Source organism: Panicum virgatum, chromosome 7N, assembly GCF_016808335.1.
Source record: "Panicum virgatum strain AP13 chromosome 7N, P.virgatum_v5, whole genome shotgun sequence".
In the NCBI taxonomy this organism is placed as follows: Eukaryota; Viridiplantae; Streptophyta; class Magnoliopsida; order Poales; family Poaceae; genus Panicum; species Panicum virgatum.
In genome coordinates, this window is record NC_053151.1 from 26,805,669 (window position 1) to 26,877,757 (window position 72,089).

Consider the following 72,089-nt stretch of genomic DNA (forward strand, 5'->3'; position numbering starts at 1 on the left):
GCACTTCAAACGGAACAATTCTTGGTCTGTCGGGTAACGTCCCGATACAACCACCGGTTCTCGGATCGAACAAGCATACCCCGCACGAAGGCGAGTCCAGATATATTACAACCACAATTTTACAACACAGGCAAAGTAGAGATTACAAACCAGTTCAAACCATTATTACAAAACCAACTTTAGTGAAACAGTTATACAAGCCTTAAGTGTAAAACTTTAGAGTTCAAACAGCGGAAGATAAAACACGATGACTACAACATGTCACAAAAGTATACCAGGCTAGCCCAAGCAAGGTATCACTCGTCAAGGTCATTGCCGGCCGAAGACGTATCCCACTCTACGGACCAGCCAGGAGGCAAAGAGCAAGGATAGGTCAAGCTAGCGATCTGATCCTCAAAACTCATACCTAAAAAAGGGTTTTAACAGCAAGGCTGAGTATTCTAATACTCAGCAAGACTTAACCGTCAACGGGTATACGTAGCCCACTTTAGCTAGACTATGCAAGGTTCTGTGAGGCTCTGGTTTTCCTTTTGCTGAAAAGCAATAAAGAGTAGGTCCTTACTTTCAAGTTTTAGCTTTCAAGATTCTAGTTGATTAACCATTCTATGTAAGCAATTACTAACCAACCATGGTAAAACTCTAAGCAAACATTAAGATTGATCATAATAATGTTGCTCTTATTACTCTGTGTGGCAAAGGGATCAAGCAGTCCCAAACTGTGAGAACAGACGATTCGAATCGAATTTGTTAACCTAGCCAGGCAGACCTAACACACACGTTTGGAACACCATCTGGTCGTTCCCAAACAACCGTTTACCTTTCTTTCCGGCTTGTGGATAGGGTCACTCTCCCCGACTACAGGGCTCCAAGGTCCAACCTTGTCCCTCAAAGTCGTAGTGTTGCACAACATAAAAATAAAACCTATCCCTAAGAGAGAGTGAAAGGTATATCCACTCCCCGGTCCAATCGGCTACTAGGCTTGCCGCGTACCATATTTACGGCATGTGGCTAGTACGTTCAAAAACTTAACCACCGCTACCACACACCGCGACCTTAGCAAGTTCATCAACACAGTCGGGGTCTCACACAAGGTCATGATATCGAACACAACCCCGTCCGTCGTCCTTATATTGATAACAGAAAGTAAACAAGCAATTCCTATAGAGCTCGCGAGTGACAGGCAATCACGCGACTTTTACCAGTCCTATAAGCTTGCAATTATTCGAACTCAGGTCTAGTGTTCAGTACATAGGTTCCTAGGTTCATGCATCTAGGGTTTCAATTCAAATCCCAAGAACTGTAAATGCACAAGTAAATAATAACAGTAAATGATAATAATTTGAAATATAGGTTATGTCCGGGGCTTGCCTTCTCGGTAGTCACTAACTATTTCAGCCCTGGGCTCTTCCGAACTTGGGTCCGGGGCTTCAGTTAGTACAGCAGTATTCACTTGAGCTTCGAAATCTCCTCCGTCAGATTTCGGGATCAGCTCGTACGTCCCGTCCGATAGAGCAGACGTATCTATATGTAATGCAAGAACAGTATTATAAACACACTCATGATGTAGTGAAGCTAAGCAAACAAAATTAATACACACATGGGCTATCATTTATAGAGTAGTTAACTAATACTTCTAACTACACAAGGCATCATGATCAACAGCACAAGAAAACTATACTAATTTCCTAAACAAGTGGGAGTAGTTTCCTATAGCAATTAAATCATGGTTTGTTAACAAATCAACAACTCAGAGAACAAACAGTAATAAATTTAGAAAAAATTAAAATAAACAGAATATGAACAGAGTAAGCTATCCTGTAAATTTTATGCAAAAACATGTAGCCACTTATTCTGAACAATTCATTCATTCAGACAATACCTAGACCAAGATTGAATTATACAGGTTAAATAATAGCAAAACAGAATCTCAAAATTTAACAAAAGGTGGGAACAGGGATGAATTAGCTACTGTGAATTTTTAATAATTTTATCTAGAAATAATTAATTCTGAGGAAATAAATAAAACAGACATCAATCTAAAAAGATTCGTTTTTAACTTCTGTTCTTTTCATGAACTTAGGCTCAAACTTCATGTAAAAGCTAAACTACTCAAAAAGAACACTCATAAATATTTTCATGATTTATCATCAAAACAAACTATTTATCATAATTAAAGTCTACTAAACAAGGATTAAATCAAAGAAATAGCTACACATGAGAACTGACCACGAATTTTTTACAGAAATACAAGGGTCATATGAACAAACCACCATAAAAATTTCACTACAAGACATGGCTTCAATCATCAGTTAAGAAAAAGATAAAACAACTAATCTTTATTTACCTAGTGACACAAATCAATTTGTACAGCAAAAACTTTCAACAAACATCCATTATATTTTGATTCTACTGCATAGAGCTTTACACAAGGATTCCAGAACAACTAGATTTGCTATTTTCCGAATTTTCGACGAATTTCTATTGAATTTCAATGTTCACTGCAAAAGTAACAAAGAAGCCCTTGCTGTTACTATTCATATGAGTCACGGGCTATTCAAATAACCCCCCGGGTTTTCGTTTCTTCTCAACCCGAGGTCCCTGGCCGGGTCAGAGGGGGGGTGGTGGTTGACCAGCCAAATCCCGGTGAGGAGGTCACCGGCGGCGAGGGGAAAGAGGAGTCGGAGCTTCACCGGGTCAAGTCGCACCTCTGGGTGGTCTTGGGGTGCGGGGAGGTGCTCGGAGGCGGCGGCTCGACGGAGCAGGGCGGCGGCGGCGGAGGTTTAACGGCGGCTAGGGTGCTCCGGTGAGGGAAAGAGGGGCAATCCGTGTCGGGGAGCTGCGCGGGCTCACGGTGGAGCTCACTAGGGGGTCAGCGCGGGCGGAGCTGCTCTGGAATGGCGGGTCGACGGCAAGGGTGAGCTTGCCGGCATTGCGGGTGGAGCGGCGGCAGCGTTCTGGGGCGTGGGAGCGAGGAATGAGCGAAAGAGCTAGGGGAATGGGTTTTTGGGGTTCTTGTATTGCTCGTGCGTGCACGAGCAGAAGGCGGTGGGCTCTGTCTTGGCCGGGCCATGGCGACGGCGAGGTGGTGGCCGCACGGGCGGTTCTGGCGGCGTAGCGAAGGGAGAGGAAAACGGGCTGTTTTGCAACTTCCAAAAATTCCAGGGACCAAACTATAAAACAAGGATAACTTTTAATCTAGGGCTCAAACGAAAAAGTGCCCAACATGAAAGTTGTTCAACTTTTCAAGATCTACAACTTTGATGTTGTGGAAAAATATATTTGATCAAAGATTCAAGAGCTATTTTTGAAAACATAGGAGGGATTTTGAATTCTAAGGAATTTTGTCTTTTTCAAGGTAAATTCACTTTAAACTTAGGCTGAATTGAAAATTTTCCTGCCATGCAATGATTACACTACATTTTGCAAAAACACCCTCCACAAAAGCTATAATTTCACAACCTATTCAAATATAACTATAAAAAGGACCTTGCATAAAATCATAATTACACATATAACCTTTATATTTACAAAAAGATCCTTTTTAAAGCAATTCAAGCACATGATGCATACAATAGATACACAACTACTGTGCAGACACCTAGGGTGTCACAAAAAGCCTCCAAGAGAAGGGTCAGAGTTAGCTCCAGAGTGGCCTACCAGGGTCATCGACTTGGAGTCGGAGGGATCAGCACGATTGCCTTCCATCTTAGATCGAGACAGCTTCTCCACCTCCGAAGCCTTGAGCTTGCTGAAAAGCTCATCCACGGTGTGGGTCTCATAGCCAGCAGACTCTATGATAGTCTGGACCTTCACCTCCCAGACCTTGCGATCAAGAGCATAGACAAGCTTCATAGCCTTCTCATGATCGGAGTAGGTCTGGGTGCCCTGTGGCTTGTTCATCCGCACCTTGTTCACAATCGATTGAAAACGACTGAACTTGGTGTCGATGCTCTCACCCGACAACTGAGTAAAGTTCTCATATTCCCGCCGGTGAGTCTCATACAGCCTAGACTTGACATGGTTGGTTCCCTCATGGAAACTGGCCAACCGTGCCCAAATCTCCCGGGCTGTGAGAAGGTCGCTGACACGATCGAACTCAGGACGAGCGAGACAGGCAATGAGAGCGTTGTACGCATTGCTATTGGCCTCATGTCTCCTGACCTGAAGTTTGGTCACACGGACTGCAAGATTCTCATAGTCAGGGTCCTCGCACATCTCCCAGACTTCGGAACCTAGACTCAGGAGATAGGCACGCATGCGCACCTTCCAGTAGTCATAATCGGTCCCATCGCAAATTGGGGCCTTGCCGGGAGAACCCATGGTCGCACAACGGTTTCGAACCGGTGAAGGCTATAGAGAAACCAACCCGGCTCTGATACCAATTGTAGGACCGAGAAAGGCGACCAGAGGGGGGGTGAATGGGAGCCGATAAAAATTATCGCAAATCGGAAGCTCGGCTTAAGATCCCAAGTACACACCCAACCCTAGAATCCTAGGTGAAGTGTGGAGTAGCTATGGATGAACTACACCACCACAAAACAGCCCTAGGAACAAGCGAGAACAAATGCGGAAGCAAACACGAAGAAACAGCATGGTATAACTCACTGGTTGATCCGACGTGTATAGGTATGAACACATCGGTTGAACCGGTGAGAAAGAGCCGGCAGCACAAGAAAAACAATATACAGGTTGATCCGACGAAATCAACACTAAACGCCGGTGCAGTTGTCCAGAGCGACCTCAAGGTGGACAAACAGAACACCGGATGAACCGACGAAATCGTTCACAAGCGCCGGTGCAGTTGTTCAGAGGAACACCAAATCGAAACATCCTGAGCACCGGTTAAACCGACGTCAAGGAAATTCAATACGCCGGTTGAACGGGCAAAACAGCAAACCCAGTGGTAACGTCGGTTGATCCGATGCACGTAGAGACTAATGCACCGGTGCAACCAAAAACCTAGGTCGAAAACCCCAATTGAACATCGTTTGAATCATTGGCAATGCCGACGCAGAAACTCTGTTTTTGCTCTTGGTTCGATCCAAGACTTGACGATTGGAGGATCAAAACAAGTCCAAATCTCACCGAAATTTGCAGGCACGATCACAAAGATCTTGTGAACATACCCACCAAAAGAATCGACGAATCACTCCATGGTTTGGGAGTGTTGGCACTCCTTAAGTATCCATTTTATCCCCTGTTTAACTTTGATAATGGCATGAATTTAATATCAAAATCACTAACCATCCTAACCTTGGCCCAATTATTGGTCGTTTTCACGTTTGCACATATATTTTGGAGGTACTTCATTTTTTGCAGGTTTTTGACCAATTTTGGAGCATGAAATGGCGAGGCCCACGATCACGCGATGACACGAAGAAAGACAAAGGCCAAAGCCCGAACAAAGGATCGAAGGCCATGATGATTAGCCGTTCATGCACATCCACCCTCCAATGAAGCCCAAAAGACAAAGCCCACAAGATAAGATCAAGATACTTCGGGGCTAAGCAAAGCAAAGAGATATTTAAGGAAGGATTTTCCATCCTATCCTTCTCGAAGAAATCTCGAAGATAACGACGTCTAATGGGGTGCAATCGTGAAATACATAAACTCTAGAAGATTCCAGGAGACTTGGGGAGAAAGATGAACACGAGCCGGCAAAGGAAAGACCCAGGCCGGCCGGCCTAGGCTCATTGGGCCGGCCGGCCCAGCCCTTTTTTAGGTCGGTTTGACCTCCCCTTTGACCGGGGGTTCCCTGAGGCTATTTAAAGACCCCTCCCCAAGGTTCACGCAGAGATCAATTCGGGAGACGACGCCAAGGAGCAGAGAAGATAGAGGGACACCTCTGGGAGAGCCGAGGGTCATGCTAGTTGTCTAGGGTTTGCCCTAGCCGACGTGGGAACCTTGCAAGGAAGGCCACGTCGGAGTTCTAGAGCTAGGATCATCAAGATCAAGGTAGGGCCCCGGTTGTGATCTTTTGATGTACTATCATTCATGGTGAAGTTATTTGTGATTCCGAATGTTTAGCGACCAAGTTCTCTCTTTCGATTTCGTGCTTTTCTTTGGGTTTGCTTCATCCTAGATCTATTATCGAGATAGATCACTTAGCATGATCTTGTAGTCATGGTGGCTAGAGGTTCATGACGGAACTACCAAAGGGGGTTCGACTTGCTTCAGGGTATTTCGTTCAAAAGGGGGGCATCGTGACAGGCCGTCTCCACAGAGTAGGCGGAGTATCGAGGGAACGGATTGGAGATTTTGGGTTTAAAGAGGCTTTTCATTGAGATTCACATCTACCTTACTTCACTTCATCTAGCTGGAATTACAACATATGCATGATCTAGGTGATCTAGATTGGTTATCTCTAACTTTCTCTTGCTACCTTCGGTGTTTGTCGTGTTTTTAGTAGATTAGATTCGTTTTCACCATCTCAATACAAAGGAATCTCTATGCTAGTAGATTGTTTCTTGTCTCTTTGGTTTCGTGGATTGATAAACCTTGGGGGAATACTCTGAGGGAAAAGCTACACGAAACCGTGCGCTTGCGGTATATAAATCGGGGGCGCTAAGGAGCGTCAACAAGCTTTTCTGGCGCCGTTGCCGGGGAACCATCGATTTAAGATCCTATCTTACTTGCATTCGTAAATATTTCTTTTTCTTGATTTTTCTTTTTGACCTTTTTAGATGTCTTATTTTTCTGAGCTAACTAAAAAACGGATCTATTCCACGAAAATCAATCTAATCTAGAGTTTTCTTTATTTTGCTTTATTTTTCTTTTATGTATATTCATCTTTTAGATCCCGTATATATTTTTTTTCTTTTTCACTAACCCCTAACAGGAGATGGACGGGAGCCTCTTCAACAAACCTGAAAATTTTGTGGATGATCTAGAAAAAATTTACAGGCAAAGGAGACGAGAAGCACGATCAAGGAAGCCGGAACTAGTAGATCCAAAAGTTGAAGCCGAGCATTCATCGTCTTCACCTCAAGCAACTCCACTAACAAGTCCAAAGGAGGTGCCACTTCACCAAGGGATGGCGCTACCGGAGCCGGAGCGTACGATCGGAGAGCTATGCACTCCGGACATTCGGGACTTGCCGATCCAAAATCTCGACAACATCCGAGTTCCGTTCGAGATTAAGACTTCAATCATAAGGATGGTGCAAAGCTCGCCCTTCACTGGAAAAGAAGACGCTAATCTACATCTTCAAGCGTTCCTCTAACTATGCCGCACCTTCGACATGCAAGGGATGACTCAAGATCAAATAAGAGCGAGGCTCTTTCCGTTCTCTTGTTGACGCTTCTTAAAGCGCCAATTTACGTACCGCAAGCGCACGGATCGTGTAGCTTTTCCCTTAGAGTATTCCCCCAAGGTTTATCAATCCACGGAACAAGTGTATTACTATGCTTAACTAAGCACTAATGATGTTGGTGAAAGATCTATATTGAGTGATTGAGTATGAAATAGATCTAATCTAACCAATCTAATCTAATCTAGACTAATGAGCAATAATAGATGTGTGCACAAGATATGAAGAGCATTTGTCCATAGGGTCTAGGATCACTAGAGATGTAATCGCCAAGCAACGAAGAACGGATCTAATCTACCAAAGGTGTGTTCCAAGATCAAAACCTTTCCCTCCCGCATACTGTCACTACACGAGGATAATCGGTAACGAATCAACAAGAACATGATAGTTGATGTAATCTAAGTAAACCATGCAAGAGCAAAGCAAACCCAAAGCCAAGCCGCGAACTATTAGGCATCAAAGCATCATCAACAAGAATCGTGATAGATCAATCTCATAAAGGATTCGGCAATTACAACTCAAGATCTCCTTACAACCCCATGAACAAACGAGGACTTTACCCCATGAAGCTAAGCGAAGCATAGTCGATCATGGTGGTGAAATCTCCGGCAAGGGATGGATCCCTTGCTGTCCTCCAACTTGCAGCGGCGCCCAGGGACGATGAGGCCTCCGGTGTCGCCTTTCTCTTGTGTCTAACTCGAATGTATCTCTGGATGCTCTTCTCTGCGATCTCTGTGATCTCCCTGGATGCTCCCGCAATCCCCCCTCTTTGACGGCAGCTTCGGGGTATTTATAGGCAGATATGGTCGGTGGTTTTGGTAAAACATAGATTAGGGTTGACGCATACTTCATGCTGAAGAAAACCGAGATTGATTGGACTCCGAAAAGGGCTAGGCCGGTCGGCCCAAGGACTCCAGGCCGGCCGGCCTGGGCCTTTTCTGGCCCCTTTCGGTCCCATCTTTTGCGTGTTGAATCTTCCTTTTATTCCTCATCTTAGCCCAGTTGTAGCCATGCGTCAAAACATCTCCGAAAATGTCCAAATTCCTGTCAAAATGCAACATGCTCCAAAATCCAGGACAAAATCTAAAACGGTCAAGTTCGGGTGCCAAGTGGCGGGTTAGTACATGAATCATCCCGAAGAATTTACCAAAACAACTCCTAATCATATAGTAAAATGGGTACTTAAGGAGCGCCAACATTCCCCCCATGCTTAGCTTTTGCTCGTCCTCGAGCAAATCAAATCATCAAATCCTTCCATGGGTTGCTCAAGAGTTCTCGAACTGCAAAATTTACTTATGCAAACAAGTCTAACAATATTTCTTCAAACAAAGGTCAGAGGAGCAGCGAGGATAATCATATCACGGGCGTTTAAAAATTCATCCAATATTACTCCACAACTCTTACCTTTAGCCGGCAACTCGAATATCGACAACACTTGCTTTTCTTGCCATCCTTGGAGGGTTTTCTCTTTTTTTTAGAAGCAAAATACCCTGCAACAAAGGTTAGACCAAAAATTCTTGCACAAGTCCTTTCATGTCTCTCAATATAAGTGGCTATCCTATTTTTATTTGCAAGCTCTCATCTCCCGAAAATCTCTCAAGTATAAAGTGGGGCTATAGGTGAGGCTTGGCAAAGTATATACATATATTGTCAAATTAAGAAAACGTTCTAATGATTGCTTACCTTCTGAGCCAATGATCATGAGAGTTTCTCCATAGTGTAAAGGGTTCAAGGGTAAGAAGATTTAGAATGGTGGACATGTGCAAAGGCATACAAAAAGATTGACTTCAAGGCACAAGCATCGTCCTCGTTGTCCGATTGCACATGGTTGGAATTGATGATATTGTTCTCAAACAACAAGGTGATATCTCTTTGCACTTCTCTAACCATAGAATCCCTTCATTTATTTTTTTTCTTCTCATACATTTTTTTTCCTTTCTTTCTTTCTCCCGAATTTTCTTTCTCTTCTCCGAACCTTTTCATAGGACACTTTCTATAAAACATAGATACGAAAATCTCCAAAGTGGCTCCCTAAATTTTTATAGGACACTTTCATAGGACACTTTCTATAACACATATTTGTGCAACCCACAAAACTCAGAACTGGTCAGCTGTTGGATGGTTTCATGCTCCATCGTATTGATACTCAATGCTGAGAGCAAAAGGGTAAAGAAGATAATCTAGCAATTCACTCTTCATCGTTCTGTGCTACGCTGCTAATCAACAGAGATCATGGAAGTGATTGGACTAAAAATATAGTCTCACAGATTCAATAGGCTAAAATTTGATGAGCACACATGCCACAAAACTTGCAACATCTTTAGTTTTCATCAAACGGCCTAGAAATGCACAAATGAAGAGATTTGGCAAGTAGGAAGATCATGATTTCCAAACTGGTAGTCGCTACTTATATTACATCCAAAGTATCCTTTTTCTTACAACCTAGCATCACACACCCTTACCACATATAATACAACAAGTGGTACTCCTCCCTAGGGCTATTTTACAACATTGTCTTCCCTATGTACATATGCTACAACAAGAGAAAACACAAACTATCTAGGACAAGTCTATGGTGCCTAGAAGTCATCGAGGTTGCCCACAGAAGAGGCACTGCCGGAAGAAGAGTCGTCCGGCTGAGGGTTAGGCTCAGCAAGCGCGTGCTCTGAAGCAATCTCTGAAACTCCCTCCATCTGCTCTGGATCCTCTTCTGCTGCTATAGGCTCGGCTGGAACATCTAGTTGCTCCTGGAGCATACCTATATGGGCCAAAGCATCAGCCCAATCTGCTTGAAGCTCATGAACCTGCCCCTGAAGAAAACCAATCACTGTATCACGCTGCACTATCTCAGCACCATGCTCCAAAACCTGATGCTCAAACTGTGCAATGGCATGATCCCTCCCAGCAACGGCATCCTGAGGTCCCTGAATCTGGGTATCTCTCAAACGAAGACCTCGCTGAAAACTCTAGGCCAAGTCTATCACCTGGTCCATGTGTCGCTGCTGAAGTATCTGGTAGTGCGACTGAGCATTCATATATCTAGTCACAGCCTGAATAGTCTCATCCGCTACATCTCCAACTAAGTGCCTGAAGTGTGTGATCCTGAAAAGCCACTCTGCATTGCCAGCATTAACTGCTGGAAACAAACCAATAGGATACGCAGCTACCTCCTCGGGATGGTGCTCACAAAAAGTAGTGATAGTTTTGAGAGCTGCCGTCTCAAAAGCATCCACAAGACGGTACCCAATCACCTCAATCTCAATAGGTGGCCACTCCAAGGTGGGGTGCTGAGGAATGGTCATGATAACTCTGTTCTTTTGAACTCCATCCTCAGAAAACTGGTGTCCCGTGTACTGGGGTGGATCTGGGTAGTGGAAGGTACGAAGTGTATCCCATAGAATCCTCGGAAAACCCTCCCAATACAGACAGTCGGTATGAGCATTTCCCTCCTCATCCCAAAAGATATGGTGACAAGCCGCCATCTGAATCAAAAAGATTCAAATGTGAGTTATGTGATTATCTCCAGACTTCCCAAATAAAGCTCTAAGAAGACTGCGGCAAAGCAAATGTGATTCTAATTCAAAAGATGATATGGTTCCAAACTCAGAAAATAATAAACCACAATTGGTACTGGTTCATCATTTGAGATTCTAAGGAATGAAAAGATCCTTATAACAACAAGATGGGGCTTGGGATGAAGGCACAACTCAAAACCATCTTTTTCATCCAAGAAAGTCTAAGCATTTTAACAAGCATGCTTCTAAAATCAAAATTTAACTCACTTATGGTTTAAGCACACTAACACTTATCTATGAAGATTCATACTAGAAATTCCTTAAAAAGCTTATGTAACAACTTCAAATACTAGGAACCAAATCAAACATCAACCAAGTATGCATGCACGTCCTGACCGTCCTCACAAGATAAACAATTGCCAACTATCGTTGGGCTTACGTGGTTAGCACGGTGGCATAACATAGATACGGCTCTCCCTATATAGCTAGTCGATACATTCTAACCGTTCTTAACTTATTGAATCGCGGTTAGTGTACCTGCAGAAGATTGGCAGAACATATATATATATATATATATATATATATATATATATATATATATATATATATATATATATATATATCCATTGAACCATTCATGCCAGCACTCATGAAAGCGTTCCCATACATTACCGCTCACTATAGAAGAGTGGCAGCCATACAATTTCCGCCGTATGGCCAACGTTAACATACGCTACTCGGAGGCGTATTCACAAGTTCCTTTACTCCCAATATAGTCGACCGAGGTCGGTATATTGGCAGCAGCTCAAGTAGGTCACTGCTTGAGCGCAGCGTTCGGTCCATAGAACTCTTCTTCTTGGGACACTCGGCGGCGAAGTGACCAATCTTGCCGCAGTTGTAGCAGGTCTTCACTCGTGCTTGTCTGTTGTTGAAGGCACGCTGGAACTTGTGGATGATCAGTGCAAGCTCCTCGTTTCCCAGCACCTCCAACTGCTCATCTGTCACAGACATAAGAGAAGACACAAGAAAAGTGTGGCAGAACCACCTAAATTATCCCGGCTCAAGTGCGCAGGCCATCACCATAAAGGCAACACCAGCTCAAACGCACTTCAAACGGAACAATTCTTGGTCTGTCGGGTAACGTCCCGATACAACCACCGGTTCTCGGATCGAACAAGCATACCCCGCACGAAGGCGAGTCCAGATATATTACAACCACAATTTTACAACACAGGCAAAGTAGAGATTACAAACCAGTTCAAACCATTATTACAAAACCAACTTTAGTGAAACAGTTATACAAGCCTTAAGTGTAAAACTTCAGAGTTCAAACAGCGGAAGATAAAACACGATGACTACAACATGTCACAAAAGTATACCAGGCTAGCCCAAGCAAGGTATCACTCATCAAGGTCATTGCCGGCCGAAGACGTATCCCACTCTACGGACCAGCCAGGAGGCAAAGAGCAAGGATAGGTCAAGCTAGCGATCTGATCCTCAAAACTCATACCTAAAAAAGGGTTTTAACAGCAAGGCTGAGTATTCTAATACTCAGCAAGACTTAACCGTCAACGGGTATACGTAGCCCACTTTAGCTAGACTATGCAAGGTTCTGTGAGGCTCTGGTTTTCCTTTTGCTAAAAAGCAATAAAGAGTAGGTCCTTACTTTCAAGTTTTAGCTTTCAAGATTCTAGTTGATTAACCATTCTATGTAAGCAATTACTAACCAACCATGGTAAAACTCTAAGCAAACATCAAGATTGATCATAATAATGTTGCTCTTATTACTCTGTGTGGCAAAGGGATCAAGCAGTCCCAAACTGTGAGAACAGACGATTCGAATCGAATTTGTTAACCTGGCCAGGCAGACCTAACACACACGTTTGGAACACCATCGGGTCGTTCCCAAACAACCGTTTACCTTTCTTTCCGGCTTGTGGATAGGGTCACTCTCCCCGACTACAGGGCTCCAAGGTCCAACCTTGTCCCTCAAAGTCGTAGTGTTGCGCAACATAAAAATAAAACCTATCCCTAAGAGAGAGTGAAAGGTATATCCACTCCCCGGTCCAATCGGCTACTAGGCTTGCCGCGTACCATATTTACGGCATGTGGCTAGTACGTTCAAAAACTTAACCACCGCTACCACACACCGCGACCTTAGCAAGTTCATCAACACAGTCGGGGTCTCACACAAGGTCATGATATCGAACACAACCCCGTCCGTCGTCCTTATATTGATAACAGAAAGTAAACAAGCAATTCCTATAGAGCTCGCGAGTGACAGGCAATCACGCGACTTTTACCGGTCCTATAAGCTTGCAATTATTCGAACTCAGGTCTAGTGTTCAGTACATAGGTTCCTAGGTTCATGCATCTAGGGTTTCAATTCAAATCCCAAGAACTGTAAATGCACAAGTAAATAATAACAGTAAATGATAATAATTTGAAATATAGGTTATGTCCGGGGCTTGCCTTCTCGGTAGTCACTAACTATTTTAGCCCTGGGCTCTTCCGAACTTGGGTCCGGGGCTTCAGTTAGTACAGCAGTATTCACTTGAGCTTCGAAATCTCCTCCGTCAGATTCCGGGATCAGCTCGTACGTCCCGTCCGATAGAGCAGACGTATCTATATGTAATGCAAGAACAGTATTATAAACACACTCATGATGTAGTGAAGCTAAGCAAACAAAATTAATACACACATGGGCTATCATTTATAGAGTAGTTAACTAATACTTCTAACTACACAAGGCATCATGATCAACAGCACAAGAAAACTATACTAATTTCCTAAACAAGTGGGAGTAGTTTCCTATAGCAATTAAATCATGGTTTGTTAACAAATCAACAACTCAGAGAACAAACAGTAATAAATTTAGAAAATATTAAAATAAACAGAATATGAATAGAGTAAGCTATCCTGTAAATTTCATGCAAAAACATGTAGCCACTTATTCTGAACAATTCATTCATTCAGACAATACCTAGACCAAGATTGAATTATACAGGTTAAATAATAGCAAAACAGAATCTCAAAATTTAACAAAAGGTGGGAACAGGGATGAATTAGCTACTGTGAATTTTTAATAATTTTATCTAGAAATAATTAATTCTGAGGAAATAAATAAAACAGACATCAATCTAAAAAGATTCGTTTTTAACTTCTGTTCTTTTCATGAACTTAGGCTCAAACTTCATGTAAAAGCTAAACTACTCAAAAAGAACACTCATAAATATTTTCATGATTTATCATCAAAACAAACTATTTATCATAATTAAAGTCTACTAAACAAGGATTAAATCAAAGAAATAGCTACACATGAGAACTGACCACGAATTTTTTACAGAAATACAAGGGTCATATGAACAAACCACCATAAAAATTTCACTACAAGACATGGCTTCAATCATCAGTTAAGAAAAAGATAAAACAACTAATCTTTATTTACCTAGTGACACAAATCAATTTGTACAGCAAAAACTTTCAACAAACATCCATTATATTTTGATTCTACTGCATAGAGCTTTACACAAGGATTCCAGAACAACTAGATTTGCTATTTTCCGAATTTTCGACGAATTTCTATTGAATTTCAATGTTCACTGCAAAAGTAACAAAGAAGCCCTTGCTGTTACTATTCATCTGAGTCACGGGCTATTCAAATAACCCCCCGGGTTTTCGTTTCTTCTCAACCCGAGGTCCCTGGCCGGGTCAGAGGGGGGGTGGTGGTTGACCGGCCAAATCCCGGCGAGGAGGTCACCGGCGGCGAGGGGAAAGAGGAGTCGGAGCTTCACCGGGTCAAGTCGCACCTCTGGGTGGTCTTGGGGTGCGGAGAGGTGCTCGGAGGCGGCGGCTCGACGGAGCAGGGCGGCGGCGGCGGAGGTTTAACGGCGGCTAGGGTGCTCCGGTGAGGGAAAGAGGGGCAATCCGTGTCGGGGAGCTGCGCGGGCTCACGGTGGAGCTCGCTAGGGGGTCAGCGCGGGCGGAGCTGCTCTGGAATGGCGGGTCGACGGCAAGGGTGAGCTTGCCGGCATTGCGGGTGGAGCGGCGGCAGCGTTCTGGGGCGTGGGAGCGAGGAATGAGCGAAAGAGCGAGGGGAATGGGTTTTTGGGGTTCTTGTATTGCTCGTGCGTGCACGAGCAGAAGGCGGTGGGCTCTGTCTTGGCCGGGCCATGGCGACGGCGAGGTGGTGGCCGCACGGGCGGTTCTGGCGGCGTAGCGAAGGGAGAGGAAAACGGGCTGTTTTGCAACTTCCAAAAATTCCAGGGACCATACTATAAAACAAGGATAACTTTTAATCTAGGGCTCAAACGAAAAAGTGCCCAACATGAAAGTTGTTCAACTTTTCAAGATCTACAACTTTGATGTTGTGGAAAAATATATTTGATCAAAGATTCAAGAGCTATTTTTGAAAACATAGGAGGGATTTTGAATTCTAAGGAATTTTGTCTTTTTCAAGGTAAATTCACTTTAAACTTAGGCTGAATTGAAAATTTTCCTGCCATGCAATGATTACACTACATTTTGCAAAAACACCCTCCACAAAAGCTATAATTTCACAACCTATTCAAATATAACTATAAAAAGGACCTTGCATAAAATCATAATTACACATATAACCTTTATATTTACAAAAAGATCCTTTTTAAAGCAATTCAAGCACATGATGCATACAATAGATACACAACTACTGTGCAGACACCTAGGGTGTCACAAAAAGCCTCCAAGAGAAGGGTCAGAGTTAGCTCCAGAGTGGCCTACCAGGGCCATCGACTTGGAGTCGGAGGGATCAGCATGATTGCCTTCCATCTTAGATCGAGACAGCTTCTCCACCTCCGAAGCCTTGAGCTTGCTGAAAAGCTCATCCACGGTGTGGGTCTCATAGCCAGCAGACTCTATGATAGTCTGGACCTTCACCTCCCAGACCTTGCGATCAAGAGCATAGACAAGCTTCATAGCCTTCTCATGATCGGAGTAGGTCTGGGTGCCCTGTGGCTTGTTCATCCGCACCTTGTTCACAATCGATTGAAAACGACTGAACTTGGTGTCGATGCTCTCACCCGACAACTGAGTAAAGTTCTCATATTCCCGCCGGTGAGTCTCATACAGCCTAGACTTGACATGGTTGGTTCCCTCATGGAAACTGGCCAACCGTGCCCAAATCTCCCGGGCTGTGAGAAGGTCGCTGACACGATCGAACTCAGGACGAGCGAGACAGGCAATGAGAGCGTTGTACGCATTGCTATTGGCCTCATGTCTCCTGACCTGAAGTTTGGTCACACGGACTGCAAGATTCTCGTAGTCAGGGTCCTCGCACATCTCCCAGACTTCGGAACCTAGACTCAGGAGATAGGCACGCATGCGCACCTTCCAGTAGTCATAATCGGTCCCATCGCAAATTGGGGCCTTGCCGGGAGAACCCATGGTCGCACAACGGGTTCGAACCGGTGAAGGCTATAGAGAAACCAACCCGGCTCTGATACCAATTGTAGGACCGAGAAAGGCGACCAGAGGGGGGGTGAATGGGAGCCGATAAAAATTATCGCAAATCGGAAGCTCGGCTTAAGATCCCAAGTACACACCCAACCCTAGAATCCTAGGTGAAGTGTGGAGTAGCTATGGATGAACTACACCACCACAAAACAGCCCTAGGAACAAGCGAGAACAAATGCGGAAGCAAACACGAAGAAACAGCATGGTATAACTCACTGGTTGATCCGACGTGTATAGGTATGAACACATCGGTTGAACCGGTGAGAAAGAGCCGGCAGCACAAGAAAAACAATACATAGGTTGATCCGACGAAATCAACAATAAACGCCGGTGCAGTTGTCCAGAGCGACCTCAAGGTGGACAAACAGAACACCGGATGAACCGACGAAATCGTTCACAAGCGCCGGTGCAGTTGTTCAGAGGAACACCAAATCGAAACATCCTGAGCACCGGTTAAACCGACGTCAAGGAAATTCAATACGCCGGTTGAACGGGCAAAACAGCAAACCCAGTGGTAACGTCGGTTGATCCGATGCACGTAGAGACTAATGCACCGGTGCAACCAAAAACCTAGGTCGAAAACCCCAATTGAACATCGTTTGAATCATTGGCAATGCCGACGCAGAAACTCTGTTTTTGCTCTTGGTTCGATCCAAGACTTGACGATTGGAGGATCAAAACAAGTCCAAATCTCACCGAAATTTGCAGGCACGATCACAAAGATCTTGTGAACATACCCACCAAAAGAATCGACGAATCACTCCATGGTTTGGGAGTGTTGGCACTCCTTAAGTATCCATTTTATCCCCTGTTTAACTTTGATAATGGCATGAATTTAATATCAAAATCACTAACCATCCTAACCTTGGCCCAATTATTGGTCGTTTTCACGTTTGCACATATATTTTGGAGGTACTTCATTTTTTGCAGGTTTTTGACCAATTTTGGAGCATGAAATGGCGAGGCCCACGATCACGCGATGACACGAAGAAAGACAAAGGCCAAAGCCCGAACAAAGGATCGAAGGCCATGATGATTAGCCGTTCATGCACATCCACCCTCCAATGAAGCCCAAAAGACAAAGCCCACAAGATAAGATCAAGATACTTCGGGGCTAAGCAAAGCAAAGAGATATTTAAGGAAGGATTTTCCATCCTATCCTTCTCGAAGAAATCTCGAAGATAACGACGTCTAATGGGGTGCAATCGTGAAATACATAAACTCTAGAAGATTCCAGGAGACTTGGGGAGAAAGATGAACACGAGCCGGCAAAGGAAAGACCCAGGCCGGCCGGCCTAGGCTCATTGGGCCGGCCGGCCCAGCCCTTTTTTAGGTCGGTTTGACCTCCCCTTTGACCGGGGGTTCCCTGAGGCTATTTAAAGACCCCTCCCCAAGGTTCACGCAGAGATCAATTCGGGAGACGACGCCAAGGAGCAGAGAAGATAGAGGGACACCTCTGGGAGAGCCGAGGGTCATGCTAGTTGTCTAGGGTTTGCCCTAGCCGACGTGGGAACCTTGCAAGGAAGGCCACGTCGGAGTTCTAGAGCTAGGATCATCAAGATCAAGGTAGGGCCCCGGTTGTGATCTTTTGATGTACTATCATTCATGGTGAAGTTATTTGTGATTCCGAATGTTTAGCGACCAAGTTCTCTCTTTCGATTTCGTGCTTTTCTTTGGGTTTGCTTCATCCTAGATCTATTATCGAGATAGATCACTTAGCATGATCTTGTAGTCATGGTGGCTAGAGGTTCATGACGGAACTACCAAAGGGGGTTCGACTTGCTTCAGGGTATTTCGTTCAAAAGGGGGGCATCGTGACAGGCCGTCTCCACAGAGTAGGCGGAGTATCGAGGGAACGGATTGGAGATTTTGGGTTTAAAGAGGCTTTTCATTGAGATTCACATCTACCTTACTTCACTTCATCTAGCTGGAATTACAACATATGCATGATCTAGGTGATCTAGATTGGTTATCTCTAACTTTCTCTTGCTACCTTCGGTGTTTGTCGTGTTTTTAGTAGATTAGATTCGTTTTCACCATCTCAATACAAAGGAATCTCTATGCTAGTAGATTGTTTCTTGTCTCTTTGGTTTCGTGGATTGATAAACCTTGGGGGAATACTCTGAGGGAAAAGCTACACGAAACCGTGCGCTTGCGGTATATAAATCGGGGGCGCTAAGGAGCGTCAACAAGCTTTTCTGGCGCCGTTGCCGGGGAACCATCGATTTAAGATCCTATCTTACTTGCATTCGTAAATATTTCTTTTTCTTGATTTTTCTTTTTGACCTTTTTAGATGTCTTATTTTTCTGAGCTAACTAAAAAACGGATCTATTCCACGAAAATCAATCTAATCTAGAGTTTTCTTTATTTTGCTTTATTTTTCTTTTATGTATATTCATCTTTTAGATCCCGTATATATTTTTTTTCTTTTTCACTAACCCCTAACAGGAGATGGACGGGAGCCTCTTCAACAAACCTGAAAATTTTGTGGATGATCTAGAAAAAATTTACAGGCAAAGGAGACGAGAAGCACGATCAAGGAAGCCGGAACTAGTAGATCCAAAAGTTGAAGCCGAGCATTCATCGTCTTCACCTCAAGCAACTCCACTAACAAGTCCAAAGGAGGTGCCACTTCACCAAGGGATGGCGCTACCGGAGCCGGAGCGTACGATCGGAGAGCTATGCACTCCGGACATTCGGGACTTGCCGATCCAAAATCTCGACAACATCCGAGTTCCGTTCGAGATTAAGACTTCAATCATAAGGATGGTGCAAAGCTCGCCCTTCACTGGAAAAGAAGACGCTAATCTACATCTTCAAGCGTTCCTCTAACTATGCCGCACCTTCGACATGCAAGGGATGACTCAAGATCAAATAAGAGCGAGGCTCTTTCCGTTCTCTTGTTGACGCTTCTTAAAGCGCCAATTTACGTACCGCAAGCGCACGGATCGTGTAGCTTTTCCCTTAGAGTATTCCCCCAAGGTTTATCAATCCACGGAACAAGTGTATTACTATGCTTAACTAAGCACTAATGATGTTGGTGAAAGATCTATATTGAGTGATTGAGTATGAAATAGATCTAATCTAACCAATCTAATCTAATCTAGACTAATGAGCAATAATAGATGTGTGCACAAGATATGAAGAGCATTTGTCCATAGGGTCTAGGATCACTAGAGATGTAATCGCCAAGCAACGAAGAACGGATCTAATCTACCAAAGGTGTGTTCCAAGATCAAAACCTTTCCCTCCCGCATACTGTCACTACACGAGGATAATCGGTAACGAATCAACAAGAACATGATAGTTGATGTAATCTAAGTAAACCATGCAAGAGCAAAGCAAACCCAAAGCCAAGCCGCGAACTATTAGGCATCAAAGCATCATCAACAAGAATCGTGATAGATCAATCTCATAAAGGATTCGGCAATTACAACTCAAGATCTCCTTACAACCCCATGAACAAACGAGGACTTTACCCCATGAAGCTAAGCGAAGCATAGTCGATCATGGTGGTGAAATCTCCGGCAAGGGATGGATCCCTTGCTGTCCTCCAACTTGCAGCGGCGCCCAGGGACGATGAGGCCTCCGGTGTCGCCTTTCTCTTGTGTCTAACTCGAATGTATCTCTGGATGCTCTTCTCTGCGATCTCTGTGATCTCCCTGGATGCTCCCGCAATCCCCCCTCTTTGACGGCAGCTTCGGGGTATTTATAGGCAGATATGGTCGGTGGTTTTGGTAAAACATAGATTAGGGTTGACGCATACTTCATGCTGAAGAAAACCGAGATTGATTGGACTCCGAAAAGGGCTAGGCCGGTCGGCCCAAGGACTCCAGGCCGGCCGGCCTGGGCCTTTTCTGGCCCCTTTCGGTCCCATCTTTTGCGTGTTGAATCTTCCTTTTATTCCTCATCTTAGCCCAGTTGTAGCCATGCGTCAAAACATCTCCGAAAATGTCCAAATTCCTGTCAAAATGCAACATGCTCCAAAATCCAGGACAAAATCGAAAACGGTCAAGTTCGGGTGCCAAGTGGCGGGTTAGTACATGAATCATCCCGAAGAATTTACCAAAACAACTCCTAATCATATAGTAAAATGGGTACTTAAGGAGCGCCAACATTCCCCCCATGCTTAGCTTTTGCTCGTCCTCGAGCAAATCAAATCATCAAATCCTTCCATGGGTTGCTCAAGAGTTCTCGAACTGCAAAATTTACTTATGCAAACAAGTCTAACAATATTTCTTCAAACAAAGGTCAGAGGAGCAGCGAGGATAATCATATCACGGGCGTTTAAAAATTCATCCAATATTACTCCACAACTCTTACCTTTAGCCGGCAACTCGAATATCGACAACACTTGCTTTTCTTGCCATCCTTGGAGGGTTTTCTCTTTTTTTTAGAAGCAAAATACCCTGCAACAAAGGTTAGACCAAAAATTCTTGCACAAGTCCTTTCATGTCTCTCAATATAAGTGGCTATCCTATTTTTATTTGCAAGCTCTCATCTCCCGAAAATCTCTCAAGTATAAAGTGGGGCTATAGGTGAGGCTTGGCAAAGTATATACATATATTGTCAAATTAAGAAAACGTTCTAATGATTGCTTACCTTCTGAGCCAATGATCATGAGAGTTTCTCCATAGTGTAAAGGGTTCAAGGGTAAGAAGATTTAGAATGGTGGACATGTGCAAAGGCATACAAAAAGATTGACTTCAAGGCACAAGCATCGTCCTCGTTGTCCGATTGCACATGGTTGGAATTGATGATATTGTTCTCAAACAACAAGGTGATATCTCTTTGCACTTCTCTAACCATAGAATCCCTTCATTTATTTTTTTTCTTCTCATACATTTTTTTTCCTTTCTTTCTTTCTCCCGAATTTTCTTTCTCTTCTCCGAACCTTTTCATAGGACACTTTCTATAAAACATAGATACGAAAATCTCCAAAGTGGCTCCCTAAATTTTTAGAGCCCGAACCGAGACCAGAGAGGCCTAGGCCGGCCAGCTCAAGAGGTGTAGGCCGGCCGGCCTGGGGCTTTCCCAGGTCGGATTCAGTCCATCTTTTGAATACTCCTTCCTTTCTTCATCCCAAAGTTATGTTTTATACAAATCATGCGCAGAAACAGAACGTATCCTCTCAATTGGGTTGTGGTCAAGGAAGACGATAATAAACAAGATAATCTCGGGTTCGGGTTTTGGAATCCGGTAGATTTCATGAGTTGTTCCAATGAGGAATTCTCATTACCGAATATTGACGTGGCTAGCAATTCAGAGATGAAAAATACGGACATGATCATTGCTCGAAATTAAAACTCCCAAGAGAAAGAAATCCTAACTCAACTCATTGTACATCCAATACTTATGGTGGAACGAATAAAACTTTTGGATGATAGGATTTTTACTCTCAACTTGTCAAGAACTTGATCAACCTTATGCTTGTAGGGGTTTTATTATTTTTATGAAATTAAAGTCCTCCAAATCATGCCTTACTCGCAAGCATAATCAAAACCAAGTGCTAGATCAAAGCTCAAGTGTCGGTATTAACATGGACGAATAATTTACTAAGCTCCACAAATACGAATTAATTTTCATGACAACACTCGTGAACAATTGCTTTTAAAGAAAATAAAGTAAAACTGAATGCATAAATAAAATTGCACAATCCAACAAAAACAAAGACTCTTTTTATTTTGTTTTCATGACTCAACGCTAATTTAAGACTCACTCTCACACATGCAAAAAATAAAGCACACAACGCAAGACTATGACTCTCACACATGCGAAAAATAAAGCACACTCACACGATGAACTTTCGAGTAAACAAAGACCAACAAAATTGAATCTACGAGTCGTCACACCTCCCCCCATGCTTAGATTATGCGGCGTCCTCGTCGCAATGATATAAAAGACGGGTGTGACGCTCGTCGGTGTTCTCAACGGTACCTCGAGCAATTGCATCTTGGACGCCCTCCTCCTTGCTTTTGTAGATCTCCGACCATCCCGAATAACTTCCTTATGTTGCGGACAAGGAAGTTGTAGTCTCTCTCAACCAAGCTCTTGATGACGTCCATCCTTCGATCCATTGCCACGATTCGATTGTGGCACCTATTAATGGTGGCATGGAGGTCCGCGATTTCATTGCGGCACTTGACACAGCACCCGAAGTGATGGCCACTGCGGTTGGAGCTGTCATCTTCAGGCTCGTCGTCGTCCTTCTTCTTCTTGCCGCTATCACCTCCGGAGGGGTCATCTTCTTTCCTTCTCTCCTCTTCGGCCCACCCCGGCCAATCATCATCGTAGTCACGACCGGTGGCACCCCATGAACCAGGGCTCATGATGCTCTCCCAATCGCTGTCTCCAGCATAGTCCTTCGGCTCCGGGGTGTGCTCGATGTAGTTCTTTCTTTTGACTCCGAGGAGGCGCAAGGAACGCCTAGGCGCGGATGGCTTTTTGTCTTGTCTCTTCTCGCCTTCGTCTTCGTCGCTGCTGATGACGACGACCACCCTTTGGGCTTGAGCTAGCCTCTCGTTGCACCATTGAAGGCCCTTCCCTCCGACGCTCATCCTTGCTTGAGTATTGAATTTCTTCGGAGGGGCCTTCGCTTCACATCTCTTTGCTTCGACAAGGAGGGGCTGCGCACTGGTTGCCGAGATGGGGCTAGGTGTCTTTGGAGTGGGGTGTCAGGCATCCAACCCCTCTCCTCGATCTCCATTGCTGCAATCATGGCTCTTGCGCTCGCTGGACCGGCCATTGTCGAAGTCTCTCACGAGGTGGTGGTGTAGATTGAAAAGTATGAGAGAATAGATCTAACCCGCGCCTCTATTTATATCCCGAAAAGACTTGGACGAGTACTCCAAAATCTCTTCGGTTTTGGCATGAGAAATCTATAAGGCACAGGTTTGAAATTTCCTTATCTCGCACCTACCAAAAATCGAGACCGATTCGCACACGAGGAGGCTTAGGCCGGCCGGCCTAGGGGTGTTGGGCCGGCCGGCCCAAGGGGTTTTTTAGCCCCCTGGACTCCAACTTTTTTCGAGGTGCTCACCAACAAATTAGAAGCCTATGTTTTACTCAAAGTTCGTCCAGAATAGAAATAAAACTATGAAAATAAAATCTACAAGAGAATATTTACAAACTTACCTTGCTTAACGTCGTTAGGCTTGACGTTCCGGTTCCTCCTCCATGGTGTATATGTCGATGTAATGAAGGGGCACGATGTCGGGCTCCAAGAATACCTTTAGCCGCTGTCCGTTCACCACATATTGGTCGCCTTTCGCATCCATGATTGTCACTGCTCCCGTGGGTGAAACCGAGTGTACGACGTATGGTCCATCCCATTTGCTTTGTAATTTTCCTTTGCCAAAGAGTTTGAATCTTGAATTGTAGAGTAGGACCTTGTCTCCTTCTTTGAATTCCTTGTTTTGTAATCGTTTGTCGTACCATCTCTTCATCCTTTCTTTGTAAATTGATGCACTATTGTACGCTTTCAATCTTAACTCCTCCAATTCGCTTATTTGGATTCTCCTTTTAATCCCAGCGGCTTCCGCATCAAAGTTCATTTCCTTCATCGCCCAATACGCCTTATGTTCTAGCTCAACCGGCAAGTGGCATGTTTTTCCATAAACAAATTGATAAGGAGTCATACCAATCGGGGTTTTGTGTGCCGTACGATATGCCCATAGTGCCTCATCTAGTCTCTTCGACCAATCTTTTCCTCCTTTTACCACGGACTTCTTTAAAATGTTCTTCAATTGCTTGTTCGAAGTTTCTGCTTGTCCGTTCGTTTGGGGGTGATAAGCCGTGGACACTCTATGTTCAATTCCCAATTTCTTCAAGCATTTACCAAAGTCTTTGCCCGTGAAGTGTGTTCCTCCGTCACTTATCAAAATTCTTGGGACGCCATATCTAGGGAAGATTACCGATTCAATCATGTGTGTGGACTCCTCAGTTGATGCCTTCCGACATGGCATAGCTTCAACCCACTTTGAAACATAGTCCACCATCACCAATATATGCTCATACCCATGTGAGTTCACAAATGGTCCCAAGAAATCGATTCCCCAGACATCAAATAGATCTATTTGCAAATTGTAGTTCAATGGCATGGCATTCCTTTGCGAGATATTCCCCGTTCTTTGGCATTCCGGACAAGTCGAAACAAATCTTTTCGCGTCTTCATGCATCTCGGGCCAATAGAATCCACTAGCCCATACCTTAGCTTGAGTTCTAAAGTGCCCATAATGTCCTCCATATCCCGACGAGTGACACTTCCTTAGAACTTCTTCACGTTCCTCTCTTGGTATGCATCTTCTTAGGACTCCATCTTCTCCATATCTATATAAGTATGGTGGATCCCAATAGTATTTTCTTCTTTCCGCGATCACTCTTTTCTTTGCATTCTTGTCCAAGTGATCCAAGGGCATCCCTTTTATTGCCCTTATTATTTCATTCATCCAACTATCTTTGTCGAGAATTCTATATAGGTGATCATCTCTCATTTGATCCTCGATCGGTTCTTTTCCATCATCTTCATGGTTCATCCATGATAGGTGGTCGGCCACAACATTTTCCGCCCCTTTCTTGTCCCTTATCTCCACATCGAATTCTTATAGCAATAGGATCCATCGAATCAAGCGTGGTTTAGCATCTTTCTTGGACAAGAGATACTTGATTGCCGCATGGTCGGTATAAACTATCACCTTTGAATTTACTATGTATGATCTGAATTTTTCGAAGGCGAATACCACGGCAAGCAATTCTGTCTCCGTTGTTGCATAATTAAATTGGGCTTCATTGAGAGTCTTGCTTGCGTAGTAGATAGCATTTACCTTTCCCTCTTTCCTTTGTCCAAGAATGGCTCCTACGGCGTAGTCGCTTGCATCACACATGATTTCAAAAGGTAGATTCCAATCCGGAGGTTGCATGATAGGAGCACTTATGAGGGATTGCTTGAGTGTTCGAAATGCGTGAAGACAATCACTATCGAAGATGTACTCCACATCTTTTTGGAGAAGTTGTGTCAATGGCTTGGTGATTTTCGAAAAATCCTTTATGAACCTCCTATAGAATCCGGCATGACCGAGGAAGTTCCTCAAAGATTTGATGTCCGTAGGTGGTGGCAACTTCTCCACGGTTTCTATCTTTGCTCTATCCACCTCTACCCCTCTCTCGGAGATAACATGACCGAGAACAATTCCTTCTTTCACCATGAAATGACACTTCTCCCAATTAAGCACAAGATCAACCTCTCCACATCTTTTAAGAACTTTCTCCAAATTTGCCAAGCAATTTTCAAAGCTAGTACCATGCACCGAGAAATCAACAATGAATACCTCCATAATCTCTTCTATGAAATCTGAAAATATAGCCATCATGCACCTTTGAAAAGAAGCGGGCGCATTGCACAATCCAAAAGGCATCCTCCGATATGCAAAAGTTCCATGTGGGCAAGTAAATGTGGTCTTATGTTGATCATCCGGATGAATAGGTATTTGGAAGAATCCCGAGTATCCATCAAGGTAACAAAAGTGTGAATGCTTTGCCAACCTTTCTAGCATCTCATCAATGAATGGTAGTGGAAAATGATCCTTCCTCGTTGCCTTATTCAATTTTCTATAATCGATGCACATCCTCCATCCCGTGATGGTTCTTTGCGGTATCAATTGCTCCTTCTCATTTTTCACAACCATGAGTCCTCCTTTCTTCGGAACGCAATGCACGGGGCTTACACATTCACTATGTGGCACGGGGTATATTATTCTGGCATTCAACAATTTGATAACCTCCTTCTTCACCACATCACGCATAGCATGACTCAACCTTCTTTGATGTTCTACGACCGGCTTGTATTGCTCCTCGAGTTGTATACGATGTGTGCAAAAAGCGGGGCTAATACCTTTCAAGTCGTTAATCGAGTAGCCGATCACCTTTTTGTGTTTCTTCAATAAATTCAGCAACTTCTCCGTCTCTTCCGGGCTCAATTCGTCGCTAATAATCACCGGAAAAGTCTTGCCATCTCCCAAAAATTCATATTTCAATACCTTGGGGAGTGGCTTCATCTCAACATCGGGCGCACCATCCTCTTCTTGATCAAACTCTCCAATGTCTTCAAATTTTTCTTCCTCCAAATTCCCGTGTTGCGGCTTCAACTCTTCCATTGTTTCCACTAGTTCTCCGTCTTGATCATCTTGAGCGTCTTCATTCTCCAAAGCGCGTTGGAGAGGATCCCTGAAAGAATCAATGGAACGAATGCTCTCTACCTCTTCGTTATCAAGAGGTAGAGGTGAAGCAAAAGACGATTTTGAATGAAATTCAAATGTGCGCTTCTCTCCATCTAGATTAAAAGTGACAATCCCTTTTCCAACATCTAGAACAACATTTACTAATTTGAGAAAGGGTTTTCCAAGGATTATGCCTTCATACTCATCATCACTAGCATTAATCACAAAAAAGTCTGTAGGAATTTTTTTACCCGCTATAGCAACATTTAGATTTCTAAGCACTCCTAGCGGTTTGATTAATCTACCATCTCCCATGATCAATTTAATGATTGTGGCATCTAGGTTTGATGTTTGGTTAAAAAGCACAACATAAACCTTGGAACTCATCACACTTAAATGGGCGCCAACGTCACATAGAACATTGCAACATTCTATTCCTTCTATCATGCAATCAACACGAGGTGTGGGTGATGGGTTACCTTCTCCTTGATCGCTTCCAATCGCATATACTTAGGCTATGTGCGCATAGGGTGACGATTCCGAATTCACTCCTAGGGTCCTTTTGATCTCCAGCACTTCGTCTAAGTCAATCTCTTCCTCTTTTTCTTCAAAAAGTTTCCGAATAATATCACCGGCCGATTCCTTGCCAAATGTATATCCCGTGTGATTATCCGGCGGGAAGTCTTCTGCAATCAGCTTCGCCATTCCTCGCTGGTTTGGATGCGGTCTTACTTTGTCGAACAATCTTCCGAAGTCAATTGGTATCCAATCCATTTGCTCGAATTCCCTTAGCGATTTGGCGGTGCCCATGGTTCTTCCTTTCTTTTCCGGGTCGTCTTTCGTTGCACTCCGGATCGATGCTTCTTCATTGTGGTTTGTCTCTATGACTTTCCCATGCTTCGGTTGTTCTTCCCTCACTTCCGATGCCTCTTTTCTAAAAATTCCAGCAAGCACCCGCACTTGAGATTCTTCATCGGAGCTTGCCGAACATCGTTTTTCCCAATCTCTTCGCATGGCCGCACCCTTGCTGATTTTTTGTAGGAGTTGGGCAGCTTCTGTGAGTGTTTTCTCCATGAGATCTCCTCCTGCACACATTTGAACAAATTGTATGCACTCGGGGGTTAGGGAAAAATAAAAAGTATGCAAGAGTACTTCACTGGAAAATCCGAGCTTCGGTCCTTGTTCAATCAATCCATTGAATCTATCCCATGGTTGATCTATCCCTTCTTCTTCTCCTTGCGCGAAGTTGATCACTTGCTTCCGAATATGTTGAACCTTGCTTAACGGAAAGAACCGCTCGCAAAATTTCTTCATCAAGTCATCCCAATTTCCTTTTACCTCGAAGGATGCAAGTGCAAACCATCTTCTCGCTTCTTCCGCAAGTGAGTATGGGAAAAGATTCCATTAAACCAAGCTAGCGGAACTCCGTCTTGTTGCACCGTGTTGCATAGCATTGTGAACCACTTGATATGTCTATATGGGTTGTCTGTCTCATCTCCTCTAAAGGGGTTTGCCGCCACCATCTTGATGATTTGAGGCTTGATCTCATACTCGGTGGCTCGCAACACCGAATCTGATTTTTGCATGTCGAAGTCCCCCGATCTCGGGCTTGCATAATCTCTTAGTGATTTTTCTCCTTCCTCCACGTGTTGAATGAGATGGCCCATCTAGACAATCAAAACAAAAACAAGAAAACAAAAATTTTCTAGGGAAAAGGTTAGGTGTTAGTAACCAACAAAATTAATACAAAGTTAAACGTAGCAAAATCGCTTGTTCCCCGGCAACGGCGCCAGAAAAGCTTGTTGACGCTTCTTAAAGCGCCAATTTACGTACCGCAAGCGCACGGATCATGTAGCTTTTCCCTTAGAGTATTCCCCCAAGGTTTATCAATTCATGGAACAAGTGTATTACTATGCTTAACTAAGCACTAATGATGTTGGTGAAAGATCTATATTGAGTGATTGAGTATGAAATAGATCTAATCTAACCAATCTAATCTAATCTAGACTAACGAGCAATGATAGATGTGTGCACAAGATATGAAGAGCATTTGTCCATAGGGTCTAGGATCACTAGAGATGTAATCGCCAAGCAACGAAGAACGGATCTAATCTACCAAAGGTGTGTTCCAAGATCAAAACCTTTCCCTCCCGCATACTGTCACTACACGAGGATAATCGGTAACGAATCAACAAGAACACAATAGTTGATGTAATCTAAGTAAACCATGCAAGAGCAAAGCAAATCCAAAGCCAAGCCGCGAACTATTAGGCATCAAAGCATCATCAACAAGAATCGTGATAGATCAATCTCATAAAGGATTCGGCAATTACAACTCAAGATCTCCTTATAACCCCATGAACAAACGAGGACTTTACCCCATGAAGCAAAGCAAAGCATAGTCGATCATGGTGGTGAAATCTCCGGCAAGGGATGGATCCCTTGCTGTCCTCCAACTTGCAGCGGCGCCCAGGGACGATGAGGCCTCCGGTGTCGCCTTTCTCTTGTGTCTAACTCGAATGTATCTCTGGATGCTCTTCTCTGCGATCTCTGTGATCTCCCTGGATGCTCCCGCAATCCCCCCTCTTTGACGGCGGCTTCGGGGTATTTATAGGCAGATATGGTCGGTGGTTTTGGTAAAACATAGATTAGGGTTGACGCATACTTCGTGCTGAAGAAAACCGAGATTGATTGGACTCCGAAAAGGGCTAGGCCGGTCGGCCCAAGGACTCCAGGCCGGCCGGCCTGGGCCTTTTCTGGCCCCTTTCGGTCCCATCTTTTGCGTGTTGAATCTTCCTTTTATTCCTCATCTTAGCCCAGTTGTAACCATGCGTCAAAACATCTCCGAAAATGTCCAAATTCCTATCAAAATGCAACATGCTCCAAAATCCAGGACAAAATCGAAAACGGTCAAGTTCAGGTGCCAAGTGGCGGGTTAGTACATGAATCATCCCGAAGAATTTACCAAAACAACTCCTAATCATATAGTAAAATGGGTACTTAAGGAGCGCCAACATCTCTCTACTTGGGAGAGTGCTGCAATGGTTTCATTCTCTACCACCGCGCACGGTGCAAAATTGGGAGTCCTTCATGAAAGAATTCATGACGGAGTTCTACTCGCCGGGCAAGACCCAGATTCTGCGCAACAAGATTGCAACATTCGCGCAAGCCCCGACGGAGACTATTGCGGAAGCCAATGAGCTCTTCAACGACTACATCCGCGCCGTACCTCATCACAAGTTTTCAAGGAAGGATGTGGTCCAGAAGTTCTATCATGGCCTCACTACTGCATCAAGGGGGATCATTGACGCATCGGCCGGAGGTTCTATCATTGAGCTCACGCCTACTCAAGTTTTTAAGCTATTCAAGAAGGTGGCGGACAATGACGCATGGGCATCATCGGGGCGCCTACAACCACTCCAAGCCGTGGGCGCCGCGAAGAGTTTATCACAAGTGGAACGCGAAGAAGTGCTTGAAGGGAAGATCGACTCGCTCATGAGAAGGTTGGAGAAGATGGAAGTGGAAAAGAGAGAAGCCCAAGCTATCGATTTAAAGGCGGCCGAAGCAAGGTCTACATGTGAAGAATGTGGAGAGTACGGCCATGTCCAAAACAATTGCCCGGAGGAAGCCAAGATGCTCGACTACATGAAGAAGGGAGAATGGATTCCGCCAACCAACTTCCGCTACGGGTAAGACCCCAATTTAATGCAAGCTCTTCCATTCAAAACTCGGTGCCTCTTCATATACAATTGAAGGAGTTCATGGAGGAGCAAGGCAAGATCAACAAGGACACCGTCACCAAGTTCAAGGCTATGGACAAGATCTTGAAGAACATTGATGACAAGGTGACGGAGGTCGGGAGCTCTAACCTTCAAGTACTCAAAATGATGAAGATGCTAGAAACACAAGTAGCCCAGCTCGCCGGACGCCTATCTAGCAACGAAGGAAAATTGCCCGGGCAACCTCAAAGTCCGGAGACGGCTAAGGCAATTCAAACTCGCTCGGGAAAGGAGACCAAAGAACCCGAACATGCAGCGGGAGCAAGGAAGCCTAAGCCAAGAGTTGAAGTGGAGACCATCATCAAGGAGAAGGCACCTACTCCTATGCCAGAGATAGTCACCGAAGAGCCAGAGTTTGAGCTAGATGATATAGACACCAAGATTCTACCGCCAAGGCCACGATACCGCAAAGGTAAACATGAAGATGAGCAGTTCAACAAATTTGTTGACATGGTACGCAGGTTGGGCATCAATATGCCGCTCTTGGACGCTCTACAAGTTCTGACGTATTCTCGCTACTTCAAAGACATCATGGGAAACAAGCACGAGATACCGCCAAGCACTGTCAAGCTAACCGAGGAATGTAGCGCGGCAATCGCTAATGAAGCTCCTGAAAAGAAGAGGGACCCCGGATGTCCTACCATCCCGTGTTCCATTGGATCTCTTATGTTCGAAAGAGCATTTTGTGATCTCGGTGCAAGTGTGAGCGTCATGCTAAAGAATATGTTCGAGAAGCTATGCTTACCGGAGACGGAGCCCACCGCCATGTGCCTAGAGTTAGCAGACAATTCCGTTCGCTATCCTTTGGGAATCGCCGAAGACGTGCCCGTGAAGAAGCGCGTATGTTGAAGAAGTGCTTCAAGTACAATCGAATGGGCTCATTGCGCTCTTGTCTGCATAGCGAGAGGTCATGTCTTGTGGCAGCTCTACTCAAGGATCCTTGGAAGTTTTCGATGAAAGCCTTCTTGAGATCATTCCAGATGAAGATGGAGTTCGGTTGCAGGCTGTCCAACCACGTGAGCGGTGCTGGATGCAGGGCCATTGGGAAGTATAGGACCTTGGTGATAGTGTCTCCTCTGGCGACGTCGATGGCGGTTGAGTACAATCGTAGCTATTGTACTGGGTCTTTGTTGCCATCGTATTTTTGGAGATTGACTGGCTTAAAGTCTTTTGGGTACTCTGCGTCTGCAAAATCAATGCTAAGGGCGGGAAATCGATCCGTCAGATCGAGTTGCTGGCTCTGCCACCTTGCGTTGATTATGGTGCAGGAATCTTGAGATGCGTTGAGATGGTTGCGAAGATCGGGGATATTATCTCCTTGCTCATGATCTTGACCTGGTTGAAGCTGGTTCCGAGGAGCGGGTGGTGGGTTTCTTCTTAGGCGATTTTCTCGACGATGTTGGGGTCCAGCAACTTCATCTTCATCTTGGTTTCTACTGTGGGCCGCGACTTGCCCTCGTTGTTGTGGTTGGATCCGACGACCTTTCGGAGTTTGGCTTGTTTGAGCGGCGATGCTTGCCGTTCGGGTTCTTGCTCGATGGAGGGAGGATAACGGGCCTGCCGCTTCAAGTTGACCGATTGCTCTTTTTGACAATTCGATCACCTAATCTATTTCAAGATGGCGAGGAAGTTGCATGAGTCGTAGCGTCGCTTCAGCCATCATTGCGATGGGAGTGTTAAAGACTGGCTCTGCCTCTACGTCAAAGTCACGATGTAGGTCCCTTGGCTGGATAGGAGGATTCTAGGTGCGTACCATTGCAGCTTGCCTGCGCGCTTCCCACCTTTGATTCCTCCTCCTTCTTTCTCCCCTTGTGATGTCGTCCTCGTCTGGAGGCACGTTAGCAGATAACTCATGTCCTGATATCTGCTGGAGCATCTCATTGGGGTCGATTTGACGTCCGTTGTTTTGTGAGCCATTGATAGTGGCCATGAAGATCTCTCTATCCGGGGAGTGCTCTCCCGAACTAGAGGTATAGTCGGCCAGGACAGTGGATCCTGGGTCTTCTATAGTCGTCATGGGGAGAGGTCTGCAATGCTGGAAAGGCAGATCGTCTAGGTGGGCCACAAGTCGAGGGGAATCAGGTAGTTCTATGGGCTATGAGCCCCTCCAGAGCACCGTCCGTTCTTGTGGTGTTGTTGTGGTTACCAAGTTCAGGCAGTCGCCCAGGTGGAGTTGGTCTTCATCATCTGAATCTAGATATCTGTCAAAGATTGGTGCCGCTCGGCAAGTGGTGGCAGTTGTATCTTTGATCTATGAATCTTGATCCAAGTTTTGGCTGGATGATGAAGGGAAGACATTTTGGATGGCCTTCTGATGGTAGAAACCATGTTGCGCGATCCGTGGATGATCTTAGATCGGGTGGTTTTTGATCTAAGATCGGTCGGTACACGAGTCGAACTTGTGCTGAGAACGAGTTTTTCTTCGATCTCCTTGGCGAGGTCAGGAAGTATCATCCTGGCGATGTTGCCAAGGTTGCTTTTCTTTGCCAAGGATGTCTGCTGCTCCTGAAAATTTCCCAGCTGGTTGTTAAAACTACTCGATCCGTTGGCAATGCAAATCTAAGAGCCGAAGATGAAGGTGGTGCCTTGTTCAGGCGCCACGGAGTTGAGGTTGAAGTTGGCTATCAAATTCGCCGGATTGATCTTGATGCTATCCCCTACCTGGCGTGCCAGCTGTCGGTGTTTAGCCGTCAAGCCTACCACGGGTAGCCCCAAGGTAGTTGATTGTAGGTTAGGGACTCGTCAAGATCAGGAATGCGATGGTGCATGGAACACAAAGATTTAGACAGGTTCGGACCGCCAAGAGCGTAATACCCTACGTCCTGTGTAGTTGTTTGTATTGCCTTGAGGTTTGATCGATGATTGTATGGTTTCTCTTATTGTGCCTATGCTTTGGAGAGATCCCTGTCTGGGGTGATAGGGTTACATGGAAAGTCCAAGTCGAGTACTATCAGAGTCTACTCAATGTCTATCGGGTAGTTTCCTTCCATCGACTAGTCCTACTTCTGTACGAGTAGTTATAATAAAGTAAGGCTTATTCATGCGATACTCCTTACTCTAGAATATTCTAAGCCTGTGAGCAGTCCTGCTGCTCCGGGTCTGACAGTAATGCACCCGCGGCCCCAGGACACCCAAGGAGGAAGACCGCGGAACACAGAGGTCCCGGGATGGCTACAGAAGACTCCCGAGGTCCTGTGAGCGATGACCCCAAGTAGGGGTAGGCCTGACCCGTAGGCCTGCACTCCGCTCAGAGGGCACAGGGCCTGCCTGCTGGACGGCGCCCACCTACGGGCGCTGCATTCACACTAAAGGCGGTGAAAGAAAAAAGGGTAAATAGGAGAGAAGGATAACTTGTAGAGGAGACCTCTCTGGGGCCTAGATCACCGAGAGGAAAGGGCAATCTTTGCATGTAAATCAAGCAACATAGACAGGACGTAGGGTGTTATGCTTCCGAGCGGCCGGAACCTATCTAAACCACCGTGTCCACTGAACCTAGCCACGGATGGAATCCTACTGCGTGTTACACCCCTAGCCGAATCTCTAAACGGGGGTTCCCTTGATTCCTGCTAGCGGTACTCACCCACAGTCACCTAGGGTGCCATTAGGAAAGATAACCTAAATTAGAACCCTAAATTTATATGTAAATTAACCATCTTTGCTATTATAAAAAAACAACCCCCATTTTTACAATGAACACCACCCCACCTATGCGCTAGGTAAAAATAATCTTAAGCAACCTGCTAAAATTTGCATCTAAAATACCAACCTCCACTATTACTAAAAATAGGGAGTTGGAGGATGGAAGAACGCAAGAACGTCGGCTTCACAACATTTAAATCCAATCGCCCCTTGCATTATTCTAGATTTCTTGCGTCTTACATGTGAGGAAAAGGCGACTAAGAGCAAATTCTCTCTTTCCAGCAAACCCCGTTTTTTTCACAAGAAGCAACAGAGGGCCCCCTCGGTGCCAGTGCGGGGTCTCCAACCCCGGTCGCCGGCCTTGGGGCTGAGCAAACCCCGTTTTAAACAAGAGAACTTGGCAAATTCCATCATAAAAAATTTAGAAGTACATGCAAAACCCTCGCAAAAACCTCTGTGCACACAGTCCCTACGAAATCCTCGAGCACGCTTTCCTCCTTATTTGGCATCGCCCTCAGCATAATACATTTTTGTAGAAACTACAATGACTTCATCATTTGGTCGGGGATCATGTCACTGTCGATCACGCTGGCTCACAAAAGCATCAAATGACTGATACAGAATAGCACCAGCGTAGTCGGCTGGTATAGAAACGTACAAACATCATCAGTTTGCATCACGCAGCTGCCCGCAGTTAGATTACATGACGGTGCAGGCGCCGTAGGGCGGGCTGTCATCGCAGACGACCATCGGGTACGGCATGGGCGACGGCATGTACGGCGGGTAGCCGCCGCTGCAGTAGCACGGCGACCACGCCGGGCACTGGCATGCGGGTGGTTTTGGTGGCTCAGGTGGAGGCGGAGACGGTGCCGGCTTGGGCTTGCATCCACAGTGCGGCGTGGGGCAGCTGCACGGCCACGCCGGTTGTGGACATGTATATGAGTACGGATACGGGTATATCACCAGATCTGGCTTGGGCTTGGTCTCAGGAGGTTTGGGCTCCTTTTTTGGCGGCGGTGGCGGTGGCTTGGACGACGGGCACCAACAACAGTATGGTGTGGGGCAGCTGCACGGCCAAGCGGGCTGCGGGTATGGATATGGGTCCGGATACGGGCACATGACTGGCTCTTTCTTGGGAGATTTTGGTGGATCAGGAGTTTTGGAAGGCGGCTTGGCGACCTCAATTTTCTTGATGATCCTCCCGGCCTTGCAGCAGAGCTTCGAGGAGAGCTTGTCGGCGTCGAAGGGCCCCGACACGAGGACCTTGTCCTTCTCGTACACGATCTTTTCGATGACGAACTCCCCGTGGTCTGCGCAGCAGTGATGATTCAGTGAAGTAGCACGTCACAATTAAGTTACATGATTCATTCATAACGTGATCATAACCATGATTCAGATATACGGACACCTTGGATGCAGCAGAGGACCTTCTGGATCTTGGCGCTGCAATGGCAGCACTCCAGCTCCACGGTGATGATGAGCGTGATCGATGTCAACAGAACACGCGCGTGTGCACAGTGCACAGGAATGAACCCGACAAACAAGTACAGTGTATCGTAGTGTCGAAATCGAGGTGAAAAATATATAAGGCCTTTTTATTTTTTTTCTCTCTTTTTGTCTGACGCGCTTTATTTGGCACAAGAACCAACGACTCAAGAACAAACAAAGCCTAGGAACTTAGTTATCCCGGCCAGGTCTCACCTTGGTCGATTCGCAAGCCGATCTCTGAAGAAACGCAGGCGGTTCGCGTTCCTGACCTGCAGCAGGCCGGTAGCTGCTACGGTTGGAGATCAGAGGCTGCTGATGGTGGCGACCTCCTCCATCTTCTTCAGAGGAGAGAAGGAAAAGGGATGCCGATGGCCGATGCTCAGTGATCGTGCACCCGAGCGTGCTATTACTCCCATATATATAACAGATCTATCACAGATGCACCTACGATTATTGAGACAATTGATCGAGACGGCTCGCGCGCGCGTCAGGATTTGGTGCGGGGGACACGTCTGCACGGTTCGGGGCCTTGAATAGCGTTTGAAACCAAAGATGGAGGGGGACCGAGCACCACCTGCATGCGCCAGGACGACAGGGCCCGAAGCTTTCATGGCCCTTCGCAACAGCTCTCTCTCTCTCTCTCTCTCTCTCTGGCTCGCTCTCCATCTTTCGTTGCTGTTCTTCCAAGAAAATTATTCTCGTGATAGTTGTCAAGTCTCTCTGCAGGATCGGATGAGATTCGCGCTAGCGTAGATAGCAAAGGTAGCAGTAGGAGTGTACGTTGTGATTAGTTGCCGCGCGCTCGGTGGTTGTGCACTTAATGCGTGCATTCTACTATCGCGACGGTGATGTCATCCTTAACTTGATGGCCATACATACTCATCCCAACGGCACTGCTGATGACTTGTGCACAATAATGAATCAATGATGCAAGCATATATAGAACATGTGCTTTTGTTCTTTTTTGCAAGTATATATGTGCAATGAATCAATGTTAGATGATTCTGTATTTCTCTTTCCCGAGGTAAGAGGTAGGTGGTCCAAGTGGAGTTGAGTTTTGGGTAATTTTGCTCCTGGACATCTTACAACGATGATTTTTGCCACAGGACACTACTCAATCTTCTATTTGCAGCTGGACACTCTTTAAGTTTGCATATTTGCTCCTGGACACTTTAGATAAAATAATATTCATTTTTAGAAAAAAAGGAGAAAATTTCCAAAATGCCCAAAGTACCCCTGCCTCCTAACCCTATCTGTTCAACACAGTATCGATTCCCTTTAAAAAAATCCTCCCAACACTTCCCACCCCGTCCGCCTCGCCAAACCCATCCCCCGACGGCGAGACCCCCAGGAGGCGCCGCCGCTGCCTCCCTGGGCACCCCAGTCGCCACCCTCCTCGACACCCCAAGTGCCGGCTGCCGAAGCCCCTAAATCGGACTCCCGCCGGCCTCCGCGCGGATGGAGACGCCGAACTATGAGACATGGCGGCGGCAGCCCTCCTCCCCGGCCTCCCTCGCCGGCCGCGGCCCTCCTCCCCGGCCTTCCTCGCCGGCCGCGGCAGAGATGGCTCGCGCGTGGCGGCTTCGGCAGGTGGCGCCCCTCCTCCTCCCTCCTCGTCCCATGCAGCACGGCGGCCTTGAGCTCTGGCCATGGCGGCGGCCTTGAGCTCTGGCCATGGCCGCGCGGGGCCATGGCGGAGCAGAGGCCGCGGCGCCCATCCTCCTCCCTTGCTGGCCTCCGCCCTGGCCGGCGCGCCCTTCCTGCGCCGGATTCACGAGCGGCGGTGGCTGGATTCCCCTCCCTCCTCCCGGCTCGAGCACGCTCGCGCAGATGGCCGGGGTGGCGCCGAGACGGCGAGGTCCAGTGAGAACGCGGCCGCCATGCTGCTCAGCCTCGTCGTGGCCGGGGGGCGAGCCGGCGGTGGTCAAGGTGCTCGTGGTCGGCGGCGCCGAGGAGGCCGTGCAGCACCAGCGACAACAACGACGGCGGCGGGGAGCTCGACCTCAATCTCAGCCTCTAGCTATGGAGTTTTCAACCGGGGATGCCGAGGTCGCGGTAGGCAGTGATGATGGCGTCGGCGCGGGTGATGGCGCCCTCCACGCCGACGGGCGACGGCCTCTGTGCTAGCTTGCTCGCCTGCCCGTGCCGTCGCGGCTCGCCGCCGTCTACCCGCCCGCCTGCGCCGCCTTGCCTCGCCGCTGCTCACCCATGCCGCGCACGGCTCGCCGCCGTCTGCTCGCCCTTGCCCGGGCCTTCGTGTCGCCGGGACGTCCGAGCCGCGTGCAGGCCTGCTCGCCCGCCTGTTCCGCCGCGTCTCGCCGTCGCCCGCGCCAGAGCTTCGCCGCTCCTCCACCAGAGCTTCGCTGGGGGGCAGTTGCCATCGTTGAGGCCTGGCCGCCGCCACCGCAACACCGGATCCAGCCGCGGTCTGTGGTCTCGACGTAGGCGGCTCCACCACCCCCGCGGGTCCTTCCCGTCCCCGAGGACCCAGACCTCAGTCCTCGCCGGCACAGACGGCGAAGCCCAGCCTCCCGTGGAACTCGAGGACGAGGAGTCGCAGCGGCGGCGGTCGGAGGCGACGCCGCGGCGGCGAGGAGGTCGAACGCGGCGCGGAGGCCCGCGTGGAACCGTCAGTCCGGGAACCCGGGGCCCGTGGGCATGCCGAGGGCGAGGATGGCGCGAAGGTCGGGCAGGAATGCAAACCCGAACTCGGCCTCCGCACGCGCGAGCTCCGCGTCGTTGGAGAGGCCCGGGAGGACGGCCACCCTCTTGATGGGCATTTTGTCCATTTCTCCCTCCCTCTTCTAAAAATTGATATTTTATTATTTCCCGTGTCCATTAGCAAATAGTCAAGGTTGAAAAATGTCCATCAGCAAATATGAATTTGAACGATGTCTTCCAGCTAAAATCAAAATTAAAAGATCTCCAGGAGCAAATTTACCCTTGAGTTTTGGGCGACCAACGGGTCTATCAAGACTTTTAGAGAAATCAGATGAAAAGTAAAGAGATCCATATAAATATTTATTAAAAATATATTTTGGAATAAAAAGGTATGAAAATTTGGCAAAATAAATATTCAAGCAATAAGCCATTTCTTTTGCTCTTTAGACTGAAACATTATATATTGATTGATAAAATAATATGAGTAGCCTAATTATGGGCTAGATACACAGCGGTTAAACTAATTTGAAACAAAAGACTATAGATTTCAGAAAGTTTGTGTATAGTAAGAGCTTCTCCAGTGGCGAGTCGATGCATCAGAGTAGAAGGAAGCCACGTCAGACGATGCATCAAACCGAACCCTGATGCAAATGAATAAGAAACTGAGTAATTATGTCTAGATGATTAAAGAATTCAGCTGTTACGCATCGATTTTGGTGAAGCACGTGACCAAGAAGCTGACAAGTGGGGCTGATAGCTTTTTTTACTCGCAGGAGTCGACTCATAACGATGCATCGACTTTTCTCTCTCCTTCTCATGATTCGATAGCTGCAGTGGCATGATTCGCTTTGAAGTCAGCCACGTCGGATGATGCATCGGTAGTTTTCCCTCACCGGAGATGGCCTAAGGCTGGCTCCAACAGACGGCAGCCAAATCCGCCAGCCATTTGCCCGTTTGGCTGGCGCTTAGACTTTGGCTGCCCAGCCATCTGCCGGGTGCATCCAACAGACCATGCTAAATGGCTATCACAGTTGGTTCGCGCGAAAGAACGGAGTCTTCCTCGCCTCCCCGCGCCGCCTCCCCCTCCGTCCCCCGAGGGCCGCCCCGCCTCCGGCCCCCCGCCTCCTCCCCCTCCGGCCCCAAGCGCCGCCTCCCCTTCGCCCCCCGAGCTCCGCCTCCAGATCCGGCGCGGGTGCGGCCGCCTCCTCCTCGCCAGCCGGGAGCTCGACATTGGCCGCCTCGCCTCGTCCGCCGGCTCGTCCTCGACTCGGACGGCTCCTCGTCGACTCGTCCGCCTGCTCGAGATCGCCGAGGTCGTCCCCGCCGGAGCCGCGGCTAGATCTCGTCCCCCGACGTCTTCCTCCTCCGCCGCGCGTCCCCCGGCGTCGGATCCCCGTGAGGCCGTGAGGGGGAGGCTGCCAGCGCCGGATCCGCGCGAGGAGGAGGCCGGATCCGCGCGAGGGGGAGGCCGAGGCGGGGAGGGCGACGACGGCGGGGAGGACGGCGGCGGGGAGCGCGCGCGGCGGAGTGGAGGCGGCGGGGAGCGGAGGGGAGGGAGGACGGCGGTTGCAAATGCCTCGCGTGCGTTCGGCAGCTAAAGTGGTGGTTCTCTCTCTTCCCATGTATTTTGGATGGACCGGATAGCTGACCTATTGGAAGCGCTATAGTAGCACCTGGCCATCCATTTTTGCTTTGGCTGCCGCTTTTGGCTGGCCTGTTGGAGCCAGCCTAAGGACACGGAACGAACCCAACACCAACTATTCCAATATCTTGGCATGTATACAAATATAAAATATATAAAGGAAAAAACAAAAGACATATACGTGACAAAACCACAATGTAGTCATCAACCTGGAGGCCACAGGAACCGGGTGCAAGGTGGTGTTTTCTCAATGAAGTCCTGATCAGACTGATTAGTCGAGGCTAGTCGGTAGTCTATTCATCTACCACCCTTAGCCTTGGCCTTGCAATCCTCAGCCTTAGCCTTGCGAGGATCAGGCTTTGGCTTGCAATGTTCAGGTTCTTCGTTGCAAGGTTTGCATGGCTTGGGTGGCGCCGCACACCACTGCCTTCTTGTCCTTTCATTAGAACTCTATATTCTCGATCGATGCAGAAGCAAAACTCTTCTGCGGCATAAAAGGAGTTTGTTAACTGACCTGTTTATTGATGCAAACACAGTTTGAGGGACCGAAACTGGCGACCAGAGGGGGGTGAATGGGAGCCGATCAAAATTTCTTCCGAAATCTGAAACGTCGGCCTATGTCCCAAAATCACCGCAAGCCCTCGAACCTAGGTCAGTGAGAATAGCTATGGACAAGCTATCTCGAAGCAGAAGACCCAGGTCGCAGCGCGGAAGCAAAGCGAGTCGAAACGCAGAACTGGACTGCAGAGACCGGTCAGACCGGTTGCACAGACCGGTTAGACCGGTCGGGCTGGGAATTCAAACTCCAGACCGGTCAGACCGGTTACTCAGACCGGTCAGACTGGTTACTCAGACCGGTCGCCACCAGACAGCTCGCCAACAAAGCTCCAAAAGTCAAATCTCGAGCAAACGAAGTCCAAATCCAACGAAACTTGGAGGAAAGCTTCGCATCTACCCCATGAACATATCCCCAAAAGATTAACAGATCATGAGAAATTAAGGGAAGATCAAAGAGAATTGGGGTTTTCTCAAGAACCCAAAAATCTTAATCCGTGAGAACTCGCGATTCCTGCGGGTTTGGCACTAGGCTAGATAGATTAGAATCGTCACAACGAGTCCATAAAACCACGAATCGAAGAACTTGACTCCTCCAAACACAAAACACCTCAAAGGAGGAAAAATCAAGTCCAAAAACACAAAGGGAAGGGGAGGACGAAAAGCTCAGCACACACGGGTGAATCTCAACACAATTTCATTCATAATTCACGGAGGAATTCACCTATACAAAGGCTAGAGCCGACCACACCATCATCCACCCTCTAAATCGATGAGATTAGCTATAATCTAACCTCCCTTTGCGTTGGAGACATTGGCCCTAACCTAGAGCAGGGGCAGGGAGAAGGAAAAACGAAGAGAAAACAAAAGGCTCAAGAGACTCAACCAGCCACGGGCTGGTGGGGGGTATTTATACCCGGCTGCTACGGCCAGACCGGTCTGACCGGTCCACTGGACCCGTCAGACCGGTCGGGTCAGCAGTACCCCGCTGTACAACCTCGATCGATGGCGGAGCTTCTTTCTTCGACTCGAAGTCTTTGCTGCGATGCTGCCACGTCGACGAAGATCCGGTCCGCGGTTTTGGAGGGTCCGCGAAACCAGGGTAGGTGGCCGGTTTTGAGAAAACCGCCAAAACCTCACGCGCGGGAAGATTCCCGCCTCCACGCTGTGGCCCTAGACGCCGTTCCCGCCTCGGCCTCCTGACGGCCCTAGACGCCGCCCGACGCCCGTTACCTCCTCGCCCACAGCGAGGCCCTAGATGCCGTTGACGCCCGTCGCCTCCGTCAGTCCCGAGACCGACGCCCGTGCCTCCACGACTTGGCGTCTTCAACCGCCATCCGCCTCCTTGGTTTTGTGGTGCAAACCAAGAAACCCGCCTTCCGTCGCCGCTTGCGCCCTCGATCCAGGAGTGGACACCACAGCTGTCGCCCGGTCCGAGCTCCGGTCCCGGCTTCCCTTCACCGCCGTCCACCGCACAGTCCATCGGCCGCAGCACCTCCACGGCAGCTCCCCGTCGACACTCGACGCCCGTGTACCTGCAATCCAAAGACCAAGCGCATGATCACACCGCACGGTTGATAATTCACTCATCACAGGCAGGATAGAGTACTCACATTCCTCACAGTTCAGATTTTGGGGAAAAAAAATTGGTGGAGACGGCATGCACAGCCTCTCCTCTGCAACCATGGTCCAGATGATTGCCACCTGTCCACCGAGACCATCGGAAGCCAGGCCTACATCTTGATCTACATCGGACGCCGGGCCTATGTCTTCACCCAAGTTCGGCTCGTCTTCTAGGCACCTCTTTCGTGTGCTGCCGCAACCGCTGCTAGAGGTTATTGCCCAGTTCGAAAGGCTGGCTGGCTGGGCTGAATCCGGCTGGCGGAGCCAGCCGGACGGCAGCCCAACCATTTTTGAAGTTGAATGGGGCCATCTAAGGACCATTTTGGCGCTGAATCGCAGCTGGTAGCTCCACTGGCAACGACGGTTGGTGGTGTCAGCCAGCCGCTAGGCTTCCCAACCCAGCCTGCCGAACAGATTCATATAATGTGTGCTGCCACCATATCCCGCTCCGCTTATATATCGACGCAACTGCTCCGATGGCAAAATTGAAATGCAGGTCGAAAGGATGCACGCAGGTACCGACGGCAAACGGTAAAGAGGTAAGCAGCACGACGAACACCCAGCTGGCAGCCCTTCCGGCAGCGGCGGTGGCGGCGTGCGGCACGCCGCTCGCAGCCCACCACATGGGCAGCAGGGACCGGAGGTAGTGCCGCCGATGGAGGCCACTGCAATAGCAGATGAGGGAACCGGGAGCACGCAGCGACTCGCATTTGTGGGGGCTGCAGGGATTTGAAGCTTTTGGTCATGGCCCTCGTTGGCACCTCAAGCTTCTTTGCATACCGTCTCCACCAGATTTTTTTTCCATTTTTTCAGCCTTGTAGCCTAGTTTCACTCTTACCAACGATGGTTTAACTGCTTGAAGGGATGAGGCATCAACAAATAATGATGGTTTAACTGCACGGTTATTATTCTGTGTAAATCTCACCTTGCATATGACTGCACGGTGTTTCTCAAAACTTTTCATATTAAAATAGATCATGTGGAGTTGCACAAGAACTTTGCAAACCTTCGTCAAGATAAATGTTGTCACCTTTTTATGTTTTCTTCTGATTTATAGTCCAAGGCTCTGCTAGCGTTTTCCTTGTTAAGATAGGTCCGTTGCGACGATATGAACTTTACCATCTGTTTGGATACCTTAACAACTCAAATAAACGGAATTGTCACAACTACAAATAAAGGAGCTACAATTCATATAAAATTCATCTCCATCCGACTTCATATATGATTTTCCAATAAATTTGTTGTTATAATTATTATCGTGATAACCATGACTATGCTTGACATGATGAGCTTCCCTGGGCGGCGTGCCACAAGCAACAATCGAAGCTAGGAGCGCATATTCAATCGAAAGGTGATGGTCCAATGAATGCTCGAAAGATATACAGAAACTCTGTAAAATTCTGATTTCCCACGAGGATGTTTGCATATGGCAGCCACCACAACTAACTTACCGTGGACTGATGGTCCAATTTTGCTTTCGGAAATGCTAAGATTAAGACACAGATCATGACACAACACCAACCCAAAGGCAACAGCACCATTCGGTAGCAGCCTAGCAGGTGATGGCCATGTGGTACACCATTACAATTACTACAGAGTTGGTGTGATCTCGATTTCATGGGCTAGCTTTATTTTTTTCCATCTGAAACGACAGGTGTATGGCTAGCGCGGTAGGGAGCCCATTATTGTAGGGATGGTGCATGGCTACCATGTCATGTCCAAGACTCCGAGCTGACTTGCTGGCACCATTGTTGATAGCATGGAAATTGGACTAAAAAAATCGCATTATCCCATCTGACAAGTGTGTTGCACCTGGTGTTGATGAAGCGATAAAATAGGAAATTTGGATTCCTCAACTTACTCAATAGCCAAGTTCGTCCCTCAAATTTAGAAATATCAATTTAGTCCCTTCGTTAGGTCAAAATCGTCTTTGTACTAATGTGATATCAATCAAGCTAAGCCGGTCAAGCAGACGTATGTAGGTATTTATTGCTATTGTGATATCTATTGTGTACTTGGTAGGTCATAGTTATATCCTTTCTGTTAAGTTGAATGTTTGGAGTGGTCATAGGGTTTGTTGTTCACGCTTTTAGTTATCGGTTTCCGACCGTTATCGACATGTTTCCGATCGAATTGTTTATGTTTTCGATATCCCGTATATCCGATTCCGCTTTATCGACCGAGTTTTTCCCTTTCTATTTCCGTTCATGAATAAAAATATGAAAACGAAAATGATTAGACACTTTTCCCAATGTTTCCAACCATTTCATCCCTTTAAGAGTCATCCCATCTCAACCGAAATCAAGAGTACGTTCCAAGTGGGCTCGGATTGATGCAGGATAATTCAGCCAAGTAACTAGCTAGCGAAGCATTGGGCTGCTTGCAGCCTGTTGCAGATGTGCTGCATAACTACTTATTAGTAATATATATATATATATATATATATATATATATATATATATATATATATATATATCCATTATTAAACCCCGCAACAGTCCATTTCATTCATAACTCACAAAATGCCTCATCAACTCTAATATCCAGAAAGCACAACTCGATGACAAACTGCTGTCACGCTGCCATATTTCGTAGTTGTTAGGTTGATCTCCTACTAAATAAGCCCAATGGCATTTTAGGCCCTTGATCCGCGCCCTAATCGGGGGCGTCCAACCCTTAATGGTTGGTGGGCCCCCGCTGTACAGCGTTAGATTAAAAGGGGGTGAGGGGCCGGGCACACAGCACGAGGTTCGCCGCGCCGCCAGCACCCTCACCCACATCCCTAAACCCTAGCCGATCTAGAGGGAGCGCTGGATCAGCGGGAAGCCCCACCTTCATCGTCTTCACCGCCGCCAGCTCTGTCCCGTCGTCGCCGCCATCGTCCACGACGCCATCGCTCCGGCATCGACTTCACTGCACCAATCGTCGCCGCCTTTGAGCGGATCTCCATCAACGAACCCATGATGGCCGGACCAAGCTCTTCTGCAGGCATTGAAGGTCCTATCTCTCTCTCTCTCCCTATCTGTGTGTGTGTTCTTGTGTAGATCTAGAGACTCTTGTACTTGATGAAAAGAAAAGAAAGTTGAAACCTCACTGATCTGTGCACTAGTGTGATTCTAAAGCTAACAATGGTATCAGTCACCTAGCTAGCGCATAGATCCAGTAGGGGAAAACATGATTCAAAGACGAATCGAAAGAAACCAAGAACAGAAATGGCAAATCGGTCATGGATCGAAAAAGTGCCAAACCCTAACCCTAGTCAAAGAATAGAGACGAGGAGGCTTACCTGGGCTCTAGTCGCCAGCACATCAAGGGCACCCGTGACGCCGGTACGCCGGCGCACAGGATGGACCCGCTCCGCCGCTCGTTTCCTCCGCCCAGAGAGCCGCCGGCCGTGCGCGAAATAAACGGGGGAGGAGAGAAAAATGATTAGGGTTTTGGATGGGGAACCGGCCGCCAGACGGTTTTGTTCCTCCAAGAACACCGCCCAGCCGTCCGATCGGCGTGGACGTCTGAGATCGCCCCAGTGCGGATTGGGCTGGTTTTCGGCCCAAGAGGGCGAAGGGACGCGTCGCGGCGGGCTGAATTGGCAGCCCGTCCGTCAACTGTTGGGCCGTGAGCCCAGGCGGGCGCGGATCGCCCAGATCCGGGCCGAAAGGCCGTTTGGGCCGCGAGCACAGTCACGATTACCTTAAGAATTTCGTCTTTATTCAGAAGCACTTTCTTATTATTTTGTGAATAGTTTTGATCTCTATTCAAATTTGAACCAATGAGATAATTTGTTTAGAGAAAAGTAAAGTTGTACAGTCATATTGCTTCAGAATAAATGTGTTTTTCACATGTTTCCGCTGCAAAGGTTAAAGTTTTTGCTCTCTAATTTAATTCGAACCAACGGGACAATTAAATTGTAGAGCATGTTTAAAAAAAGATTACTTGAAAAGTGCATTATGATATTGTTATTTTCTGACCAACGTTGTTAATATCAATGTCATAATTTTTCGTATAGTTCTTGTGCATTTATTTCTATTTCTGCCCAACGGTGATATAGATTTAATTGCATAAACAGTTGTATGTTCTATTTTTGACCAACGTTGGAATTATTACATGCAATTATTGTTATTATGTTCTCACTATTTTTTGAAATTTTCAGCGGGGATGAACTTGATGGGATTCATCAATCACATCCCAACTTTAAAAGGAGACAACTATGGCGAATGGATCAAGAAGGTTGATCTTGCTTTCGTCTGTGGAGAGGTGGATGAGATAATCACCACTCCAAAGCCCGCTGAGCCACCGGCTCCAGTGAGAGAGGAATCTGACACTGATGCTGAGTGGCAGGAAAAGCAAAGGGACTATGCTCCTTTAAAGATGGCTTATGATCTTCAAAAGATAAAGTGGAATAATGCCAACAAGAAATGTGTGGCAGTGATAAAGAACACAATTGATCCTAACATTTTGGGTTCAATTGGAGAGTGTGATTCAGCTGCAGAGTACCTTGAAAAGATAAAGAACCAGTTTACTGGTTCTTCAAAGACTTATGCCACACAGATCATAGAGCAGTTGGTCACAAAGAGGTACTATGGCAATGCCGGTACTATAAGAGATCATATCATGGGGGATGTGCACCTTGAACTCCAAGCTCAAACCAATGAACTTGGATCTCAAGGAAGAGTTTATGGTGCACCTGGTATTCGCCTCTTAGCCAAAAGAGTTTGCAACGTTCGTTGTAAACTACAACTCACAGCCAGAGAAGTGGAATATGGAAAAAGCAATTGCCATGTGTGCGTAAGAGGAAGATAGACTCAAGAAACAGAATGGTGGGTCTATCAATTTTGTGAATAATAACAAGAAAAGGCTTTTTCATGCTGCTTCTTCCTCTAAAGCCAAAGACAAAGCCCCTATGCCACAGAAGTATCAGCAACAGCAAAAGCGTCCTCCAGCGCAAGATGAGTGCTTCCACTATTTTGACAAGGGGCATCGTAAAGCATATTGTCCCAGCTACTTAAAGATGATAATGGCAAAGAATGGTGAGAATGTAATTTCATTTGTTAATGAATCCCTGTATATACAGTTTTCTAAATCTACTTGGTGGATTGATTCTGGTGCAAATTCTTTACAGGGATTCCGTTCGACAAGGACTACGCTAAGAAGCGAAAGACACATTAAAGTCGCGAACGGAGTACAAGCAGATGTGGAAGCTGTTGGCGATGTCTCCCTCGAGCTAGTTAATGGTTTCATGCTTGTATTAAAAGATGTTTTATTTGTTCCTTCGCTTCAAAGAAACTTGATCAGTATATCACGCTTAGACACATATGGTTTTGGTTGTCATTTTGCGAATGGCAAATGTGAACTATGGTTTGATAATAATTGTATTGGTGATGGTTTCCTTTACAATGATCTTTATTTACTATCTATGCGTGATAAAGTGCATTCTGTATGTGATGTGAATGTAAATGAATCCTTGTCAGAGAAAGAAATAAAGAAAAGAAAGAGAACTCAAGATACTTCATCGAAATTATGGCACTGTCGTTTAGGCCATATTTCGAGTGGGAGAATTGAAAGATTAGTGAAGAGTGAAATTCTTCCTCAGCTAGAGTTCTCTGATCTTGAACAATGCGTTGAATGCATTAAAGGAAAATTTGTAAAGCAAATTAAAAAGGGTGCCAAACGAAGTGCAGGAACATTAGAAATAATCCACACTGATATATGTGGCCCGTTTCCTGTGAAAAGTATGGATGGCTATGATTCGTTCATAACATTCACAGACGATTACTCCCGCTATTGTTACATTTATCCAATTAAAGAAAGATCTGAGGCATTGGATAAATTTAAAATATTCAAAGCTGAGGTTGAGAATCAGCTTGACAAAAGAATTAAAATAGTAAGATCAAACCGTGGAGGAGAGTACTACGGTCGACATACCCCTTATGGACAAGTTCTTGGACCTTTTGCGAGGTTTTTACAGGAAAATGGTATAGTTGCCCAATACTCTACACCGGGGGAGCCTCAGCAAAATGGAGTAGCTGAAAGGCGCAACCGTACACTAATGGATATGGTGCGCAGTATGATGAGTTATTCCACATTGCCATTGAGTCTGTGGATGGAGGCGTTAAAAACCGCCATCCATATTCTCAACAGAGTGCCAAGCAAATTGGTACCCAAAACGCCGTATGAGCTATGGACAGGAAGAGAACCCTCACTGACTCACCTACGGGTCTGGGGGAGCCCAGCTGAGGCTAAAGTGTTTAATCCAAATATTGGAAAATTGGATCCCAAAACTGTAAGCTGCCATTTTATAGGCTATCCTGAAAAGTCAAAAGGTTTTCGTTTCTACTGCCCAGACAGACATACAAAGTTTGTAGAAACGAGACATGCTGTCTTTCTAGAAAGTGAAATGATCAGGGGAGCATGGTACCTAGAGAAATTGACCTTGAGGAGAAGCGGGTGTATGTGCCTACTCCTATGATTCAAGAGCCATTTTTCTCACTACCTGTTGATGCTGCACCAAAAGTTCCTGAAATAGTGACGTCAGTACCTTCTTCGGTTGTTGCTGCGCCAACTATTCCAGATATTTCGGTGTCAACACCTGTCGCAACTCCACCCATACCAACAGTGAGCGAAGGTCTGGAACCTGTCATCCAGGGACCGCCTGAACCCGCGGTTGGACATGAGGAGGAGGAGCTACAGCCCCTTATGGAAAATGTGCCAGAAGTTGAGGCACAAAATGTGCCACAAGCAGTGGCACTTAGAAGGTCACAAAGAGAAAGAAAATCGGCCATTTCTAGCGACTATGAAGTTTATAATACAGAAGAGGTTCATATGGAGGGTGATCCCACTTCATATGAAGAAGCCATGAGAAGTGTTCACTCATCTAAATGGCTAGAAGCTATGAAGGATGAGATGAAATCAATGAGTTCCAATAGTGTTTGGGACTTAGAGGAAATTCCTAAAGGAGCCAAAACAGTAGGCTGTAAATGGGTCTACAAGATAAAACATGACTCCAAAGGGAATGTAGAAAGGTTCAAAGCACGACTCGTGGCAAAAGGTTTTACGCAAAGGGAAGGGATAGACTATAACGAAAATTTTTCTCCGGTTTCATGTAAAGATTCATTCAGGATTATAATGGCATTGGTGGCTCATTATGACTTAGAGTTACATCAGATAGATGTAAAGACGGCATTTCTTAATGGGGATCTGTATGAAAATGTTTACATGGCACAACCAAAAGGTTTTGTCGTGAAAGGAAAAGAACATATGGGGTGTCGCTTAAAGAAATCCATTTATGGATTAAAGCAAGCCTCTAGGCAGTGGTATTTAAAGTTTGATGAAACCATAAGGAAATTTGGGTTTAAAGAAAATGAGGAGGACAATTGCATTTATGCAAAGTTCAGAAGTGGAAAATTTATTTTCCTGATCCTATATGTGGATGACATTCTACTTGCTAGTAGCGATGTTGGTCTGCTACTGGAGACAAAGAAATTCTTGTCCTCAAACTTTGATATGAAAGATCTCGGTGAAGCTTCATTTGTTTTGGGAATTGAAATTCACCGAGATAGAACAAAGGGGGTATTAGGACTGTCACAAAAGGCATACTTAGAAAAAAGTTCTAAAGAAATACAGTATGCATATGTGCAAGCCTTCACCTGCTCCAATAGTCAAGGGCGATAGATTTGGGAAATTTCAATGTCCCAGGAACCAGTATGAGATCGATCAAATGAAAGCGGTTCCATATGCTTCAGCTATCAGAAGTTTACAGTATGTTCAAGTTTGTACACGCCCTGACTTAGCATTTGTTACCGGGATACTTGGCAGATATCAAAGTAATCCAGGACAGTCACACTGGATCATGGTAAAGAAAGCAAGGCACAAAAAGCCTCATGCTAACATACAGAAAATCCAATTCCCTAGAGATAGAAGGGTACTCAGATGCGGATTTTGCGGGGGACATCGATGACCGAAAGTCCACGTTCGGTTTTGTGTTCACACTCGCAGGGGGAGCTATATCGTGGAAAAGCTCCAAACAAAGTGTCACTGCATCATCGACGATGTATGCTGAATTTGTGGCATGTTATGAGGCCTCGGGGCAGGTAGAATGGTTAAAGAAATTTATACCTGGCTTAAGAGTGGTAGACAGTATTCAAAGACCACTCAGAATGTACTGCGATAATGAACCAGCAATGTTTTATGCTCGTAACAATAAGTCAAGTGGTGCTGCCAAACATATTGACATAAAGTTTTATGTTGTGAAAGAGAAAATCCAGAATCACTCTATTACACTCGAGCATATAAGTACAAAGAAAATGCTTGCGGATCCGCTCACTAAAGGCTTACCACCCAATGTGTTCGTGGAACACATAGCCGGCATGGGCTTAAGGGAAAGCCTGTGATTTCTGGAGAATAAAAAGGGCCCAAAAGATAAAGAATTTATTTCAAAACTGTGATGTGTGTGGTAGCTGTTGAGTCTATCGGTCTTGGACCGTGATGATAAAGCATGCTCTATTCATTAATCTGTGATGGAACAACTAAAGGAAAAGTTTCAGGTTAAAGTATAAAGTTAAAGTACAAAGTGAGATTAAGGGGGAGAATGTTAGGTTGATCTCCTACTAAATAAGCCCAACGGCATTTTAGGCCCTTGATCCGCGCCCTGATCGGGGGCGTCCAACCCTTAATGGTTGGTGGGCCCCCGCTGTACAGCGCTAGATTAAAAGGGGGTGAGGGGGTGGGCACACAGCACGAGGTTCGTCGCGCCGCCAGCACCCTCACCCACATCCCTAAACCCTAGCCGATCTAGAGGGAGCGCTGATGCAGCGGGAAGCCCCACCTTCATCGTCTTCACCGCCGCCAGCTCTGTCCCATCGTCGCCGCCATCGTCCACGACGCCATCGCTCCGGCATCGACTTCACTGCACCAATCGTCGCCACCTTTGAGCGGATCTCCATCAACGAACCCGTGATGGCCGGACCAAGCTCTTCTGCAGGCACTGAAGGTCCTATCTCTCTCTCCCTATCTGTGTGTGTGTTCTTGTGTAGATCTAAAGACTCTTGTACTTGATGAAAAGAAAAGAAGGTTGAAACCTCACTTGATCTGTGCACTAGTGTGATTCTAAAGCTAACAGCAGTGAGTCGCACTAGATTTCATTTGCTTCACGGCTCACGCCACTACCCTAGAACACAGCAACCCAATGTTGACCTAGGATTGGAGGATGGATGCATGTGCATCAGTGCATGCATGAACAGCATCTATCTATCACCGACCAAAGACACCAGAGAAATCCAAACAGATTCATAGCTTCATACTCCTCAGCAGGAGGACCTAGTGACAAGAAGAGAGCTTCATCCTTATTCTTTTCCAAGTACAGCAGCTGTATACTATAACACACACAATTAAACACGTACAATCTTCGCTTCTGCAGCTTTTGATTCCAGAAGCAGCCGTGAATCCGGGCATGAAAACATATGATGAGTACATACAACATGCATGTTAGAGCAGATTACTTGGTCTTACTATACAGACCGGCCGGAAGAATTCACAGAGATGTGCGTAGACGAAGTGCATGATGATCGTCAGGTTGCAGCAAGCAAGCCGCCCGGCCGCCAGCGCGCCCGCAGCAGCATCACATGACAGCGCAGGGGCCGTCGGGTTGCGCATCCTCGCAGCAGAAGTCCCGCTTCTAGCCGCGGCACTGGCACGGCATCCAGGGCGGGCACGGGCACGGCGGCGGAGGCACCGGACAGCATACCGGTGGGGGCGGACAGACCGGCGGAGGCACGGGGCATGGTGCCGGCAGGCACGGGCGGCACGGCGGCGGAGGCACCGGACAGCAAACCGGTGGGAGCGGGCATACCGGCCGAGGCGGGGGGCATGGCGGTGGCGGCGGCGGCGGCTTGCAGGAGTGGCACTGGCAGGGGCGCGGCGGCGTAGGGCAGCTGGACGGACACGCCGGCTGCGGGTATGGGTAAGGGCACGGGTACGGATATGGGTACGGGATCAGCTTGCACTTGTCGGTCGGCGGTGGCGGCGGCGGCGACACGATCTCGATTTTGGTGAAGAAACAGCCGGCCTTGCACCGGAGCTTGCAGCAGAGGTCGATGGCGTCGAAGGGCCCGGTGACGAGCACCTTCTCCTTCTCGTACACCACCTTCTCGAAGACGAACCCGCAACGCTCTGCGTGCAAGCGTGAGTGATGAGTGCGTGGGTCAACCAGCAGACTAAATTTGATGCGATTGCGTCGGTAGCTGTCATGTGTCCAGGTCACTCATCGTCACCATGACAACGGTCATCCAAGAGTTTTTCTGATCGGAAGAACATGTGGGTCATCAACGACCTAGCTAGTGTCGATGTCAGCTTAATTTCTGCTACTACGCACCTTGGATGCAGCAGAGGATCTTCTGAATCTTGCTTCTGCAGCTGCAGCATGACGGGTCCAGCGTGATGGCTACCGTCGGCATCTCTGCAGGACAGGAGCGAGAGACCAACAAGACATGCATGCGTCATTTTTCAGCAGAATGACCTTAATGCATGGTTTCCAAAACTCAAATTAAAACAGAGAAACAAAATCCAGCTCTAAGCATCTATCGACTGGGTCATCTATGACTATAAGTGACAGAGAAACTAATTCACGCTCACCCTCACAAGGCGATCTTCAAGAAATGCAGGTTGCTAACCTAGCAACTGGAGCAGATACAGAGCATGGGGCAGTCTTATCGGAGAAAAGATAGACCAGTGAGGTGTGTCCATGGCCGTGCCTGTGCTGATATATGTAGACCACACGACCGAGGTTTAGACGAGGATAGCTTCTCCAGGTTGGCTAATAATTAAAAGCAATTTATATATATAACTGGTTGTTACATATCTCCAATTTTAGTATTACTAATTGGAGGCTTATTTTAGGCCTCCACGTAAAGCCACCTAGAATCATAGATGGACACTCTACAAAAATCGATCCGAGAAATTCTCACAAAAATCAGAAACATTCAATCATAAAAACTCTAATTATAATAGTTATTGGGCAGCCCACCACATGGGCAGCAGGGACCGGAGGTAGTGCCGCCGATGGAGGCTACTGCAATAGCAGATGAGGGAACCGGGAGCACACAACGACTTTCATTTGAGGGGCCTGCAGGGATTTGAAGCTTTTGGTCATGGCCCTCGTTGGCACCTCGAGCTTCTTTGCATACCGTCTCCACCAGATTTTTTTCCATTTTTTCAGCCTTGTAGCCTAGTTTCACTCTTAACAACGTTGGTTTAACTGCTTGAAGGGATGAGGCATCAACAAATAATGATGGTTTAACTGCACGGTTATTATTCTGTGTAAATCTCACCTTGCATATGACTGCACGGTGTTTCTCAAAACTTTTCATATTAAAGTAGATCATGTGGAGTTGCACAAGAACTTTGCAAACCTTCGTCAAGATAAATGTTGTCACCTTTTTATGTTTTCTTCTGATTTATTGTCCTAGGCTCTGCTAGCGTTTTCCTTGTTAAGATATGTCCGTTGTGACGATATGAACTTTACCATCTGTTTGGATACCTTAACAATTCAAATAAATGGAATTGTCACAACTACAAATAAAGGAGCTACAATTCATATAAAATTCATCTCCATCCGACTTCATATATGATTTTCCAATAAATTTGTTGTTATAATTATTATCGTGATAACCATGACTATGCTTGACATGATGAGCTTCCCGGGGCGGCGTGCCACAAGCAACAATCGAAGCAAGGAGCACATATTCAATCGATATTGTTGGACCGGCCAGTGAATGCTCGAAAGATATATAGAAACTCTGTAAAATTCTGATTTCCCACGAGGATGTTTGCATATGGCAGCCACCACAACTAACTTACCGTGGACTGATGGTCCAATTTTGCTTTCGGAAATGCTAAGATTAAGACACAGATCATGACACAACACCAACCCAAAGGCAACAGCACCATTCGGTAGCAGCCTAGCAGGTGACGGCCATGTGGTACACCATTACAATTACTACAGAGTTGGTGTGATCTCGATTTCATGGGCTAGCTTTATTTTTTTTTTCCATCTGAAACGACAGGTGTGTGGCTAGCGCGGTAGGGAGACCATTATTGTAGGGTTGGTGCATGGCTACCATGTCATGTCCGAGACTCCGAGCCGACTTGCTGGCACCATTAATTGTTGATACCATGGATTCGCTACCAGTCAGCCGGTCGACGTCGATCCCAGGACGCGTCTTGGCTGGAGGCCCGGAGCTAGCAGTTGGTGGCTTGCTCCGATCCCATCGCGACTGGACACTGGTCCAGGGGCATCAGGCATCATGCTGCCTATAGCTTGGGCGACCGCTGTCAGCCGGTCGACGTCGATCCCAGCACGCGTCTTGGCTGGGGGCCCGGAGCTAGCAGTTGGTGGCTTGCTCCCTTCGCGACTGGATCCAGCCAAAAACGACAAGGAAAACGGTCGCGTATAGCTAGGTACAACTCGCACCTTGTGGCCTTGCTTCTTCGTTGCCTTTTAAGTAAATGTTTATGATAAATAGGCAAAATAATGTTCTTTAGAGAATTTACTATAGGATACATAGTTTTTTATGCATATCTAGGCATAGTGTATATCTAGGTGTATAGAAATGCCAGAAGATTCTATTAAGCTTACTCTTTTTAATCGGCTCTTGGAACGTTGCCCTAGAAGATTCTATTAAGCTTACTCTTTTTAATCGGCTCTTGGAACGTTGCCCTGCCAATTAGCAGGAGATGAGTCCGGGACAGGGAAGAAGAACGGGTGTAAAGTGGAAGGAGCCTCCTTGAGTGCTTCCTTATATTGTTGGATGTCAAAGAGAAACTAAAGCTAGTGTTGCGTCTCAACGACGTTTGAATCTATGCGTCATTTATAGAAGATTTTTTTACTCATCTGCACGAGGAGAGTAGAAATTAAATAACTAGAAGGGAGGCCCTATTATAAAAGCAAGTATAATTATATGTAGGGGTCTAGATTAAAGAACAGTTACGACTCTAATCTCGTATAGTTTATGGTAATGACTTAATCTGGCCGGCCGTGCGTTTATGCTATTGCACGGCAGCCTAAATTTGCCATCCACCTCGCGCGTAGTGTTTACCATAGTGGTGTAATGGGTACATACAAGCAATTTTAAAACTTTAAAATATTGTAGTTCTTAAACCATCTATCAAATTCAAATGCAGATTATTGCACAATTATATCTCTTTCGAAGAGACCTTCAAAACAAAACCCCACTTGTATATGTTCGACAATATTTTTCAAAGGCGCATAAATGCTTTATGTATAATAAAAAAGGCAAAATTTGCCCTGAGACACCGTTGGAATGCGCACTTTGCCAAAAGCCACTAAAAAATCGCATCTATGCTGAAAGACATCGTTCAACTGAACCCATTTGCTGAAAGACATCAACAGCAATATCTTAATTGATTTAATAGCAGAGCAACAATAAATGACAACTCTACCCCCGCTGCCTTATCTTCTCTTCCTCCGGTAGAACCATCCCAAGCGCTGCTCGCGAACAGCAGGGCTTCACCTTGAAGCTGTCGTCAGTCTTGAGGTTCGGGAGCGTGAGATTGGGAGGATACTACTTGCTTAGCTCCGGGGCCGGCAGTGGCGAGGCGCACTTCTTGGGCGAGGACGACGGCACACCGCGGGAGACTTGAGCAGCACACAGAGCTCCCTGTCCCTCTCTCAGCAGTGGCATTGGCGTGCGGGAGGAAATCGCCGGCGCAGAGTCCCGAGAAGGCGAGGGCGTCCGCGGACACGCCCTCGGTGAGGAGGTGCGCCGCCGTGACAGCACCCGCAGCACCGCCCGCCGCGGTGAGGTGGAGCGGCGTGGCGCCGTTCGTGGGCGAGGCGTGTGCCGCCTCCGCCAGGCTCCTGTAGAGCGCACAACCATGGCCGGTGTGTGTAGGTCAAGGCGTAGCCGCCCCATTGCGGAGAGGTCGAAGCGCGTGAGGAGAGCGGCCATGGGGACGAGGACCTCGTGGTCGAGGCACACCAGCCACGGGAATCAGAGGAGCAGCTAGAGAATGTTCTGCCGGAGGAGGAAGAGATGTGTGGGAGAGGATAAGGCAGCGGGAGCACAACGGTCATTTCATGTTGCTATGCAATTAAATCAATTAAGTTATTGCTGGTGGTGTCTCCCAGCCAATGCACCCGATTGAATGATGTCTTTGAGCATAGATGCGATTTTTTAGTGGTTTGTAGCAAAGTCTATATTCTAATGGTGTCCCTGGGCAAATTTGGCCATGAAAAAATCAAAATAAATTAGTTAGTATTCAACTTATCTGTTAAAATTATCTATTATTGATCATGCAATAAATATTCACCTATCCTACAAAGTTGTTTACCTCATCCACTAATCACACCCAACAATCTACCTTCACAATATGAAACAGATATCCACTTAACTGAATTCAGACGTGTGAAGCAACATTCTGTAAAGCCATAAGCAATTTTTCCAAACATCCTATGCAAATTAGAATACACTAAAAAGTATTTTCTCTCACAACAAATACATCATTGAAATAGAGTGATGTGAGATCTTGTTTGAAGCACTTATTGAAACAAACACAACTGTGTAATCGGATTTTAATTTCGATACTCGATTTTAAAACTATGATCTTTTTATTTTAAAATTAAGTGCATGCACATGGCTATCCATTCTTTTTTCTCCCCTCACATTTGCATGCATGTCATTCATCCACCTTTTCCCTTCTCTCCCTTTTGCCCCCTCACATGCATGCAAATACCCACTGGATCACGGAGAGTAAAAATGAGTCTAGCTTCACACGTGTAGTATCCCACTTGCATCAAAAGCAGCTAATCAGGCGTTGCACTATGGTTCACTTATCCTCGAAAAAGAACCGCTTTGCATCCTACCTTCGTTGTTTCGTTTTCTGGAGGACCTGGTTAGTTCTGGGCGGTGGTGGCAGTGTGTCACCTTTGGCTTATGACTACACAACAATTGAGTGAGAATTGTGTTTGCATCACTCAATTGTTAGACCAATAATATATTGCCACGTGGTTATTGGACTGTTGCCAAAAATGAGTGAAGAGGAGCCAAAAATCACCCGATTTCCACAATCAAACACTGGTGGGAGAAATTCAACTATGAAAAATGTGCCTTTGTCAACCAAAAAATAACAAGATGCTAGCAGGGTAATTGACGTCCGTCAAGCTAAATCAATTGATTCTGCTGCTGGAAAAGAAATCAAGGCAGCATAGAATATAATGAGTGAAAAATGTGACGATAACAAAAAATAAAGATTGCTTGGTCTTACAAAACAATACATATTCCTTCGTTAATTTAATCAGACAACAATAAATCAGACAATGCAAAGGCAAAATAAAAATAATTTAAAGATACAATAAATGAAGAACGTCTAGGTGTCACACTGGGATCATTGTCTTGGGCAATTGATACATCAGCTGTCCAAAATTTCCATTCCATGGTAATCTATGCAGGAAAAAATGAATAACAAAGTGATCAAACCCAGTAATATAAGGATGCTAAAAATTACTTTAAAAATTGGAACCCTTGTGGCCTAAAAAAACACAAAACATGAAAGGAAGCTAGGAATGAACGCAGTTTGTGCAACTGAATATAGCGAATAGTAGATATTCACTTGGTCGCTAGTGTTCGGCGTCAGCTGTTCATCATGAAACTGCGAGGAAGAGAGCAGTGGCCGATAGACAAAAAATGATGTAAAAGCAAAATATTGTCTGGATAAAAAACAGCAAGTGAAACGAGAAATATTTCTTGTTTTATTGCATCCAAAAATAAAATAACAGTTTTTTTTTAGAATTTAATAAAAGAACAGTTACTTGGGATCAACCGGTTGGCCTCATCCTCTAGGGGCAAACTGGCAAACAAAAGCCTGGCTGCAGCCCCCATGTGGGCTTTGCGCGCGCTCCGTGGGCTGGGTGAAAAAAAGAAGACGTGCAGCACCTAAAATTCGGCTGATGACGTAAAACCAGTTTTTACTCGAGCAACAGTTAGAAATTCCGTTACCTTGTTGAGTTCTTGCCCGTTGCCATCATACTCCACTCTCTCGTTCAAAACTTCCTCCCTGCAATATTATCACAAAGCTGGTTGGCCCATCGGCATTTCGATGGCTGGCGCTATGTGGATGGATTCAGTTGGGTGGTACCTTAAGATTTTAGCAGAGCCCATGTACATCTACGAAGAAAAAAAAAAGCCCGCAGCTAAACAGCCCACTAGTCCCCTCTTAACAGCCCACTAATTACGTCAACTTGGACCACCCTAAGCTGAAGTTCAAGAAACTTCGTGCATGTGCGCGCGCGGAGTTTCTCAAAAAATTTGAGATGGTACGTGCGAAACTCACAAGAGTTCCATGGGGATTTTGCATCAAGTTTCGCATCCTCTACGCTTTTCTTTAGTGCAAGTCGTATACATGTATCATCTGAGCTGAAGAAGGTTATGTTGTAGCTCAGGTACACCTAGGATCGATGCTGCTTGGTCAGTTAATTATAGTCCCCAACCCAGAGCAACAAAATTAGTTCTTCATTACTAGTTTATCGAAACCCATGTTAGTTCATGAATAGAAAATTAATTTTAATTGTGATAAATATTGGAAGTTTATGGATATATTTATTATGATCAAGTAATCAAAATTGCGCAATTAAATGTTTAGTATATGCTAATTTTCTGTTTCCAATACATATGCATTTATTGCGTATCTAAAGAACCAAATAAACAATATAGTTTTCAATCACAATTGCTATAAATAATTAGGGACAACAAGGTCATTTCTCAAGATTAGTAATGGGTCTGCAATTTTCTAAAATAACGGTTTTTTTGGGACGAAGGGTGTACTCATTTAGATATTTTTTTATCTGTTGACTTTACCAAATACTCTATATACTTTTCCATCTCATTCATATCTTTCCCTTCACACCTAACCTCCATGTGTGTTTGGAATGTGTTTAGTTGAAATTCCTCAAGTTAGTTAAGCGCATCTCAGTTGGTTAGGTTCCACATGGAACAACTTATCCACCTGAGTTCAAATTAGCTATGCATGTATACCTATGCTTAGGTACTTTTGAGGACCAATGGTGGTCACCCTTAGATGATGAGTGATTAATAAAGTTGTATGGATTTGATGTATCTCTTGGCTTATGGTGATGCACAAGCGTAGGATGCGACATGGCAGTCGACGGCATGAGGTGAAGGTCAAGTGAAAAGTTCATGCTGATGGATCAAGGACGGTGAATGGTGAACACAAGCAGGCTTGGACTGAGGGATCCGAGGAGTTCGGGCAGAGTCATGGGCGGTCCACGTGGTGCACGAAAGAGCAAGAGTACATGGGCATGATGAAGACGGCATCGGCCAAGTCAAGGAGGAAGGCGATGGCAAGTTCAAGTAGGCTGTCCGAGCGGCAGGAGCGTGAAAGATCTTGAAGGCATCGTGGCACTTGGCAGGAGCTCGGACACGGGTCGACATCGGAGGTGGCAGGTTTGCCAGTTTGGGCCTCAAAACCGAGCGCAGGCAGATTTACCAGTTTGGACCTCAAAACCATAGGCGCATGCGGTGCGGCCAGACGGCAGTGGAGGAGGACACGTGGCATCTTCATGAAGCTTGCATCAAGGTGAAGCGAAGTCGTGAAGGTGGCGTGTCCGTCCGATGGTCCAGTAAAAACTTGGACGATTTTACCCCTGAGGGGTATTTGCGTTGTATGCTTAATGGAGGACATTTTGGTTATTGGCCAGGGTGTCTATATATTGAGAAAGTGGGCTGGTTGAGGGAAGGCACCCCTGGCATACCTCTTTTGCATCTCTCATTTGTCGTGTGAAAGCTAGAGTTTGAGAGAGAGAGAGAGTGTGTGGATCTTTGATTTGATCTTTTTGCCATCTTAGCTTTGTGTTTGCTCAATAATGGCTTGTAACCAGACCTCGTGGAGTAATTGAAAGATCAAATTCGTGTTCAATCTTGTGCTCCCAAGTGTTTTTCTTTTTCCCTATTTTTGGAGCTATTTTCGGGTGAATTTTCGCTCTTCACATTTAGCCATGATTTAAGCCGAACTTCTTGAGAAGATTTGTTGCTAGGACACTTGTGAACATTCTTGATTCAATCCCCTTTCAAATCTCACAAATCAGCTCAGTTTTAAGTTTCCCAAAATCATTCTTTGTGGAGCTTTTTTGGGTTTTCTCCGAATTCGTGGTGTGCACTTGAGATTTTTCGAATTCGCTCCTAGATAATCTGTCAATCCACAAGGAGATGAACATGTGTCTCGAGTTTCACCTCGATTCATTTTGTATAGAGCAAGGATTTTAGGTTTGAAGTTTTAGAAACTCTTGTTCTCTTCCTTCTATTCTTGTGCCCAGGAACCAGCACTCGCAGAAGTAGCACGCGAGTATGGATGGTAACGGGGCTATGCCCACCGGGGAACAAGCAGATGTTCTGCTCCCTGAGCATGCCAAAATAGCCCGTCCCCGCTCGCGAGGGAAGATTTTCTCTGTCCCCGTCCCCGTCCCCATCGCCAAGCGGGGATCATGCACCCAACGGGGACCCTGTCCCCAAAATATCCCCGAGAACAATGCAGCATCATACAGGATAAACATCTAAAAAATAAAAAAAAACAAGAAGAGAACCAGCATAGAGATTAAAATCAGTTCACATCATCAAGTCCACATTGATAAACTAAAACCATTAACGGCAGTAGAAATTCTAGAGTTCTGCTCCTCTAGACCTCTACTGACCGACAACTATTCAAAATAGGTATCAAGTTCATGGCGGCAAGTCCAGCAAAAGCAAAATTAGTGTCATCACACATTATCCATTACAACAAGGTTACATAAATAGTTCATTCAGAACTGAGTGAGCATATTGCACTTGCACGCATCACGCCATCTTGATTCGATAGGGCTAACCATCCAAGCTTCTAGTCATAAAACAAACTCTTGTCCTACAAATTTCCTGCATAGAGATATATAGCACATGAATACTCAGAAACAAACAAGGTACAAAAATTAAACTAATGTTGTGGTATTGATCAATTACTTGCAGCCCTTCTTAAACTTCTTGAAGAACTGACCAGAAGCTAGCAGGTTTTCCTTCATCAGTAACCAGCCCTACATACAATTGAAAGAATAATTTTCAGCTAGGTGCAAAGTATAAATAAATTTTGAATTGCAAGAGAAATATACCTTTATACTTGTTTCTAATCCAATCCAGTGAACACATTAGAGCCTCCAACATTTGAGAAGTTAGCCGGCTGCAATGCTCACTCAAAACTCTACCGCTGGTGCTTAATGCAGATTCTGAAGCAACTATGGTTATAGGAATTGCAAAGATATCACTTGCTATCATTCTCAAAGTAGGATAGCGTGCTCCTCTACCTTCCACCAATCCAAAATATCAAAGCCCTTGATATGTACATCCACCATCTCATCCTCTAAGTAACAGTCTAACTCAGATCTAAACATCATGGCTGATGGGTTTGTACTTGCAAAACATGCACTGAAGCTTGACAAGAACCTTGAACTCCCATATGAAGGTGTCACTGTTTGGGTGTTACTTGGACCTTCATCCTCTTCCAAATGATACTCAAGCATCAAATCACTCAAGGAGCTCTTCACTTTAGCAACCTCATGCTCACAACATGTTCCACTTGAACCAAGTAACACCTCAAAATAGTGAAGTAACATGTGATGCTTGAACCGAGGATTAAGAATAGTTGCAATGCCCATCAACCCTTGAATATCAGTCCAATATTTCTTAAACTTGGCTTCCATATTAACTGATATTTCTTCCAGGAAAAAGTCCATTTTTCGACCTCCAACAGTCACGTTAGTCCGGATTTCAACCTCGAATTACGAAACCGGACACTCTGGGTCCTCATACTGTCAAAACCGTCCAAATTACCCCCTGAGTACTGTAGCAAGTGGTTTCAAGAGCGGTTTTGCCGACGTGGCACACAAGGCCCACATGTCAGTCCACGTCACAGCTCATTCCCTCAATGACATGTGGGGCCTCGTCCCCATGGCCGCTCCGGACGGCGGCGCCTCGTCCCCATGGCCGCTCCACCTCCCGACGGCGCGCCTCAACCCCGCGGCCGGCCGCTCCGCCTCCCGCCGGCTGCGCCTTGACCCCGCTCCTGCTCCGACCAGCGGCCTCATCTCTGCCTCCGGTAGGAGTCCTCGCTCCCACGCCCTCTCCGCCTCCGTCCGGCAGCGCCTCGTCCCCGCGACCGCTCTGCCTCCCGACGGCCGATAGTAGCCGCACGAGCGAGCTTGCGGGCGCGGGGACCACTTGTCATCTCTCTCCATGGGATCCATTGCCCCTGCCGGCTTTGAGGCTGTCGTCGCCGTGGAGCTTGTGCGTCGTGTCTGCCGCCGAGCTGAGCCTCAGGCCACCGCGTCTGCCCATGCCTCAGGCCGCCGCGTTGACGTGCGCCTCCGGCTGCCACACCGGGTCGCCTATCTAGGAGGCAAGAGTCGAGGGGCTAGAACACCGGCAGAGCTCGCGCGCGCCTTCGTCGCCGCGGAGCTCGTGTGCTGCGTCCGCCGCCGAGCTGAGCCTCGGGCCGCCGCGTCTGTGCGCGCCTCTGGCGGCCGCGTCCTTTCATCGCCGCGGAGCTCGCGAGCCGTGTCCGCCGCCGAGCCGAGCCTTGGGCCGCCTGTCTGCGCACGCCTCTGGCTACGAGCCGGGGCCGGGGCTGGCGAGGAGGAGGATGGGCCCGACGCTAGCGCGGGAGGCCGCAGCGGCCGGCACGAGGCGGAGATGGGGAGGGGCGTCGACGGCCAGGCGGGCCAGCGTGAGGCATGAGGCGGTGGCGGCAGTGGGAGAGGAGTTGGCGGCGGTGGGAGAGGAGGAGGCTGATGTGGACTGACTTGTGGGCCCCCCGTGCCATGTGTGCAAAATCACCCTCAAAACCGCTTGCTACAGTGCTCAGGGTTGTAAATCGGACGTTCTTGCCAGTTCAAGGGTGTACAATACCCGGTTTTGTAGTGCGAGGTTGAAAACCAGACTTCTTGACCAGTGCGAGGGTGTAAAATAGACTTTTTTCTTTCTTCTATCATGAATTACCACAAGCAGATCAGTCCTTAATGTTACTTTTAATCTCACAAATTTTATAGAAGAATATGTTTGCAGTCACATAATTAGTTCCAAAAAATAGTGTTGAAATGTCACTAAACATTTTAAGCCACTCTACAACATCAGCAACAAATCTCCATTCTTCTTCAGTGGGTCAACAAGTATATTGCCTATCCACACGACTTGCTCTCGTGAAAACAGCCTTGTAAGGAAGTGCAGTACTCAGCATTGTATAAGTTGAATTCCACCGTGTCTTACAATCAAGGGCTATCTTCTTATCAATTCTAACATGCACATACTTAGCTATCTTCTCAAACTTTTCTACCCTTTTTGGTGTTGTTGTCCAATAAGCTACACTATAACGAAAGTTTTCAATGGCTCCTTTTATAATCTCTAATCGATCCTTAACGATCAGATTCAAGATATGAGCACAACAATGCATGTGTAACAAATTTCCATTAGCCAAAAGCTAGCTTACTTCTGCCAATCTTCCAAACAAGATAAGGAATTGCACGATCATTTGTAGTGCAATTGTCAAGAGTGATAGTGGATACCTTCTCATCAAGGTTCCAATCAACCAGGGGCTCATAGAGTTCATCTCCAATGACATCATGAGTGTGAGGACTTGGAACATAGATAAACCTATAAATAATAGGAAACATTACAATCAGATTAGTATTTGGCACACAAATGTAAGTAGATAACATTGATTACCTCATGATGATGTTTCTAAGAGTCCAAGATTTATCAATAAAGTGTGATACCATAGCCATGTAACCTCTCATTTTGTTGTCAGAGGTCCACATGTCACTAGTTATGGCCACCCTAGATTTGATTCCAGCCATGTACTGAATGCCTTCTTCCTCTCCAACTCGTATGGATCAATGATGTGTTTCCTGAAATGAAAAGTAGATGATCTTTAAAAATCCATGTAACAGATGTGCACAACAAAACAAAATAAGTTGAAGTCACATTCTTGCATTCTTTAATGTGTTCCTGGTTCCAATCTTGAACATCTTTTGAAGTGCAAGTACAAATCTTCAAAAACCCACATGATCAATCATGGAAAGAGGGTATTCATGCATCACCAACATAGCACCAAGCTTCTTCCTTGCAACATCTTGATCAAAGGTGTAGTTCTCCACATAAATTTTCCCTGCATCTATGCAATTGAACCTCACATATGTTTGTGACAATTGCTTGTTTCCAGCCAAATTGATCTTCCGTTGTGTATAGCTCTTCAAGTGATCATGAAGGTGCTTAGTTCCACTCTTTGTGTCTCCTCCAAGCTTGGTAAATAAAGCAGTAATTGCACTTTGCCTTAATCTTCCCATTCCATCTCACTCTCTTAAACTCCTTCCAAACAATAGATGTCAGCTTCCTTTTCGAACCCGCCTCGGCACCATCTTGTTCCTTCACTAGTTCAACCTCATCTTCATCATCTTCTATTTCAATTCCTTCAGTTTCATTGATAGATTCATGACGTGACTTGGTCTTTGGCTAATCTTGAACCGGAGCTTGGCTGCTACTTGCACTGTGTAACATCCCGGATTTTCCCGGAATGTTAAATAGTCGAAAAATGTGAATTTCAAAAAAAAATTGTGGCAATGCTGTAATTATCACCCTAAGTAGGATTTCTGCCTTCTCAAAAATCCTAGTAATTAAAAACTTTGTTTATAATTAAGCTTATTGATTGCTAGTGTGAGAATATTTGGAGTTAATTGGATTTAATTTGGATCTACCTTATTTATTCAAATTCGAATTGAATTTATTTTGTGTGAAAATTGTGTGGAAATTAAATTGAGGTGTGCCCCTCAATTTAATTTCAACTGCTAACCCTTGTGTGGGATTTACTTTGAACTAAGCCATTCAAAATAAATCCAACCTCTAGCCCTGACCCAAACCGGACGAACCCACTAACCGGTCCAACCCGAAACCCAGCAGAATCCAAGGCCAAGCACAGCCGACCCCAGCTCTTGCGGCCTGCCCTGCCAGCCCGAAAACCAGCACCGGCCCAGCTGGCATTTTTGTTATTAGCTCAACCAGTCCGCCTCGACCAGCCCGCGAACGCGCCTCACCACCGGCCCGATCCTGCGCGCGGCCCGTTACCAACCTGCCTGCCCGCAACCAGCTCGACTCTTCACACCCCGGCCCGTTCACGTGCGTGGCCCAGCTCGCACGCGCCCGAGTGGACGCCGCCCTCCGTCACCCAGCAGTCACTTCCGCCCGGGCCCGCCTGTCGGGGCGGGGAAAACTATTCCCCTTTCTTCCCCGTCGCGGACGACGCCTCTGCTCCGCCTTTTTGCTTTTGACCACCGGCCGCGTCCCTCTCCGCCTCTCACGCCGGCGCCGCCTACCTTCTCGCATCACCCGCCTGCCCCTCGCCTTGCTTTTGACTGTCGGCGCCCAATCCTAGCGCCCCGCACCGCGCAGCTGCGCGATGCGCGCCACGTAGCCCCGCGCGCGCGCCCAAGCTGCCACCGGCAATCCTCGGCGTCCGTACCTTGGGAGCACCTCGCGCTGGACCCAAACCCTAGCCACACGCCTATAAAATCGTGCGGCCACCATAGACCCTAGAACTCAGAGCTCTTTTCCCCAATCTGCCGCCACTAGCCGCTAGAACAGAGGAGAAGAAGTGGGGTAGAGGAAGGGAGGAAAGAAGGAGGAGAACCCCACCGCACCTGGAGCCCAGCGAGGAGGAGGACCACCGCCAGGGGAACGCCTTCGTCGAGCCTGCGCCCCGATCGACGACATCGGGGTCCCTGCTCTGCTCTGCACTTCTCCGCCTCTCCACGACCGTGCCTCACCCCTGCATCGCCATCGTCTCCTTCGAGCCCGCCGGTAGGAGCCGCTAGCTCAACCTGCCTTTCCTCGTGTTGCCTGCCAGTGTGCCGTTAAGCCCAGTTCCGTCGCCCTTGCGCCATCGTTCGGCCATGCCGTGGCTTCGCCACGGTCATGCCTGGAGCGGGCACCCGTTCGCACATGCCCACGCACTGTGTCGGCCGAGAAGGCTGAGCCTTTAGGCCCTCACCGCAGCTGGAGCACCCTGCACACGCCCTGGCCGTGCTCACCACTTCGCCGCGGCCATGCCGTTTCGCGCACACGCACGCACGCGTGCGCCTCGCCGCTCACCGACCCGCACAGCCTCATCCCGGAAACACCCAGACCAGACCTGCGTCACGACGCCCTTGCGACGTCGTGTGCGCGCTTGCACCTGAACCCTCGTCGTCGCCTCGCAGTGGCCGTGTCGCGCTTGACGCGTGCACACTCCACTCCGCACGCGTCGCGTTCCCAATGCACCGCATCTCTGTTCGCGCTGGCCCTGCCCTCGCCAGCACGCCCCGGAACACCGACCAGCCCAACCATGGCGTTGCCACGACGCGCCGCGCGTCCTCGAGCCGCTTGAGCTCGTTCTGGCCGCGCCGCGCGTTGCCATCTCTGCATCTCTGCCCTGAACCCAAGGCTGCACCTTGACCCCACCGCCATGCTGCCCACGCCTGCCCGCGCCATGCCCTCGCCTTGCTCTGGCACGCCGCCGCAGACCTGGTTCACTGGCGACCTGCGAGCCTACACCGGCACCCCTGCCTCGCCACCACCGGCCCTGCTCTGCGCCACCGCGGGTTCGGCTACCCGAATCCCCGCGCGAGGGCCCGAATCGAGCCAAGCTTGAGCCCTAACCCGTGCCCTCACCTCACCGTAGCTTGACTGCCGTCGACGAGCCTCCGCCCCGCCGCCATGGAAGGAGCCAAGCCGCCACCTTGAAGAGGAGGAAGCCCTTCATCTCGTCGCGCCGCTGGACTACCTCTACGGAGCTCCGTCGCTATGAAGCCCAATGTGCCTCTGCCTTTGTTTCCCCGTCTCACCACCTTGCCTCCGCCCTTGTCCTCGGGCCGCCGTGCCGACCATCACTGCCTGGGGGAGGAGCTTCATCAAGCTAATCCAGACCCCGCGCGCGCCAATCCCGAACCTCGACCTCGCCACGGGATGCCGGACCGCCTCACCACCTCAACTCCGCCTCGCCGACGAACCGGAGCCGCTTCGTCGCCACCACTGAATCCCGACGGGCCTAACCAACGCGGAAGGAAGTAGAGGAACAGAGGAAAAGAGGAGAAGATAGAAGAGACGCCGCCATGTGGGCCATCCCCGTCAGCCAAAGGGAGAAAAGAGAAGAGGAAAGAAGACGGGCCGCTTTCGGCCAGCAGACCCGAAGCCGAGCCGGCTTTTTTGTCCCTTGCCGCCCGAGCCAGCCTGTGAAGCCGCAGGCCGAGCTAGCCCTCTTCACGAGCCGAGCCGCCCATCAATATGAGCTGAGCCTTTGTTGGGCCGCTTGTATGCTTCCGGCATGTTAAACCTTTACCCCTTTTTTCCTTTTTCCTTTCTGGTTTAACCTTACACGCGGGCCCCACATGTAAGCCTCTGGTGAGAGACTGACCCGTTGGCCCCACTGACTTGCGGACCCGCTAACCCGGTTGACCAGTCAACGGTCAACATTGACTTGGTCAACCGGACGTCAGCAGGGCCCACTGCTGACGTCAGCAGAGCTGACCCCAAGGTGAGGTCATGGAGACGTCATGCTGACGTCATCATGCCACGTGGCACGCTCTGGTGCTGCCATGTGTCACCTCCGTGTTTTTCCTTTTTTGATAATTATTTATTAATTCCAGAAAATGCTTTAACCGTAGAAAATTCACAGTAATTCAACCGGAGCTCCGAAAAATATGAAACCAGTTTCATAATTCTTCTAAAATCATGATCTACGCGTTAGAATAGGCTTTGTTGTGAGTTGGATATCTTTTGAGCCTATTTTGTGCATCCTTGCACTTTGGCCCCTGTACTTATACGTAATTACGATTAGGTTCTTACAAGGAGACGTTGACCGACTACCCCGACACCCGGAGAATCCAGAAGGACGTACTCGAAGACCAGAAACCCCTGGAGGAACAGGAAGACTACGAAGACCTATCAGGTTCACGCCCGTCCGCGATTGAATACCTATTAGGCATTGCTTGCTAGATACGCTACGCTCCCAAATTGAGTGTGATGAGATGAGCTTGCATAGCCATTTATTTACCGTATTCCATGTTCCCATACTTAGATGTGAATTGTTGTATGCTATTGCTTCTATGAGTGAGATTGGGTAAGGGAATTTATGATATGATAGTCCTTGCTTGCTTGAAGATGCCACCACATATATGGGAGTTGGTGATTAGGTTACAGCGGGGGCGAGCGGACCCTTTTTCTCTGATCTTTGGATAGAGAGCCGGAGATTGTGTGTTGGGCACGATTCTGTGAGCACCTGTGATGGGTGACGGGCACCTGTGGCGGGTGCTAGATTGTTCCCGTGGGAACATAGTAGAGGTGTAGTTTTAGAGGAGATACTTGTAATGGGTATCGATTGCAGACCGTGTTGACGGAATGCCAACTTGGACGAAGACGCTCGCCTCGGCTGGATGAAGGACTTGACTTTGTGGCCCTAGTGACGGAACTATGTCAAACGTGCACACCACTTATCCTTTATGAGGGGGGACCCAGCCCGAGCTAGCTATGCGCGGCACCATTACTGCAGGAGGATAGTGTTTCAGTGTCAGGGGGAGAGGGCAGGAGCCTATCGCCCCTGATCGCAGGATCCATAGAGATTCCATTCTAGATAGCTTCAAAGCCCCAGGCGACCTTCTGCTGGAGGACGCGCCCAGACCAGGAGTAGGATGGTGCCGTAGACGTTAGTTTCGTTGACTGGTGCCTCGGAGAAGGTCGGGTCGCTCCTGGCCGGATTCGTGGCGAGTGCGTACAGGTGTACAACCCCTGCAGGGTGAAAACTATACGTATAACCGCATACTCGGTCATATACAACTCTGGATATAGCCCCACAAATGTAGTTAGAACCACATACACTTTTCTACCTCCCTCTAGTACCACTTTCCTGCTCGGATAGCAGCTGAGGTGCGGGGAGAGGGAGTTCCCGCACCGAAACAGGGTTGAGATAGTTGTAGTGGAAGATAAGAGACCAGGAGTCCGGGGATGCCGGAGCTGCCCGCGTTGAAAGGTGACTTGGATGACATATATATTGCTTGCATAGGAAAACATAGACTATCCTTGGTATTATTCTTATACCGTTTGCATCCACATAAAGCTTGCATACGGATGGTGACGTGAACCTATCCCGTCCTTGGGGATAGCCTGATAGATGCAGGATCCGAGTGAAGGAGTTGACAGGATGACAAGGAAAGCAGATGTGAAGGATGGCCCGAGCTACACTCCGAGCAGCCTGTGGAGAGAATTCATGAAGATGAAGTTGCCCAGAAGACTAGATACCATTTCCGCTTTCTGTTTGTTTTCTTTTAGCCCAAGCGGCTTGTACTCTGAGATTCGTAGTATAATCCTTCGGATTATGTAATAAATAAACTCATGTGATGTTGTAAATGCGAGATATGTCTGTGACGCTCAATTGAAATGAGATCTGTATGTGATAGCTACTGATCCAGGGACTATCACGACGATACAGAGAGTCAGGTTCGCCTTTCGGGAACCCCGTCTGTTTCACACTGCCAGCTGCTGACATCTTCTGCAGGATGCAATTCATCATAAACATAAAGTCAGAAACTCGGGTTCACACAATTTATTAAAAACAGAAGCATAATGGAAACAAAAATAACACTAGTCATGGTTCTTACGGTTAAAAAGAAACTGAAATAACAAAAATAATATTCTAGAAATATTACGAACACTAGAACACAATTCTCTTGACCGCATTTAATATAATATAAATGAAATACATAAGCATCAACAAATCTACATCTAAATAATTACTAATTATTAATAAAATCTCTAGACCTAATGCTACTGTAATGTATTAGACCAACAGAAAACAAAAGGATAATACATAAGCATCTACAAGTACTAAGTACGAACCCTAGAGATTGAGGAAGGCTCTGGCCAGACTTCAAGCTGCTGGCCTTGGATGCTGGTGGTTGGGGAAGCCTCTTAGGGTCACCAAGTACCATGTCCTTGGTGGACGATGCTTGTGGAGCTTTCTTCTTCTTCTCGGGCGGAGGTGGAGGAACTGGAACCTTGGATCCAGTGGAGCGGCAGCTTTCCTTGCCTCAGTTCAACCTGGATGCGGCGGCGTGCGGTCGGAGTCATCGTCCCTTGATGGAGGGACATCTGGGGCCAGTAGAGGAAGACCAACACGGCAACGGCAAGCCGGCAAGGGTTAAGAAGTCGAGATTCGAGAGAGGGTGAGGGGGAAGAAGGGATTCATCGGTCATTACTGGTGCATCCCGAAGCCTCCATGGAGCGGCGGCGAAGCGGCGCTAAGGCCTGCGCGATGACGGCGCGGCGCTAAGGGGGTGGGGGAGTACTGGAGCCGTGGATGAACCGATGGAGAAGGGGACGACTGGTTTTGGTCAGGTGCGGCGTGCGGCCAGGAGGAGGAGGGGCTGCCTGGAACTTGAGAGCTAGGGTTTTCAAGATTTATATAGCAATGACTTTGGACTTGAGCAAATTTTCTCTATTGGGCTTCTTTTGGCTTGTGGGTGTGCAAGTACTCAGGTGACCCGACGGGAATCGAGGACGGGGACGCAGGAAATATTCCCTAATGGATGAAACAGGATCGGGGCACCATCCTTACCTGCAAGCCAGCGCGCAGTGTGACGGGCGCTGCTGGGGTCACCCAACAGACTTGTCACACTAAGCATCTCCTACTCTAGATTTCATGTTTTGGACCTAAACTGGTCAACAAATCGGTCCGTATGTGTAATCTAGTTTAAGCAATATAAAAAATTTGTTCCGAAAAAAATTATTTCAAAATTAAACTTTATGTGATGATTTGACTGGCAGACACCGGTGGCTCTTAATATTTGGACGGCGCGACCGTCAGAGACAGCACGCGCGCCAGCCAGCGGCCGGCCAGCCACGTGGGCCACAGGGCAGGCGGCCCACGAAGCACGCAGACTTGAGCCTGGCGATGGCGCTAGCAGGCTGCTCGGCTCGGCCTGGCAAGGGCGCATGGGAGCGCGGTTTTTTATTTTTTATATTTAAAAAAAATTAAAATTTCAAAAATATAAGTCGGTTTTGGAAAATTTCAAAAATATACCCCGGTCGCCCTATGGGGGGCGACAGGGCTCAAATGTAATCTTTTTTTCTTCAAATTTGCAACGAAGTCCCTGGAGAAAAAAAAAGAGGGGGCCTGTCGCCCCCCCAACGGGCGACAGGCCCCTGTCGCCCACCCCAGGGGCGACAGGCCCCTGTCGCCCGTTGGGGGGGCGACAGGGTCCTGTGTTTTAAACCCTGGCCAACAAAGCCTATTGAATTGCATAAAATTGCTCCAGCGTCCGAAGATTTATTGTGATATATTTGCAGAAGGATTTGGAAATCGAGTTCGAATTATCATGAAATTTACGGAAGGTGTCGGATGTCAATTTTGGTGGGCGATGCGGCCTCTAAAGGATGACACTAGAGAAACTACTTTTCATTTGATTTCGAATTATAAACTTTTTTGTCAGCGCGGATGTCTGGTAGATGCAGATTTCACGTTGATTTACACAAACCTATAATGATTAGAAACTAAAAACGAGATCTCGAAGCAATTCGGACGATTTCGATTATCATTTATTTGTACTTATTAGTTACTTCTACCAATAGAGCTTAGAAGTTCGAAGTAATAATTTCTTGGTTGATTGTATCCTTAACCATTTCTTTTTTTGACACGAGGAACTCAACATGAATACACTAATTGCTGCTGCTTCGTTATTGCTTAAACCCTGGCCACCATTCGCCGCCATTCCCTTTGTCATTTGAGCCTAAAAATTCAGAAAAAAAGAGAGGGGTGAGGAGAAGAAAAGCGGCGAAACTCTGCCGAATTGCGTACTCCTGATCTACAGGTAACTTAAAAGTACACATGTAATTAATATAACGATAAGAAATAAGAACTAAGAAATGCATTACGTAATGTGAACCACCAAATTTTACATCATAATACAACGATAATGAAACACACATCACACATGCAGTGGCATGTCAGAACCCGTTGCAAACTACGGTAAACAGATTCCGAACTAACCTAACATGCCTTAGGTAATTTAAAAAAACAGAATAAACACAATGATGCAGCATGTCACT

General features: G+C 46.9%; 2 protein-coding genes across 2 annotated transcripts; both read right to left on the reverse strand.

The window, feature by feature from the left end:
• Window positions 1-34,331: 34,331 nt before the first annotated feature.
• On the reverse strand, window positions 34,332-35,545 carry LOC120681087 (protein PYRICULARIA ORYZAE RESISTANCE 21-like; the record flags this gene model as incomplete). Its single annotated transcript, XM_039962630.1, has 2 exons — window positions 34,332-35,260; window positions 35,359-35,545. Coding segments are annotated over 2 exons (798 nt in total), but the record flags the coding sequence as incomplete, so codon positions are not given.
• A 15,642-nt stretch (window positions 35,546-51,187) lies between these two features.
• LOC120683376 (protein PYRICULARIA ORYZAE RESISTANCE 21-like) lies at window positions 51,188-52,720 on the reverse strand. The gene is made up of 3 exons (XM_039965453.1): window positions 52,546-52,720; window positions 52,286-52,369; window positions 51,188-52,083 (listed from the first exon to the last, which is right to left on the reverse strand). Exons 2-3 carry the CDS (start codon window positions 52,365-52,367, stop codon window positions 51,590-51,592), a joined length of 576 nt encoding a protein of 191 aa, XP_039821387.1. The 5' UTR covers window positions 52,368-52,369; window positions 52,546-52,720; the 3' UTR covers window positions 51,188-51,589.
• Between the last annotated feature and the right edge of the window lie 19,369 nt (window positions 52,721-72,089).

Excerpts from the sequence above, each read along its gene's own strand:
- LOC120683376 (XM_039965453.1), bottom strand. The coding sequence starts at position 52,367 with ATGCCGACGGTAGCCATCACGCTGGACCCGTCATGCTGCAGCTGCAGA. Across the intron at positions 52,084-52,285 it reads GATCCTCTGCTGCATCCAAG|AGCGTTGCGGGTTCGTCTTC; the intron begins GTGCGTAGTAGC and ends GCTTGCACGCAG.